General features: G+C 43.8%; 1 protein-coding gene across 1 annotated transcript in view; it reads right to left on the bottom strand.

The window, feature by feature from the left end:
* The window catches only part of LOC140906339 (uncharacterized), a 9,502-nt gene extending 8,616 nt beyond the window's left edge, over positions 1-886 (bottom strand). The window contains exon 1 of the mRNA XM_073330064.1: positions 1-886. This exon is cut by the window's left edge and continues 1,333 nt beyond it. Coding sequence (XP_073186165.1) covers positions 1-716 — 716 coding nt within the window. The 5' untranslated portion in view covers positions 717-886.
* Positions 887-72,089: the final 71,203 nt, after the last annotated feature.

Genomic DNA, 72,089 nt, shown 5'->3' with positions numbered 1-72,089 from the left:
GCTGATCGAGACTGAAATCTTGTCTCCATCCCAGGATACACCAGGGTTGTGTCTTCCTCCTCAGACTCACTCTCAGATGTGCAGAATAGGGGTAAGTTAGCTGCAGGGGGCCCACTGTCTGTGTTGGATGGCGGCTTTGGTCTAGCACCTCTGTTCTGCCCGGCGGCCCTGCCGTGGCCCATCTCACAAGGGGTGCTTACCAATTCCCCCACAGGGAGCAAAAGGTTTCTATGCACCGTCTTTATTTGCCCTGGACCGTCTTCAGGTTTGATCTTGTAGACCGGCAGATCTCCCAGCTTTTCCATCACCAGGTAAGGTATTGCCTTCCATCTGTCAGCTATCTTGTGTTTGCCAGCAATACCCAAATTTCGCAGCAGGACTCTGTCCCCCGGCTGGAGCTCCTGCGAACGCACTCTAGCATCATATCGATGTTTGTTGCGGTCTGCGTTCTTCCGAGCCGCAGCGGTAGCTAAGCGATAAGCATCCCGCAGCTTTTCTTTTAGTCGGGATACATATTGCTGATGAGTTTCATAGCTATCTCCATCCTCTGATACACCAAAGCACAAGTCTATGGGTAATCTTGGTTCTCGCCCAAACATCAAGAGATATGGGGTGACTCCCGTAGCATCGTTCTTTGTGGCATTGTAGGCATGCACCAGAAATGCGACATGCTGGCTCCAGGTTGCCTTCTGCTCTGGTCGCAAAGTTCCCAACATATCTAATAGGGTTCGATTGAACCTCTCTGGCTGAGGATCACCTTGGGGGTGATAAGGCGTTGTCCTAGACTTTTTAATTCCTGCTATCTTCAGCACCTCCTTCAGAAGGTGACTCTCAAAATCCCGCCCCTGATCAGAGTGTATCCGAGCCGGGAATCCATAGACTGAGAAATATTTGTCCCACAATACTCGAGCAACGGTGGTGGCCCTCTGATCACGTGTGGGATATGCTTGTGCATACCGTGTAAAATGGTCAGTCACTACTAGAATGTTTCCAACATTCCTCTTGTCTACCTCTACAGACAAGAAATCAATGCATACCAACTCCAAAGGTTTGTTGCTGGTGATGTTCTTGAGATATGCAGCCCTCGTGGGCAGAGTTTTCCTTTGAACACATCGAGCGCAAGTCTCACATTTCCTGCGAACATCTTCAGCCATTCGGGGCCAATAGAACCTACTACGAATAAGTTCCAGGGTCCTCTCCATCCCTAAATGCCCAAAGTCATCATGCAGGGCCCTCATGGCCAGGGCTCTGTACTTTTTTGGCAGTACTAGTTGTGCTCGTTGTTTTTGTAAAGGGTCAGTGGTCATTCGGTGTAGCACTCCCTGAATCAGTTTTAGTTTGGTCCATTCTCTCAATAGTAGTTTACCCTCCGGGTTAGGTGGGACAACCGCAGTTGGGCTTCGCCCCTCCCTTTTGGCAAGTAGTGTATCACGAATGTCAATATCTTGCCGCTGGGCTTCTTGCCAGTCAGCCGCATTGAGCATGGGCAAAGGAGATTGGTCTAATGCAATATAGTTCACCGAAGCAGAAGGCATGCATTCAGGGGGCAGGCCCAAAGCTTCTGCAACACATCCCTGAAAGTCTTCACGGGCCTCTGGCTCTCGGCGACTCACACTGCAAATAGCTCTCACTCCATCTGTGGGTATCACAGCAACTTCTGGAGCCTGCGGACGCCTGGACAATGCATCTGCATCTACATTGCTTCTCCCTGATCGGTACTGAATGCTGAACTCATAGCTAGCCAAGGCGGCCACCCATCTCTGCCCTGTAGCATCCAGCTTAGCACTTGTTAACACATAAGTCAGTGGATTGTTGTCTGTCCACACCTGGAACTGAGCACCATACAAGTAGTCTCGAAATTTCTCAGTGATGGCCCATTTCAAGGCCAAAAACTCCAGCTTGTGGGTGGGATAGCGAGTTTCACTATCAGACAATCCTCGGCTGGCAAAGGCTACAGGTTTACATTTGCCTTCCACTTCCTGGTACAGGACTGCTCCCAGACCCTCCAAACTGGCATCAGTATGCAGGATAAATGGTTTGCTTGGGTCAGCAAAAACTAGGACTGGAGCATGAGTTAGGCAAGTAATGATTTCTTGAAAAGCCCTTTCACATCTCTCATCCCACCGTGGCCCAAATGGTGCAAAGGGGCCATTGTGTCTCTGCACAGGAGGCTTTGGGGACCTCCCCTTATTCTTGGACTTAGATTTGTTCTTGCTGGACTGATGTCCCCTGGTAAGATCATTCAGAGGCTTTACAATCGTAGCATAGTTTTTCACAAATCTGCGGTAGTAGCCACTAAATCCAAGGAAGGTCTTGAGTTCTCTGTAGTTACTTGGACGTGGCCATGTAGTGAGTGCTTCTATTTTATCAGGATCAGTACTCACACCTTCTTGGGACACAATGTGACCCACGTACTTCACTGAGGTTCTGCAGAACTGGCATTTGTCAATTGAAAGCTTCAGACCATAATCCTCCAACCTATCAAGCACTTTAAGAAGTCTTTCTTCATGCTCCTCTAAGGTTCTTCCAAACACAATCAGGTCATCCAAATAAACTAACACTTGCAGTAAATTCATGTCTCCCACAACTTTCTCCATGAGACGTTGAAAGGTGGCAGGTGCTCCAGAAATCCCTTGGGGCATGCGTTCGAACTGATAAAACCCTAATGGGCAGATGAAGGCTGTCTTCTCCTTATCTTCTTCTCCCAGAGGGATCTGGTAGTATCCACTTCGAAGATCCAACACAGAGAACCACTGGCTTCCCAGCAAACAGTCTAAGGCGTCTTGCACTCGAGGCATAGTGTACTGGTCGACCACCGTACGGCTGTTTAGGGTGCGGTAGTCAATACACATCCGGATTTTCCCATTCTTTTTGCGGACTACCACGATGGGTGAGGCGTATGGGCTGCGGGACTCTGTAATGATGCCATTCGCAGCCAGCTCCTGAAGATGATGTCGCACATCTTCCATCTCAGAGAGAGCAATCTTCCTAGATCTCTCCCTGAAAGGTCGAGAGTCATGTAGTCTGATATTGTGCTCTACTCCTTTTGCACATCCCACATCCCACTCATGCAGTGAGAACACCTTGGATCTTTCACAAAGTTTCTTCCTCAGGCGATCTTTCCAGTCCTCGGACACTGGTGAATCTCCAAAGTCAAACTTTGCTGGGTCTATTGCCGGAACTGGAGTTTCATACTGGGGTTTTACAATCGACTCAGGCTCAAAGAGGTCTGCTATCTTTTGTCCTTGCTTCACAAAAATATCACGACTCGTTTCATTAGCAATCAGTATAGTCACCCTTTCCTGGGCTTCAGCAGGTAGGGTTATGACTCCACTGGGGACCAGCACTCCTTCAGGGAGCTCTCCTCCCATCGGCTGCTCTATCATTGCTAACGTCCCTTTACTGCCTTTCAGACAGGTACTCATGACAAGCACTTCTTGCTCCGTCCTTGCAGGCACTACTAAGGGGGTTGTGCCCGCGTACTTCAGTGCCCCAAGCGGTAGCTCAGATGTGTCCCTTTTAGCGCTCTCAATTTTCCTATAGGCTTCAGCACAAAGCGTATGGATCATCAGGGTATTCAGGTACTGGTCCCCAGCCCGCCTTCTGCAGTAATCTGCGAGTACCTTGAAGAGACTGGAGTTGGTCCCTATCAGCACAGACACATCAGAAGTCCCTTTAGGGTCAGGGCATATTAAGGCAGCTGTGTCTACCTCTTCTCTCACCCCAGCAACCTCCTCTGGGAATTCCAGGTGCACTATGACATACCCTTGATAGGGGTATTCATCCATGCTGAGGCCACATAGGCCAAGGCCAGTCAGTGGCTGTATAGGCAGGTGCCTAAGCATCTGTTGGTAGAATGACTGAAATATAATAGTCACTTGAGATCCAGTGTCAAGCACTGCTTTACACTCCACCCCTTCGATCCTCACCATGACCTCTGCTCGAGGCCCTATCAGTCCTGCAGGGATCCCAGCTGGACAGTCTTTTCTGGGGGAATCTTCAAATCCTGCAGACCTGGGGGGTCCCCGTCCCCAGACCCTCTGGCAGCTACCGGATCTCTCCCAACTGATCCTCAGCTTTCCATACACTAAGGAGGGGTTTTCTTCATTACGGCACTTGGCAGCACTGTGTCCATCCTGACCACATCGGTAGCAGAAGAATTGACCTTTCCCCCTTCGCCTGGGGGGGATGGTGGCTCTAAGTGCGGGCTTCTCAATCGCCACAGTTTGAGGCTTCTTATTCCTAGAAGTCTTAACTCGGTCAACGGTACTTTGCAGCTCAGCTATCCATTCCGTCAGGACCTGCATTTGTTGGGCAAGTTCCTCTCTGGTGCTCACCATCAGTACACTGGCCATTTGCAGTGGTGTTGTGCTGGCTGGCTCCGATGTTTGGGCTTCCCAAAACTCACTGGCAGCCTGCCTTTCTTCCTCCTCTCGGACCTCTTTTATCAGCTGGGAGTAACTTGGGGGATGTTCCCGTCGTTCTCTTAGCCGGAGATGAAGTAGAATCGGGTTCTGATACTGAGTTCCTCTTACAATTTGAGCCAGTCTGGTCTGATCCATCTGCTCAGCAGTCACTGCTCCCCTCATGACAGCTCTCTGAAGCAGTCTCTCCAGTCTCTGTATGTAGGCTGAAGCCTTCTCGCCCTTTTGTTGTCGGGAATTAAGGAACTTACAGTAGCTGTCTTCAGGGCCCTCTACGCTCCCAAAGTTGTGTTCAAGGGCCTCTAGGCAGTCCTTCACACTGACCCCAGGGTCAATGAGCTTCAGGGTGCGAATCACATCTAATGCTGGGCCGCCAAGGCTCTCTATAAGGCATCTTCGCTTTTCTGCATCTGGTACGGCCCACTCTTGCAGCATTTCAGTGGTATGCTCTAACCAGGGTTCAAACTCCTCCTCCCCAGCAAATAATCTTAACTTACGACAAGAGTCTGACTCAGCATGGGGCAGCACAACCTTTTCCAATATTTGCCCCAGAGCTTTTGTCCAATCATCAGCCGAGGCTGCAGCCTCCGAGCTAGAAGCTGCTGAGCCAGGGCCCAACAAACCTGACATATTAGCCATTATACAAACAGTAATTTCCTCAAAATATAAGCACAAACAAAAAAAATATATAAATTGTTTCCCAATGTAGTGGATCACTCAACAGGTGCTTGCGAGGGGTACTGACCCAGGCGATCCCGGACGAGCCCCCAAAAATGTAACCCTTCTGCCCGTCAGAGTTGGCAGCAACAAGGGCCGGGTTCAATATCTAGGGGTTCCATTCCAATAACACAATGCAAACTGGCTCGAGCCCCCACCCAGTGACCTGGGACAAATATATACCACCCCCGCTGGGCGCCTCCAAGAGGCAATACTTCCCCTCTCGCAAGCACATAGTCTGAGTGTAGCAAAAGTCTTTTAATAACAGAGAGAAACAATGTGGCATTATGTTGGGGAAACACCACCAACCGGATTCATAACACAACCCATGAGCAAAAAACAACCCACCCCAGGCAAATTGGGGCATGCCCTTTTCCCTTTGGTTCTTGAGTCCAGCAACCCCAAAAGTCCAATGCCCCAAAAGTCTCTGTCCCTGGTCAGGGCAGCCCCAGAGTTCGAAAGTTTATCGGCGGAGCTTTACCTCCCAACCTGGGTGGAAATGGGACGGGGGTAAGAGGCACCTTACGTGATCTGAAGCTGACCGCCCCATAGCTCCATAGCGGCGCTCCGCTCCGCTCCGCCAGCCGCCCCACAAAACTCCTTCGCGCAGCTGCACTCCGCTCCACCAGCCGCCCCACGAACTCCTTCACTCAGCTGCGCTCCGCTCCGCCAGCCGCCCCACGAACTCCTTCGCTCAGCTCCACGGCCCACAAGCAGCTCCTGCCATCCACACACTGCTCCGTGTCGAACTGCTTCGCCAGCCGGCCCGCAAACTGCTCCACAATATATCTTCAGGCTCCCCCACTACTTAACACAACACTCAGTGATTTCAGCGCTTAGGTGAATTCAGCTTATAATAGGGGAGCCCCAGTGCTGGTGCACTGTCAGCCCAAAGTGAGCTCAGCAGCCTGTAACTAGACTTCTAATGAAATCAAAATTAGCTCTGATATTCCACAGTGGAGAGAGGAGGAAGTGCAATTAGCATGTAAGGCCCTCACCAAGGGGCCCATGCCACCAAGTATTAATACTTGTCCCCAGCCTCTCTCCATTCACACAGTTTTGGAACCCATGACCCTTGCCTAGCGAGTGCTACTTAGATGATGGTGAATCCCTCCATCGTAACAAAAGGCCACGTACAGTTCCAAGCACAGTTCCCATAATCAGGGTAATAACAATTTATTCTTCCTGCCCCAATAACAGAGACACTGGGGATCCCACAGCAGCCAAAGTGACCATTTGGGCAGCTATGGTCTCATTCTAGGCGTGGTGGGTGTGCCTATGCAAATGAGATCGGCCCCTGAAATTCTTTTCCACAACTTGCCACACCTCACCACCAGATGTCAGGGTGGAGCTCATCCTGACACTGCTTACATCTACATGATCCTGGAGGGGGCACCTGGTAAGAGTTTTGTCTGCATGAAATGCCGTCTGATAGAGCTGATGGAGGAAAAGATCAGAGGTTTGGAGATGCAGGTGGAAAGTCTGGTAGAGTTTAGGAAGGGGTTTGAGCAGATTATGGAGCAAAGACATGAGGTATCTGAAGGGAAAAGCTCAGACTTGCAGATGGAAGCAGGACTAGGGAATTTTGAGGGGAGACTGGGTGAGGAAAGTGGTCAGTGGAAGCATGTGACTAAAAGAACTAGGCAGAGGAAAAGACGGGCTAGTGAAGGAGAAATAGAGCTTCAGAATAGGTTTGCAGAGTTGGAAAATGAAGAAGGGGCTCAGCAGGTAGTCACTGAAGGTGACAGGGCAAGGAAGAAGAGAAGAGCGGTTAGTCCTATAGGAAAAGGGGAAGAGTTAATGGAGATTACACCAAATATGAGCCCCAGGAGGATACAGGATGGGTTGAAAAGGATTACAAGGGAGAATGGGAATGGAAAAAAACTTGCAGCCAGAGGGAACAGGGGATAGACTGGAGAATAGCACTGTCACTAGGAAAAGGCAGGTCTATGTGATTGGGGACTCTTTATTGAGAAGAATAGATAGGCCTGTAACCAGAGCTGATCCAGAAAATAGGAGGGTGTGCTGTCTTCCAGGTGCTAAGATACGGGATGTAGACCTGAGGTTAAAAAGGATTCTAAAGGGAGCGGGAAAGAATCCCCTAATTATCCTTCATGTGGGAACAAATGATACGGCTAGATTCTCACTGGAAAGTATTAAGGGAGACTATGTTAGGCTGGGGAGGACGCTTAAGGAAATTGAGGCTCAGGTGATCTTTAGTGGGATTTTGCCTGTTCCTAGAGAAGGGCAACAAAGGTGTGACAAGATTATGACTATCAATAGATGGCTTAGGCAGTGGTGCTATAAGGAGGGCTTTGGGATGTATGGCCATTGGGAGGCATTCATGGATAGAGGACAGTTCTCTCGGGATGGACTTCATCTGAATAGGGAAGGAAATAGACTTCTAGGATGGAGGCTGGCACAACTGATTAAGAGAGCTTTAAACTAGGAATTTGGGGGAGATGGTTGGGAGATGTCCAGGTAATCTCCATGCCAGAATTTAGCATAGAGTGGAAAGAAAATGAAGTAAGAGTGGATACAGCTGTAGGTAGGAGGAAGGGCAGTGTAGATACAAGTCTAATAGGTTATACTGGTAGTAAAATAACCGTGCCTAATAGGGTACAGAATGTGAGTGAGGCCAAACAGCAAAAATTAAGATGTTTGTACACTAATGCGAGGAGCCTAGGTAACAAAATGGAGGAACTAGAGTTACTGGTGCAGGAAGTGAAACCAGATATTATAGGTATAACAGAGACCTGGTGGAATAGTAGTCATGACTGGGCTACAGGTATTGAAGGGTATGTGCTGTTTAGGAAAGACCGAAATAAAGGTAAAGGTGGTGGAGTAGCACTGTATATCAATGATGAGATAGAATGTAAAGAAATAAGAAGCGATGAAATGGATATGACTGAGTCTGTCTGGGCAATAATTAAATTGGGGAAGAAAACTATTAGAGCCTCCCCTAGGATAGTGCTTGGGGTGTGCTATAGACCACCGGGATCTAATTTGGATATGGATAGAGCCCTTTTTAATGTTTTTAATAAAGTAAATACTAATGGAAACTGTGTGATCATGGGAGACTTTAACTTCCCAGATATAGACTGGAGGATGAGTGCTAGTAATAATAATAGGGCTCAGATTTTCCTAGATGCGATAGCTGATGGATTCCTTCAACAAGTAGTTGCTGAACCGACTAGAGGGGATGCCATTTTAGATCTGGTCTTGGCGAGTAATGAGGATCTCATAGAGGAAATGGTTGTAGGGGATAATCTTGGCTCAAGTGATCATGAGCTAATTCAGTTCAAACTGAATGGAAGGATTAACAAAAATAAATCTGCAACTAGGGTTTTTGATTTCAAAAGGGCTGACTTTCAAAAATTAAGGAAATTAGTTAGGGAAGTGGATTGGACTGAAGAATTTATGGGTTTAAAGGTAGAGGAGGCCTGGGATTATTTTAAATTAAAGCTGCAGAAGCTATCGGAAGCCTGCATCCCAAGAAAGGGGAAAAAATTCATAGGCAGGAGTTGTAGACCAAGCTGGATGAGCAAGCATCTTAGAGAGGTAATTAAGAAAAAGCAGAAAGCATATAGGGAGTGGAAGAAGGGAGGGATCAGTAAGGAAAGCTACCTTATTGAGGTCAGAATATGTAGGGATAAAGTGAGACAGGCTAAAAGTCAAGTAGAGTTGGACCTTGCAAAGGGAATTAAAACCAATAGTAAAAGGTTCTATAGTCATATAAATAGGAAAAAAACAAAGAAAGAAGAAGTGGGACCGCTAAAAACTGAGGATGGAGTGGAGGTCAAGGATAATCTAGGCATGGCCCAATATCTAAACAAATACTTTGCCTCAGTCTTTAATAAGACTAAAGAGGATCTTAGGGATAATGGTAGCATGATAAATGGGAATGAGGATATGGAGGTAGACATCACCATATCTGAGGTAGAAGCGAAACTCAAACAGCTTAATGGGGCTAAATCGGGGGGCCCAGATAATCTTCATCCAAGAATATTAAAAGAATTGGCACAAGAAATTGCAAGCCCATTAGCAAGAATTTTTAATGAATCTGTAAATTCAGGGGTTGTACCATATGATTGGAGAATTGCTAACATAGTTCCTATTTTTAAGAAAGGGAAAAAAAGTGATCCAAGTAATTATAGGCCTGTTAGTTTGACATCTGTAGTATGCAAGGTCTTGGAAAAAATTTTGAAGGAGAAGGTAGTTAAGGACATTGAAGTCGATGGTAAATGGGACAAAATACAACATGGTTTTACAAAAGGTAGATCGTGCCAAACCAACCTGATTTCCTTCTTTGAGAGAGTAACAGATTTTTTAGATAAAGGAAACGCAGTGGATCTAATTTATTTAGATTTTAGTAAGGCGTTTGATACTGTGCCACATGGGGAATTATTAGTTAAATTGGATAAGATGGGCATCAATAGGAAAATTGAAAGGTGGATAGGGAATTGGTTAAAGGGGAGACTACAACGGGTCCTACTGAAAGGTGAACTGTCAAGTTGGAGGGAGGTTACCAGTGGAGTTCCTCAAGGATCAGTTTTGGGACCAATCTTATTTAATCTTTTTATTACTGACCTGGGCACAAAAAGTGGGAGTGTGCTAATAAAGTTTGCAGATGATACAAAGCTGGGAGGTATTGCTAATTTAGAGAAGGACAGGGATACCCTACAGGAGGATCTGGATGACCTTGTAAACTGGAGTAATAGGAATAGGATGAAATTTAATAGTGAGAAGTGTAAGGTCATGCATTTAGGGATTAATAACAAGAATTTTAGTTATAAGCTAGGGACGCATCAACTAGAAGTAACGGAGGAGGAAAAGGACCTTGGAGTATTGGTTGATCATAGGTTGACTATGAGCTGCCAATGTGATATGGCTGTGAAAAAAGCTAATGTCGTCTTGGGATGCATCAGGAGAGGTATTTCCAGTAGGGATAAGGAGGTTTTAGTACCGTTATATAAGGCACTGGTGAGACCTCACCTGGAATACTGTGTGCAGTTCTGGTCTCCCATGTTTAAGAAGGATGAATTCAAACTGGAACAGGTACAGAGAAGGGCTACTAGGATGATCCGAGGAATGGAAAACTTGTCTTATGAAAGGAGACTCAGGGAGCTTGGCTTGTTTAGCCTAACTAAAAGAAGGTTGAGGGGAGATATGATTGCTCTCTATAAATATATCAGAGGGATAAATACCAGAGAGGGAGAGGAATTATTTAAACTCAATACCAATGTGGACACAAGAACAAATGGATATAAACTGGCCACTAGGAAATTTAGATTAGAAATTAGACGAAGGTTTCTAACCATCAGAGGAGTGAAGTTTTGGAATAGCCTTCCGAGGGAAGTAGTGGGGGCAAAAGATCTATCTTGCTTTAAGATTAAACTCGATAAGTTTATGGAGGAGATGGTATGATGGGATAACATGGTTTTGGTAATTAAATATTCATGGTAAATAGGCCCAATGGCCTGTGATGGGTTTTTAGATGGGGTAAGATCCAAGTTACCCGGGAAAGAATTAGGTGTGAGGTCTTTTTTAGGAGTGGTGGGTGAAATTCTGTGGCCTGCATTGTGCAGGAGGTCAGACTAGATGATCATAATGGTCCCTTCTGACCTAAATATCTATGAATCTATGATCTATCCTGTTTCCTCCAGCTGTTGTTGCTGGCTCATTGCCACATGCTGTACAGCATACAGAGGAGGAGAGGGAGGGAAACAGGAGGGATTGCTGATGCCCTGGCAAACACAGATGATAGTGCGAGAAGGACCCACGTTCAGCAGTGGTGGTAGAGGACCCACATTCAGTATAGAGAGGGAGATGACAGAGGCCTTGAAAGGAGAAAGGCCTTTTTCCTGCAAACCTGAAAATGTAGGGGTTGCAGCAGAGGTTGGCGCAAGAGCGGGGAGGAAGGCTAGGGCAGGGAAAGAGTTTGAGACCAGAGGTGAAGAGCAAGTTTTTTGGGACAGGATACGGATAAAGCTAAGGTGAGGTGAAAGTCTCACGAGGTTGGTGGCCCCCATGGCAAACCTTGACCCTTTGATGCCGATGGGTCTGTTTTTTAATTTGAACCCCTGTCTAGGACCTTTCCTTAAAAGATACTTTACACTATATTTATATAAAACATAAACAAAATGAGCTATCTGGTGTAACACACACTACAGTCCAGGTTCACCAACAGGTCAGTGAATCTGGGCCAAGAGTCAACTGAACGTGGGCCATGCCATACCCAATAGCAGAAAAAGGGGTATTATTCTTACTAAAATTTCTCCCTCCATTTCATCTGTGCTAAGCCCCTCCTTGAAGGCTGTTTGTCTGGTGAATAATCACATTGGATTGATTAAGTAAAACAAACGTCCTATATTATAGCATCTCTTAAATGGAAAACTGCTTGAATCATATGCTTAATATTCCTTTCCCAAATTGCTTCTCATGGTAATTTACTACTCTAACCACACAAATCAACTGAACATAACCGAAGGCTGCCTTACATCTATAACTAGAATAGTTACTTGTCCGATCCTGCCCTTAATCATTTCTCTATGGCTTCGTTGCCCGTAATTCGAAAGTTATTGGTTATATTCCATGCTTCTCTACCAGTCCCAAAGTAAAACATTCCTAACATTAGCCGGGGGTCAAAGGAACCCTTGTTTGTGTTTCCCAGATTAAATAACTTGTTGCATGCTTGTTTGCAACCTACCACTATGATCTAGTTTGGAAGAATCACTGGGGTATCAGTTGCCAAATAATTCAGTGCACCTGGACCTTCTTTAAAGTATAGGGAAGTTCAAGTATACATATGACATCACAATGAAATATAGCCACTTCTGGGATGTAGGGTAGTAGTCAGGATGAAGACCAGCATAATGAGAGAATATTGCTTAGCTAAGGAGGGGGAGAAAAACCTTATTATAAGTGCCATGAGATCTCTGATGTTCATACAGAGAGCACCTCTATTAAGTCTTGATCAAAATACCAATGCTGTGCCTAACGCAAAGCTACATCCACCAGGCTTAACTCATGGCTGCCTTTGAACTCCAAATTACATTCTAGATAGCACAGAGTTGCTTCTCAAGTCACCAAACAATCCCACCTAGCGATGGGGAGTGGGTTTTGGTTTTTTTCTCATTACCCACAACAAGAATGTCAGTTGGGGGATTGTATCCTTGAGAGGCAAGGTCTATTGCTCAAGAATTCTGGAAGAAAACAGCAAATACATTTCAATAACACAATTGCAGCATATGATCCAATAAAAAAAATCAAAATGAATTGATTCCACTGTGGAGTCTATATGGGCAAATGCTGGGGATTTTTTTCTTTGTAATAAGTGACCAGGTGGAGATTTTTTTTTCCCCTTACACAGAAAGTGTGGCTGCTAATTGGTGTGGGAATAGACTGCAAAAGCTGTGTTTCCAAATGATTTCAGATGACTTTTGAACTATTAAACTAATGTGTATTGCTTTTCCTTCAGTCACACAGTCCTTCAGCTACATGCACTGCCCGTTTTGTCTTTGCCATCCGGTAGTCTAGTGAAACTAGTAACTACAGGCCTTATAAATAAAAACAAGCCCATCTCTGAAGGTTATAAATAAAAAATAAATTAAATAAGTAGACAGGGGAGACCCGATATGCCTAGTATCAATGGAGAGACAAAATCTGCGTCTAGTATACTGAAGAAAGCATACAGGCGTAATTAATGTTAACAGGGGGATATTACCCATATAGTATTACCAAGGTCAGAGACTTTAGCTTCGTATACAGAGTAGGGTAATGCATTTTACACAGCTGGAACTTCTAAAGCACACTAATGTGTTGTGCATTAACTGGTCCATGTAGCTGCTGGTGGTGGCGTGTTTTCGTGTAGGGTTATTTGAAACAGTACTACATTAAACCTCACTAACAAACCTTTACTGGTCACCATCAGGGTCTGCATGGACCAATTAATGCACATTGGTGCACTTCAGAAATCATACCCCTGTAGAGTGCAATACCCCACAGGGCTGACAATCCCTTTGTCAGTCAACTCACTCAAAAATAATAGCATTGCCTCGGTCATTACTTGAAAGGAAAAGCTACTCTCATAAGCCCCTATAAACCCTCCGCTGAGTTTTTTTATTGCTACTTCCTGCCCTCATCCCAAAGAAAGTGGTTACCTGATTTCAGTTAACAAAGAAATACAGGCAACTAACTCACCGGAAAGCACCTGACCCAGATAATTCTTTTACTGAATCTCTCAGAGAACACAGACTTCTCTAAGCACCCGGATTCAAAGCTTGCATTCAGATAGAGCACTAACAAAGTTTCTAGAAACCTGTTCCCCACCTTACACACCTGAGCAGCACCACCACTGAAGACCATGGGACTGCTCACATGCATACAACTGATGCAAGTTTTTTGCAGGATCTGAGGCATTAATCATCAACTGACTTCTTTGATCACTTGACTCCAGTATTGCAGCTAAAAATCTTTGTTTTCTTTCCCAATTATTTTATTATCTCCAAGTCAGTTTTAATAAACATGAATTTAGCACAGATAACAGGAACTCTATTTTTATTTTTGCTGGAAATCTAATTTCTCCTAAGACTGAAACACTGTGAAATGAGACTATCTGCTTCATACTCTGAAAATTGTTTGAAAATCTGCCTCTATAAGACGAATGTCTTTTGTGCAGAAATTTGCCTTCTAGAATTTCTGTGAGTGACACACCTCTCTCAGCCTTTGGCTCTCCATTGAAAAGCAGGAGGAATGAAAACTAGCTGTCCACAATTTATTGGAAGGAGGTAAACACCAACAAAGTGTTGTTATTATTATTTAGGATGTTACAACAGTTTATAGCAAGGAGTATTTTAATGAAATTAAGAGGGAAAATTTAGTCTGAATATGAGGGAAAAGTCTATAGAGTAAGCTCTGTAACACAGTATGATGGCTCCTGGAACTTCTGGGAGGGTTTGTTTTTACATTCTTATTCTTGGATTGTTTACTAAGTGATCGTTTGTGATCTAAAATGAATTTCATTGTAGCTCCATGTTTGTGCCCAGTGAGTTCCCTGGGCAAAGCCCTCTGTTTCCAGAAGCTAATACTCATATTGTTAGTTCTTTGGGGCAGGGGCTGTCTTTTTGTGTCCACGACTGGGGCTCCCAGGCACTACAATAATACAAATAATTAATAATAGTAGCTACAGGCCGAGCTACTTGCAATATATAATCTGTTTTGTTGATGCATAATAGGTGGAATATTGAGTCCTTATTCACTTTCTACTCAATCTCAGCTCCCTGCCAATGAGAGTTTGGCAAGATCAGTCTTTAAAGACACCTGAACTTCGTGGGGTTTGTTTTGTTTTACTATTACTTTGTGGCCTCTTCCCACCACACGACACATTCCCAGCAGAGTAGCTCAGTATGGAGAACTGAGCACAAGGGCTAGCAGTCAGGAAGTCCTCTAGTTTTGTTTAAACCTAGCTCTGCCACTGATTTACTGTGTAGCTTTGGATGTGGTACTTCACTTCTCTGCCTCAGTTTTCTCATCTGTAAAATTGGGATAGCACTTACCTGCTTCACAGGGGTCTTGGGAAGGGGGTGGTTAGTCAATATTTATGGGGTGTAAAGTGTTGAGTAAGAGCCAACTCTTGCTTGTTAGCAGCTTGCCCTGGATGGTTCCCCTGGTATACATTGTGCTCCACCATCCCATCGTGGTGCTGAGAGAAGACTCCAGTGTTAATGCTTCACAAATAATTAAACTCCTGCAGGAAAAAAATCAATATTACATTAAATGGCATATATACAGAGCTTTCCAAAGTCAACACTGAGCCTGACTAATGAGCTATGGGATCAGCCCACCTGTGCTATTTAATGCAATAAGAAATGTGCTTCTGTGCATACAGGTCACGGATATGATGCCTTCTCATTATTTCTTCGAGGTTTTTTATTTAAATCCTCTTTCTTGTACCTCCTGTGCTTGAGGCCACTCTGTTCTGCAGGAGCAAATAAGACGGTCTCTTGTTCTTTACCTTTCTCCTTGAAAATCTGTTAAAATGACATGGGGGGGGCAGTCCTGTACCCACTGGCATCAGTGGGAGCTTTGCCATCAATGTCAATGGTTGCAGCGGCAGGCACATGATGCAGAAAGTTTACTTAAATGTAATTAAATCTCAAGGAACTGCAGGCTCTCCCTTGCAAGGTACTGAGCCCCCTCAATGCAAGGGACTTCAGCTAGGTAGAGGAAGCTTTGCACCTCACATGAGGTTCTCAACACGCTGCAGGATCAGGCCTTGTTATTGGGAAATGGGTCTTCTACCACTACCAAGTCAGGCCAAGTGCTGCTTTGCTCCATCCTTGCATACTCTGAACCCTTATGTTCAACATGAGATGCTGCCCTGTGTGATCAAAGATGGGAGACCCTCAATAACTGAGGCACATGGTGGGAGGGATCCAGAAGGCATCTCAATACTATGGTGATGGGCACACTAGAAAAATACACATGCTTTTAGTTCTGGAGGTCTCAGGTGAAACCTACCATCTTGGCAGACACCAAAGAGCCTGTGTATACCTTCAGAAATAATAGGTAAGGAAGGCTGAAGAGGTCTGGTTTGGATTGTGTTCCTCTGAGCAAAAGTGTTCTGACTTCCTGAGGTACCTTGGTTGTCTTGCGCGCCTAATCTAAACTCAGACCTCATGGACCACAGCTATGCTGGCCATTAGGATTTTTAGGACTGCCCCCCCAGTCACAAAGGTAGCTTGTCAGTGGATGCTGTGCAGGGTTGTTGATCCCACTTTGAGTCTTGCAGCATGACCGTTAGCCACTGCTGTAAAGAGGCTGTTAGGACACCTTCATGTATGAGTTTTGCCTAAGCGGAAAACAACCTTCGCCGCTGCTGACCTATTGCTGTACTACATGGTGTCATGCCTGGGATAATCAGTGTTCAGCTGTTCCACTTTAAAATCCAATGGTTAATTGCCCAGCTCAACATTCCTTGAGAGGAAGTTGGATTCATTCTGTACTTAACAGTTCACCTGGTGACCCTCAGTGTGAAATCAGTATCTGGCTTATTATCACTACCAGGGCCAAATATCCTACAGTTTAGGTCATCTCTGAAAAATTATGGTAGCTGTTTGTTTTCTTGTGAAACTTCTTAATGATGGAGCATAGAGATGTGCGGGCATGGGGCAGTCTATAGCATATGCACACCTTTCAGAGGAACGTTTTCTCTGGTCCTAGAGAAATGTGTGTATTTAAACTATTCTGCGAACAGAAAAATGTCTCTCTGATCATTACCTAGAGGTCATTACTCAAAAGATGCAACTGAAAATAAACCCCAGGGAGCAAGGGCAGGGTTTCTTGGAGATGAGCAGTTTTGCAGTAATATCCATTTCTACTAAAATGACATAAGCATAATCACAGAAGCATCTTTCATGGTGGATAAAATGAACATTAATACTAAATTATACCAACACAGTGGAAACCTGCTAGCATTACAAGGGCACCTCCTAATATGCTCTGCCTTTAACTTTCCAGTGCTCTTCAAAGAGTGATTTGCAGCTCTAACAGTGGAATGACTGGAAAGAGCACTTGAGCAACAGAGCTAGCTGTTATTTCTGCTCATGTAATCATTCTGCAGTTACAATTTAGCCAGACTGGCATTTCCTAGAAATGGATGCAATTAACATCCATTTGTACAGAAAAAGCCATGGATTTACAAGTGCATTACAGAAATGACTGTTATAAAAACAAGCAAGCCATTTAATAGCTTTTCATAGTCATCTCCAAAATACAAGATAGGATGCATTATGCTAGAAGGTGGGCAGGGATGTGGTGGAATCTGCTTTGATATCATAATCCCTAGTGTTTGAATGGAGACATTAGGGAACTTCTGAAGTATTTCAGTTTCTGACCAGTTTATTTAACTCCTTGCATAACCTTGGGTGGTCATTTAAACCTGTGCAAAATGGGTATAAAATTCTACCACTAGTGTAAGTGAATGAAGAATTCAAAGCTGATGTTGCAATCACTTATATCCATGCAAACTAAGTGCAAGTCAGTGAAAAATCTCTCCTATGTTTCTGGGATTGGGGGGGCTCTTCACTATGTGTTCTACTCATAGAGGCAGAAGACAGACACTGCATAGAAGCCAAAAGGTCACATCCTCAGCTGATGTAAATTGACCATAATGGAGCTATACCTACTTACATCAACTGAGAATCCAGCTTAAAATCTCCCAATAACTAGACAAAGCAAGAAGAAACAGGAAGCAACTGAAGGTAACCCTTACTGAGACATCTGTTTAGTTGTCTCTTCTTTCTTGTTCGGGGTGGGGGCCAAAGAGTTTCATGTTCACTAAAACTGTAATAAGTGACTTTCTTGAACTTCTTTGAAATATATTGCAACAGACAAAGGGCTTAAGCAGATTTCAGTTCTCTTCCAAATTTGGCTGCAATGGATTGCACACGAGTGCATTAATAGACTCGGGCCTCATAGGACTGGTAAAGTATCTGCAACAATCACAGGGTGGAAGGAACAAACAGCTTCAGGAGAGTCTGAGCCATGTTTCTGAGTCTGCAGTTGACCACCAGTGAGGGTAGACAGACCATGTGCTGATGCAGGCAAACTAGTTAAGCGTTGTTGGTTCAACTTCTTGACTTTATTTCTTCCTCCATACCCCCTGGCAAAAAAAAAAACAAACCTCTTTTCATTAGTAGGGTAATCTAAGGGTACATATGGCCTCATGGCCTCATCGTCATAGTAACTTCACTATGTGTGATGCAAAAAAACCTATTTGTTTTGTATTTAAGTTGACTCAGAAAAATTTCACCATCTGCTACCAATCCACACAGATTTGGCTTGTGGGTGTGTTAGAAAATGGTCCTATTGAGCAAGATCCAAAAAGAGATTTAGGTGCCTAACTACCACTTTAGGAACCTATGTCTAAAATTTAGATCTTCAAACCCCTGCTGCCTTATGCTGGAGGTGCCTAAAGACCCTAGGTGCCCAAGTTTCCATCAGTAAAATCTCATAGGTTCCTAGACATCTGTTGCTGGGCATGGCCACAGCCACATAAGTCCCAGCAGGATCCTCAGACTAGATGTTCCCCATTTTTGTCATCTAGGCCCAATCCATTAGGCCTTCTCAGAGGCTGCCTAAGAGCTTACCTACTGGATTGGCCCCACAAAGAAGGTGGTTGTGGTTCTGCCATTGCTCTTATACTCAATAGCCCAGCGACTAGCACCTTATCCCAGAATACAGTTCCAGGTTCAAATCCCCACTCTGCCTGAATCAGACTATTGGATATTCTGGGGTGGGTCTCTCTCAGTGACTCCTGCTGAAGCTGTTCCACTCTGTTTAAATTCATTGGAGCAGAGCTAGAACCTGAGTCTCTCACGTGAGTGCCCTCACCATTGGATACAGGGTCACATTCTTTCTCTGGGCAACTGGAGACCTCGGTAGTTCATACAACCTCTGTTTGAGTGGTGCTTAAGCCAGGTCAGCCCTTTAACACCCAGGTGTGGGTTTGCAGCATTGAGTCTTGAGTGGAGGGAGGCATCCCCTAAGAGGCATGGGGTTTAGGCCTCACGCCTCTCCCTAGCATTTCCTACAGCAACGACTCAGCCTTTCCAGACTACTGTACCACTTTCAGGAGTCTGATTTGTCTTGTGTACCCCCAAGTTTCACCTCACTTAAAAACTACTTGCTTACAAAATCAGACATAAAAAGTACAAAAATGTCACTTTGCACACTATTACTGAAATTGCTTAATGTCTTTTTTACCAGATAATTATAAAATAAACCCATTGAATATAAATATTGTACTTACATTTCAGTGTCTCGTACATGAAGCAGTAGAAACAAGTGATTGTCTGTATGAAATTTTAGTTTGTACTGATTTCGCTAGTGCTTTTTATGTAGCCTGTTGTAAAACTAGGCAAAGATGTAGAGGAGTTGATGTACACCCTGGAAGACCTTTGTGTACCCCCAGTCGAGAACCATGGTCCTATAGCATAGGCAGCTCAGCACACTGGCTTTTGTGAAATCCATTCTTAGGGGCCTAACTCTCCCCATGCATTGTACCAGGAGCCTAGGTGCTCAGCTGAGGATTCTGCTAGGTGGCAGGATGCCCAACATTAGACCTTGCAGTACAGAGTTTAAATCCCCATCCTGGTTCTAGCTCATTGTCCATATTTACAAATGGTCAAAATGGTGACTTTTCCCAAATTTACTTGCGGGGAAACTGTGTCCTTCATTTTTATTTCTTCGAGGAAATGTCACTTTTTAAAATTCCCACAGCTATAGTATTTCATGGCCATTTGAAAACAAGCCTTCTTAGCTCTTGCTAAGAGTTCAAAGTAAAATTCTGAGAGATACTGAAGCAATCGGTTTCTTCCTGGCAATTGGCTTCCATCAGCCAGGACTGGGCTGAGTGAGGCCAACTTAAAGACTTTGCTGATTTACATATGGCTATGCTACTAGCTGATGTCAGAGCATCACTACAATTTGGATGCATGAAACTCATACATTCATTTTGATTTTAGTAACAAGCGTTTATTTTATGCATTTTACTTCCACTTTCACAGAGTGCTGTAGAAAGTAGTGTCCTCTGTGAGCGGTTTACTGCTGAAAGAGCTCATTGCAGGAGCAAGGCTATCAATGGACTTATAGGTAGAGCTCCCTGTACAGCTGGGCCTTGAGAGAGAGACAGAACATTCACTGATATGTTCTGGCTGCTTTATACCATCCTGGTGAAACAAAGCAGCTATAAATGCAGAATCCACACCAGAATCCAAATGCAGAATCCACACCAGCTGTGTCCTGACAGCTTCCGCTACTACTTTCTTGAAGGGGTACAACATCTAAGTGCACCAAGGAGGAAGAGAAGTCCTGTATCCATGAAAGAGTCAGTTGAAAAAGAACATTTGCAGTACAATGTAGTTCCATATCTTGAGGCCACAACCCAACTTTCAGTTGCAGCTTCTATTCTTTCTAGTTTAGCTCTTAGACTTTTCTTACCAATAAAAATATTTTTAATTAGGTGCTTAATTCTCTTCAGAGTAAATTGGGTGGGATTTTTAATTGTTTATCTAGTATATACCATGTAGTATTTGGCTTACTATTAGTCTGAGTTCCACCTCACACTGAGAGCACTAAATAGCTTCAATTAGTAAAACAGTTTATTGGGTTAATATGGTCTCTGAATATATTTTCTAAGTCCTGTTTAACAAAATGGCCAAATATTTTTGGCTGCAATCAGAAATGAAGGAGGGAGAACTGGAACAGTAGGGAAACTTCACTTTTTTTCAATTTAATCTATACTCAGACAACTTTGAAAATTCAAAATTATTAGCCAATGAAGTATGGATTTCTCTGGATTAGTTAGGTGTAATCAGATTCCATCAATATGGAAGAATTCATGTCCTGTTACCCCTCATCATCAAATCAGAAAATTCATAGAATATCAGGGTTGGAAGGGACCTCAGGAGGTCATCTAGTTCAACCCCCTGCTCAAAGCAGGACCAATCCCCAATTAAATCATCCCAGCCAGGGCTTTCTCAAGCCTGACCTTAAAAACTTCTAAGGAAGGAGATTCTACCACCTCCCTAGGTAACGCATTCCAGTGTTTCACCACCCTCCAAGTGAAAAAGTTTTTCCTAATATCCAACCTAAACCTCCCCCACTGCAACTTGAGACCATTACTCCTTGTCCTGTCCTCTTCTACCATTGAGAATAGTCTAGAACCATCCTCTCTGGAACCACCTCTCAGGTAGTTGAAAGCAGCTATCAAATCCCCCCTCATTCTTCTCTTCTGCAGACTAAACAATCCCAGTTCCCTCAGCCTCTCCTCATAAGTCATGTGTTCCAGTCCCCTAATCACTTTTGTTGCCCTTTGCTGAACTCTCTCCAATTTATCCACTTCCTTCTTGTAGTGTGGGGCCCAAAACCGGACACAGTACTCCAGATGAGGCCTCACCAATGTCAAATAGAGGGGAACGATCATGTCCCTCGATCTGCTCACTATGCCCCTACTTATACATCCCAAAATGCCATTGGCCTTCTTCGCAACAAGGGCACACTGCTGACTCATATCCAGCTTCTCGTCCACTGTCACCCCTAAATCCTTTTCCGCACAACTGCTGCCTAGCCATTCGGTCCCTAGTCTGGAGCTGTGCATTGGGTTCTTCCGTCCTAAGTGCAGGACCCTGCACTTATCCTTATTGAACCTCATCAGATTTATTTTGGCCCAATCCTCCAATTTGTCTAGGTCCCTCTGTATCCTATCCCTGCCCTCCAGCATATCTACCACTCCTCCCAGTTTAGTATCATCCGCAAATTTGCTGAGAGTGCAATCCACACCATCTTCCAGATCATTTATGAAGATATTGAACAAAACCGGCCCCAGGACCGACCCCTGGGGCACTCCACTTGACACCGGCTGCCAACTAGACATGGAGCCATTGATCACTACCCGTTGAGCCTGACAATCTAGCCAACTTTCTACCCACTTTATAGTGCATTCATCCAGCCCATACTTCTTTAACTTGCTGACAAGAATACTGTGGGAGACCGTGTCAAAAGCTTTGCTAAAGTCAAGAAACAATACATCCACTGCTTTCCCTTCATCCACAGAACCAGTAATCTCATCATAGAAGGCGATTAGTCAGGCATGACCTTCCCTTGGTGAATCCATGCTGACTGTTCCTGATCACTTTCCTCTCATGTAAGTGCTTCAGGATTGATTCTTTGAGGACCTGCTCCATGATTTTTCTGGGGACTGAGGTGAGGCTGACTGGCCTGTAGTTCCCAGGATCCTCCTTCTTCCCTTTTTTAAAGATTGGCACTACATTAGCCTTTTTCCAGTCATCTGGGACTTCTCCCGTTTGCCACGAGTTTTCAAAGATAATGGCCAATGACTCTGCAGTCACAGCCGCCAATTCCTTTAGCACTCTCGGATGCAACTCGTCCGGCCCCATGGACTTGTGCACGTCCAGCTTTTCTAAATAGTCCCTAACCACCTCTTTCTCCACAGAGGGCTGGCCATCTATTCCCCATGTTGTGATGCCCAGGGCAGCAGTCTGGGAGCTGACCTTGTTAGTGAAGACAGAGGCAAAAAAAGCATTGAGTACATTAGCTTTTTCCACATCCTCTGTCACTAGGTTGCCTCCCTCATTCAGTAAGGGGCCCACACTTTCCTTGGCTTTCTTCTTGTTGCCAACATACCTGAGGAAACCCTTCTTGTTACTCTTAACATCTCTGGCTAGCTGCAGCTCCAGGTGCGATTTGGCCCTCCTGATTTCATTCCTACATGCCCGAGCAATATTTTTATACTCTTCCCTGGTCATATGTCCAACCTTCCACTTCTTGTAAGCTTCTTTTTTATGTTTAAGATCCACTAGGATTTCACTGTTAAGCCAAGCTGGTTGCCTGCCATATTTACTATTCTTTCGACTCATCGGGATGGTTTATCCCTGTAACCTCAACAGGGATTCCTTGAAATACAGCCAGCTCTCCTGGACTCCTTTCCCCTTCATGTTAGTCCCCCAGGGGATCCTGCCTATCAGTTCCCTGAGGGAGTTGAAGTCTGCTTTCCTGAAGTCCAGGGTCCGTATCCTGCTGCTTACCTTTCTTCCCTGTGTCAGGATCCTGAACTCAACCAACTCATGGTCACTGCCTCCCAGATTCCCATCCACTTTTGCTTCCCCCACTAATTCTTCCCACTTTGTGAGCAGCAGGTCAAGAAAAGCTCTCCCCCTAGTTGGCTCCTCTAGCACTTGCACCAGGAAATTGTCCCCTACACTTTCCAAAAACTTCCTGGATTGTCTGTGCACTGCTGTAGTGCTCTCCCAGCAGAAATCAGGAAGATTAAAGTCACCCATGAGAACCAGGGCCTGTTATCTAGTAGCTTCTGCGAGTTGCCGGAAGAAAGCCTCATCCACCTCATCCCCCTGGTCCGGTGGTCTATAGCAGACTCCCACCACTACATCACTCTTGTTGCTCACACTTCTAAACTTAATCCAGAGACACTCAGGTTTTTCTGCAGTTTCGTACCGGAGCTCTGAGCAGTCATACTGCTCCCTTACATACAGTGCTACTCCCCCACCTTTTCTGCCCTGCCTGTCCTTCCTGAACAGTTTATAACCATCCATGACAGTACTCCAGTCATGTGACTTATCCCACCAAGTCTCTGTTATTCCAACCACGTCATAATTCTTTGACATCACAAGGACCTCCAGTTCTCCCTGCTTGTTTCCAAGGCTTTGTGCATTCATATATAAGCACTTGAGATAACCTGCTGGTCATCCCTCATTCTCAGTATGAGGCAGGAGCCCTCCCCTCACAGACGTTCCTGCCTGTGCTTCCTCCCGGTATCCCGCTTTCCCACTTACCTCAGGGCTTTGGTCTCCTTCCCCCAGTGAACCTAGTTTAAAGCCCTCCTCACTAGGTTAGCCAGCCTGCTCGCAAAGATGCTCTTCCCTCTCTTCGTAAGATGGAGCCCGCCTCTGCCCAGCACTCCTCCTTCATGGAACACCATCCCATGGTCAAAGAATCCAAAGCCTTCTCTCCGACACCACCTGCATAGCCATTCATTGACTTCCACGATTCGACGGTCCCTACCCAGGCCTTTTCCTTCCACGGGGAGGATGGACGAGAACACCACTTGCGCCTCAAACTCCTTTATCCTTCTTCCCAGAGCCACGTAGTCCGCAGTGATCTGCTCAAGGTCATTCTTGGCAGTATCATTGGTGCCCACGTGGAGAAGCAGGAAGGGGTAGCGATCCGAGGGCTTGATGAGTCTCGGCAGTCTCTCCGTCACATCGCGAATCTTAGCCCCTGGCAAGCAGCAGACTTCTCAGTTTTCCCTGTCAGGGCAGCAGATAGATGACTCAGTCCCCCAGAGGAGAGAGTCCCCGACCACCACCACCCGCCTCCTTCTCTTGGGAGTGGTAGTCGTGGAACCCCCAATCTCAGGACAGTGCATCTCATGCCTTCCAACCAGCGGAGTCTCCTTCTGCTTTCTCCCCCCAGACATATCATCTGGTCCGCTTTCCGCAATGGTACCTGTGGAGAGAACATGAAAGCGGTTAGTTACCTGTGTCTGTGTTGCTGGAACCCGGACATTCCCCCTTCTTCTTCTGGAGGTCACATGTTGCCAAGCTTCTTCACTGGCCTCTTGGCTCCGCTGTGCAACTTGCTCTAAATGTTTAGAGCTTTGTGCCCGTAGAAGCATATCCTGACTTTTGTCCAGAATTGTAAATGTCTTCTCATTGTTTACTCACATCTTGTTTAAAAATCAATATTTGTGATAACTGATTGTCTGGTGCATCTTCTATACCTGAAGGATTAGAGTATTATTCAATTACAGACAACCTATGTAATTGTATTTGAATATAGCAGTCTTATCCTCTTAGTTGCTTTTGGTTTTAAAGAAGGCTTTAATATACAAAATAGATATTACAATTTCACCCTGTTACATATCTTCTCTCTATCCACTGACAGAGACAGCAGGGTGCATCACAGACTCTCCATATTAAATTTTAATAAAGGCCTTGTTTTCCGTTGATTTCCTTCCTCTCATTAAACCAGCCTGTGAAGCTGCAGCTATTTTCATCCAACCTTAATACAATGACCAGGGCATAATATTTAGTAGTGATATAGGCAAATAGTCCTTGTACTCTAGTGAGTTTGCTGATTTTCTTGAGCACTAAGGAAGTCTTAAGTGAGATTCAAACATCTCCTTTTCCTTAGTTTCTAACAGAAGTAACTTACTAGCATTCTATGAACTCTGGCCATCAAACAATCTTCCCAGGGGGATTTAGCTGCTGTTAAATGCTTTATTGGCACTTTACATTTCTCAAAATGAAGTAGTCCCTTTCTATGTTGTCTGTGTTGGAATCTGATAAGCTTCATAAATGGATTGTAACCAGAAAGTTGTTACCCCAGAACTTGACTTTCCCGCATGTACCCCAGAACTTGACAGTACTGCATTCAGCAGTTTTGTATGTTCACCCTCTGCCAGCTGAAAACCAAACATCACCTAGCTAGGAAAGTTTTGGGCCTTTGTGAGACAAGGTCAGACAGCGGCAGACTTGCAGTTTGTTAATTAGAATGGGAAGATGGGACAAAGTTAAGGAAGAGAGTAAGTGAATAGCAACCTTGGTTTTAGGTGCCCCTGATGTATTGTTAGGACGAGAAATGTTGAAATAGGAGAATGGGTGAATCAGTAGAGGTTGTTATGCTGACCCACTAGGAGTCACTACAGGTTAGGTGTGGTGTTAGAGTTAGCTATAAAAGATTAGGTGAAAGTAAATATCTTGGAGCAGTCTGAGGGAGCTTCTTAGGGCAAGGAGCTAACATCTAAACTCCCCATCAGCTGGACCGAAAGAGGGCCCCTGGAAGTCCAGCTGGTGATCACTTAAAGCCATCTCAGACTCTGAGTAACTATATCTGGAATGTCCTAAACCTGTTGCATGCATGTGTGTGTGCTTAAAGTCTAATAGTAGTTTTAGATTCAGAGGGGTAGCCATGTTAGTCTGGATTTGTAAAAGTGGCAAAGAGTCCTGTGGCACCTTATAGACTAACAGATGTATTGGAGCATAAGTTTTTGTGGGTGAACACCCATTCTGTCAGATGCAAGTAGTGGAAATTTCCAGATGCAGGTATAAATATGCAAGCAAGAATCAAGCTAGGGATAACGAGGTTAGTTCGATCAGGGAGGATGAGGCCCTCTTCTAGCAGTTGAGGTGTGAACACCAAGGTTAGAGAAACTGCTTTTGTAGTTGGTGAGCCATTCACAGTCTTGGGAGGCAGGCCAGTCCTCGCCCACAGACAACCCACCAACCTGAAACATATTCTCACCAGCAACTACACACCGCACCATAATAACTAACTCAGGAACCAATCCATGCAACAAACCTCGATGCCAACTCTGCCACATATCTATCTACACCAGCAACACCATCACAGGACCTAACCAGTTCAGCCGCACCATCACCGGTTCATTCGCCTGCACGTCCACCAATGTAATATATGCCATCATATGCCAGCAATGCCTCTCTGCTATGTACGTTGGCCAAACTGGACAGTCCCTAGGTAAAAGGATAAATGGACACAAATCAGATATTTGGAATGGCAATATTCAAAAACCTGTAGGAGAACACTTCAACCTCGCTGGACACACAATAGCAGATTTAAAGGTAGCCATCCTGCAGCAAAAAAACGTCAGGACCAGACTTCAAAGAGAAACTGCTGAGCTTCAATTCATTTGCAAATTTGACACCATCAGCTCAGGATTAAACAAAGACTGAATGGCTCGCCAACTACAAAAGCAGTTTCTCTTCCCTTGGTGTTCACACCTCAACTGCTAGAAGAGGGCCTCATACTCCTTGATTGAACTAACCTCGTTATCCCTAGCCTGATTCTTGCTTGCGTGTTTATACCTGCCTCTGGAAATTTCCACTACATGCATCCGACAAAGTGGGTATTCACCCACGAAAGCTTATGCTCCAATACGTCTGTTAGTCTATAAGGTGCCACAGGACTCTGCTCATTTTAGATTGATACCAGCAAACATGCTCTTATCAATCATTTATCAGATGGATGAGCTGTGCCACCTGCTGATTTGTTCCTGACACTACCTGGAGAGAGAGAGTTAAGTTACCACTGCTTTGAGTTCTGAGAAACTTTAGGCAACCAAGTAATCAGTTAGAGATATTACTACATCACACTCACATGCATATATAAATTCATAACATTAGGTTACAAATTGACAAGCCTTCTTGAGTAATGATGTCTGGGAAAATTTTTATTTTTAGAGAGGAAGGATGGTCCAATAGTCAGGGCACTAGCCTAGGTCTTGGAACAAGTGACTGAAACCAGGTCACCCATGACATACTTTGAGTGATCTTGAGCAAGTCATTTAGCCTCTCTATACACCTTAGTTTTCCCATCCATAAAATGGGCAAACACTTCCCTACTTCACAGGGGCTTGGAGGATAAATACGTTCAAGATTGCCAAGAGCTTTTTAGATCTACGTATGAGTGCTGTATAAGAGTGTGGTGATTATTTTTTTATTATAATGGGGAAGCTGATTTATTTTCTGCCCTACCATCCTGTTCATTGTTTAAGCCTCAAATAAAGAGGCTGTACCATTTTGTTACTTGAAAGCTTTCAGGTCAGACATTTTTATTTTTTGTTCAGAGATTTATCTTGATATCATAAAAAAAATCAGTTTATTCAACTATATATGATTTACTCTGCAAGAGGAATCCTTACACAGAAAGGAGTCAAATTAAACATTACAAACCTGCATACACTTGTATATGAATTAACAGTATTTACGCATTGGCACCTACATTCTTTAATCTCCTCTATTAGATATACGTTCTATTACAAGACTCCATCTGAATTTCCAGGTTATTGTTGTTGTTCAGGTACCAATGAAAGCATTAACAAAATTAATCAATCTTGATCAGGTCTGATAAGTTTGGTGATATTTGACAGTCACCTACATCTTTTAATCAGGTATTTGAGATAAGGAAAAAGTCCTCAAAACTCCAGCATGATAGAGGGGAAGGTAAACTCCATAACTGTTAGATGGCAGTTCTTCCAGATATCCACCTTGCCTCACTCATGCTAATGCCAGCAAAGTCCTTCTCCCCTTATATTTTTAATTAGGATGGCCAGATTTGTCCAAAATGGAATCCAACACCATCCTTCAATCTCCTCCAACTATACAAGGAAGGAATGTAATGTCTAGTAGAAAATTCAAAAGTGACACAAATCTTATCCACTATTATTTGGTGCATAAATTTTCATTTGCTAGCATTCCAATTCCTCTTATATTAAGTACCGACAATACAGTGATGCGACAAAGGAGTAAGAGAACTTATGTGAATGCCCTGTAACCTAATACAAATAGAGTAGTGATAGCTCAAACTACTGGTGACATGTAGCTCTCCATTTGTTAAATGTGGGTTATACTGCAAAACTGTTCACCCTAAGGAAAATGATCTTATGTATTTCATAATTTCCTGATTACAATATCTAAAACACGATGTACAATTAATAAAGCTATTGATATGTCTTATACAGAACCTGTAGCTAACACTCAAAAGCTGTTCCTGGAATGTGTTGTAGAACAAGAAGCTTCCCTGTACAGTAGCACATTAAACTAGATACTTTAGCTGTTGCTAATGCCTCCCTCCCTCCCGCAAGCTGCGAACACACACACACACACACACACAAATCTTAAACAGGAAAAGGAAAAACAAGCAACAATGAATGAATGGGATAAATGTGCAGACTAAAGCTCAGGTTCTGTAGGTTGTTCCCTGAGTGCAGCCCAGTGGAACCCACATGGATTCTCATTGACACCAAACTGAGGCCTGGTCTATGTGGGCAAAGTTAGGTCATAAGCCACGCTGAAGCAAAAGTGTAAATAAGTGTGTCTTGTTTAAAACTTTAGCAGAGCAAGGGAAGGGAGTTCTGAATCTTAACTTCCACTTTCTGTTGTGACTGTATTGACAATGGTGCCTTGTTGTGTGGGGGTTTTTTTAAGTGGCTAGTGGCTGCCATGGCAGCCTTGACAGGTTTCCCGCATACACACTTGCGGAATGCCTGAGCCAGATAAGGAAGAGAAAGAAAAGGACTTAAGATAACATTTTCAGTGAGATCATCCAAGCTAGTGCTGCATCAGACTCTGAGCATAAGGCCTAGAAGCTGAACACTGCAGACATGCTGAAGAAAAAAGAGCAGACAGTATAAAGTCCCAGCAGAAAATGGACAGGGAGATGCACAAGGACATAATGGGGCTTCAGCAGCAAACACAGATAGTATAGACTCTTACATGTCCAGCAGTCATTGACTCCCTTTGGCAGACCATGGAGAATTCCATTATAGCACCTTCCTACACCCCACTTGACCCCCAAAATTCCACTTGGCATCCAGGGCTGCATCCCTACCCCTACCATGCCACAGTGGGGGACATTTAAGGACAATCACAGCTTTATACACTGATCTATGAGAGCAAAGATTGCTGTATGTGTAGCTAAAATGGACATGAATGTTCTTACCCCTTATTAAGCTAACATAAATTTATTAAGTTTTTAATGTATTTCAAGTGTATGCATTTAAATTGCTGAGACTTTTCTTTGCACTTATTTTGTTGCTCAATAAAATTCTGTTCTTTGGGAAATAATTAATCTTTATTAGTTCACAACATGTGCTGAAAGCACCCACTTGTACGGTGTGACAAAACCCAGTGTAATAATTATAGATTTAAACCAAGAACCATACAATTTCTAACAGACCTCAAAAAACAGCAGGACCAGGTAAGGCACAGTAGACCATAACACATTACAGTGGCTCACTGTTAAGATGCTCTTTCAAAGCCTCCCTGAGCCATATAGCTCCATGTTGAGCTTTTCTAATAGCCTTTGTGTCTAGCTGTTCAGATTCAGCAGACAGCTGCTCCACCTCTGTTCATCACCACAGCACCTTTTTCCCCCTTTGCTTCACAGATATTATGCAGGACACAGCTATAACCAGTGGGATATTTTTCTCACTGAGATTCAATCTTATGAGCCAACAACACCAGTGACCCTTCAAATGACCAAAAGCACATTCAACTGGCATTTTGCAATCACTGAGCCAGTTGGTGCTCTTGAATTGGCCGGTATATAGCTTCATGAGCCAGTGTACGAAGGTGTAGGTTGGGTCTGCCAGGCTCTCTATTGGCTTTTCAGCATTGCCAATGGTAATCTTCCAATTGGCAAAGAAAGTCCCTGCTTATAGTTTCCTGAACAGTCCTGTTTTCTTAACGTTGCACATGCATCATGCACCGTCCCATACCAGCCACCATTGGTGTTGGTGAAGCATGCCTGATGATCAATAGCACTTGTGTAACTATAGAAAAGTAATCTTTCTGGCAAGGTGGCCTGGTTCCAATATATCTATCACTCCACTGCAGTTCAGGAACCCCACTCCTGGAAATGTAGCCACTATGTCCTGCACATTGCTGAGTCTCAATCCTGTGTAGCAGGAGATGATTAATGGCCCTGCACACTTGCATGACAATGGCCTCCCTAAATGCATTTTCCAATTCCAAAATTATTTCCCACGGACTAATAGCAAGCTAACATTGCAAGTTTCAACATTGCAACTACCACTTATTTTTCTACTGTCAACGCAGCTCTCATTTTGGTATCCCTATGCTAGAGGGAGCTTGGCACACAGATCGGGGAATACATCCAAAAGTTCTGTAGCCACTGCTTGGCATCCCAAATCTGGATTATGATGTAATCTTACCAGTCAGTGCTCATTTTGCAGGCCCAGAAGCAGTGCTCCATGTTCTGAGGCTGCTCCGTGAATGCTAACAACAACCTTGAACTGGTTCTCACAATGGCCACAGCAATCTGTCACCCCCAAAATCATCATGCTCCTGGCTGATTTGGTTCTTCGTGTGGTGTGGAAAATACCAGAGGATTGTGCTTCCTGTGCTTGCAATGCTCATGACAATAGTGCAGAGCTGAGCAGGCTCAGGGCCACTGTCAGAGATGGGGGACAGGAAGGAGGGCTGCGCTGGTTTGTGGGATTTTTTTTTTTAAAAGGCATAAAAATTATGGGCTACAGATAGTTGCATGCTGAAAAGTTGACCTCCCACTCACCTCACATGACTCATTTCTGCCCCACCATGCACTGCCAAAACTTCCCAAAAGACAGTGTGCTGGACAGTGGCAAGTTGCATACTGGGATGCCTACGCATGGTGCACCGCACTGTCCATCAACACACGCATTCCTGGTGAGCATGCACGGTGCCAACACAAGAAACCCAGTATGAAAGTGCACAAGCAACGTTCTAATGTCAGTAGGTTTGTGCCAATGTAACTTGCAGTGGCAAAAGTCTGTAGTGTAGACATGGCCCTAGGGGACCCTGCGTAAATTTGTATGGAGGAATAAAGTCAGTCTAAAGAATAAAGCTCCTGCAGCTGAGGGAATGTTACAGACATTATTAAGGGTACAGTTTTGTCAGCGAGGTCATGGATTCCATTACTTTAACAGCCTCTGACTTCTTCAGCTTCAGCCTGCTGCAGTGGTGGGACTAGAGCAGCTGTCAGCCCCGGCTGCAGGAGCAGCAGCCCAGGGCTGGGTCATCCCCCAGGTCCGGATGAACAGCCGGCCTGGGTCAGCACCCACTGCAGGAGCAGTGGCAGGTGATCAGCCCCTGAGGGGGCTCTCACTGTTAGTCCCCCACCAAGGGTATTTTGTTTATTGCCCATGACTTTTGCTAAAAGCATCCATGACAATCTTAACCTTAAACATTATGCTTGCCTCTAGAAGGATCAATTTGTATACTCGTGTATGTATTTTTAACTTTAAGAAAATGGCTATTATACTCAAATTGCCTCCAGATTCATTTTCCAGCCACGCTATCAAAAATATTACTAACATTTTCATATGACAAACTTGTATTAAAATCAAAATGGAATGCGCACTTTCTGTAACGTTTGCCTCAATCCTCAGGAGGATCATAATGTTGTGAAGGAAAATCAAACCAAGAAACAAGTCTAAGTAGGGTTATAATATTAACCTTGGGCCCTGGTGCTGCATTCTTTACTCACTCAACTGGCTCACTATTAATTTGACCAAAACAAAAGCGAGTAAGGTGCTAGGCTGGGGCTTGAGAGACTGGCACAGTTCCTGACTGTGCCACAGACTTCCTGTGTGGCTTGGGTAAGTCAACCAATTAATCTCTGTGACCCAGATTCTCAAATCTATTTAGTCACCTAACTCCCATTGATTTCAATGAGTTAGATGCTTAAATACCTTTCGCAAAAAGAAAAGGAGGACTTGTGGCACCTTAGAGACTAACCAATTTATTTGAGCATGAGCTTTCGTGAGCTACAGCTCACTTCATCGGATGCATACCGTGGAAACTGCAGCAGACTTTATATATACACAGAGAATATGAAACAATACCTCCTCCCACCCCACTGTCCTGCTCGTAATAGCTTATCTAAAGTGATCATCAGGTGGGCCATTTCCAGCACAAATCCAGGTTCTCACCCTCCACCCCCCCACACAAATTCACTTTCCTGCTGGTGATAGCCCATCCAAAGTGACAACTCTTTACACCATGTGCATGATAATCAAGGTGGGCTATTTCCTGCACAAATCCAGGTTCTCACATCCCCCCCACCCCCATACACACACACACACAAACTCACTCTCCTGCTGGTAATAGCTCATCCAAACTGACCACTCTCCAAGTTTAAATCCAAGTTAAACCAGAACATCTGGGGTGGGGGGGGTAGGAAAAAACAAGAGGAAACAGGCTACCTTGCATAATGACTTAGCCACTCCCAGTCTCTATTTAAGCCTAAATTAATAGTATCCAATTTGCAAATGAATTCCAATTCAGCAGTTTCTCGCTGGAGTCTGGATTTGAAGTTTTTTTGTTTTAAGATAGCGACCTTCATGTCTGTGATTGCGTGACCAGAGAGATTGAACTGTTCTCCGACTGGTTTATGAATGTTATAATTCTTGACATCTGATTTGTGTCCATTTATTCTTTTACGTAGAGACTGTCCAGTTTGACCAATGTACATGGCAGAGGGGCATTGCTGGCACATGATGTCATATATCACATTGGTGGATGTGCAGGTGAACGAGCCTCTGATAGTGTGGCTGATGTGATTAGGCCCTGTGATGGTGTCCCCTGAATAGATATGTGGGCACAATTGGCAACGGGCTTTGTTTCAAGGATAAGTTCCTGGGTTAGTGGTTCTGTTGTGTGGTATGTGGTTGTTGGTGAGTATTTGCTTCAGGTTGCGGGGCTGTCTGTAGGCAAGGACTGGCCTGTCTCCCAAGATTTGTGATGTAGAAGCCCTCTACACCAACATTCCACACAAAGATGGACTACAAGCCGTCAAAAACACTATCCCCGATAATGTCACGGCTAACCTGGTGGCTGAACTTTGTGACTTTGTCCTTACCCATAACTATTTCACATTTGGGGACAATGTATACCTTCAGATCAGCGGCACTGGTATGGGTACCCGCATGGCCCCACAGCATGCCAACATTTTTATGGCTGATTTAGAACAACGCTTCCTCAGCTCTCGTCCCCTAAAGCCCCTACTCTACTTGCGCTATATTGATGACATCTTCATCATCTGGACCCATGGAAAAGAAGCCCTTGAGGAATTCCACCATGATTTCAACAATTTCCATCCCACCACCAACCTCAGCCTGGTCCAGTCCACACAAGAGATCCACTTCCTGGACACTACAGTGCTAATAAACAATGGTCACATAAACACCACCCTATACCGGAAACCTACTGACCGCTATTCCTACCTGCATGCCTCCAGCTTTCACCCTGACCACACCACACGATCCATCGTCTACAGCCAAGCTCTGCGATACAACCGCATTTGCTCCAACCCCTCAGACAGAGACATACACCTACAAGATCTCTGTCAAGCTTTCTTACAACTACAATACCCACCTGCAGAAGTAAAGAAACAGATTGATAGATCCAGAAGAGTTCCCAGAAGTTACCTACTACAGGACAGGCCTAACAAAGAAAATAACAGAACGACACTAGCCGTCACCTTCAGCCCCCAACTAAAACCCCTCCAACGCATTATTAAGGATCTACAACCTATCCTAAAGGATGACCCAACACTCTCACAAATCTTGGGAGACAGGCCAGTCCTTGCCTACAGACAGCCCCGCAACCTGAAGCAAATACTCACCAACAACCACATACCACACAACAGAACCACTAACCCAGGAACTTATCCTTGAAACAAAGCCCGTTGCCAATTGTGCCCACATATCTATTCAGGGGACACCATCACAGGGCCTAATCACATCAGCCACACTATCAGAGGCTCATTCACCTGCACATCCACCAATGTGATATGTGCCATCATGTGCCAGCAATGCCCCTCTGCCATGTACATTGGTCAAACTGGACAGTCTCTACGTAAAAGAATAAATGGACACAAATCAGATGTCAAGAATTATAACATTCATAAACCAGTCGGAGAACAGTTCAATCTCTCTGGTCATGCAATCACAGACATGAAGGTCGCTATCTTAAAACAAAAAAAACTTCAAATCCAGACTCCAGCGAGAAACTGCTGAATTGGAATTCATTTGCAAATTGGATACTATTAATTTAGGCTTAAATAGAGACTGGGAGTGGCTAAGTCATTATGCAAGGTAGCCTGTTTCCTCTTGTTTTTTCCTACCCCCCCCCCACCCCAGATGTTCTGGTTTAACTTGGATTTAAACTTGGAGAGTGGTCAGTTTGGATGAGCTATTACCAGCAGGAGAGTGAGTTTGTGTGTGTATGGGGGTGGGGGGGATGTGAGAAAACCTGGATTTGTGCAGGAAATAGCCCAACTTGATTATCATGCACATTGTGTAAAGAGTTGTCACTTTGGATGGGCTATCAGGAGAGTGAATTTGTGTGTGGGGGGGTGGAGGGTGAGAACCTGGATTTGTGCTGGAAATGGCCCACCTGATGATCACTTTAGATAAGCTATTACCAGCAGGACAGTGGGGTGGGAGGAGGTATTGTTTCATATTCTCTGTGTATATATAAAGTCTGCTGCAGTTTCCACAGTATGCATCCGATGAAGTGAGCTGTAGCTTACGAAAGCTCATGCTCAAATAAATTGGTTAGTCTCTAAGGTGCCACAAGTCCTCCTTTTCTTTTTGCGAATACAGACTAACACGGCTGTTACTCTGAAACCTGTCATTAAATACCTTTGAGGATCTGGGTCTCTGGGCTTTGTTACCTCATCTTTCAAATGGAGATAATACTTCCTTTCTATCACTTGTTTGCCCATCTTGTCTATTTTGTTTCTTACTATTTGTTTGTACAGTGCTTAGTACAGTGGTGGGCAACCTGTGGCCCATCAGGGTAATCTGATCGCAAAATGACTCATGGTCCGCTGATAGTCAACGTGCACTGGCATGGTCCCCTGCAGCTCCCAGTGGCCAGAAATGGCGAACTGCAGCCACTGGGCGCTGTGGGGGGGCGTGCCTGGGGACAGTCAACATCAGCAAAATGTCTTGCAGCCCACAATCAGATTACCCTGGTACACCACTGGCTTAGCATGACACAGCATTGATCTCAGCTGTGGCTCTCAGTAGTACTGAAACCCAAACAAACAGCACAAGTTTCCTGTGGAATCAATGAGGCCATAGCATGGATCCCTGACCCTCAGGAGTACTTAGTTATAGAAATAGTTCCTACAATCTGCTGGTATCTTTAGTAATCTCAAGTTGAGATAGTTTAAAATAATGCTTTATATGTAGAGGGTTGGATCTTCCAGGCACACACACTGAACCTCCCCTCCCCCACAGTCTCTCCTCTGGAGAACATAGTCTCAAAATGAAGTTATTTCCTTCTGGATTGCAAACACTGTATCCCAACTAAAGAGAGACCTCCCTCTTTGAGGGCTTGTCTGCACTTATGACTAAATGGGTACTGCTGTGACCGATGCAATGAAGACCTGCTAAGTCAATGGGAAAGCACTCTCCCGTCGACATCTGTACTCCAGCTCCTCGAGAATTGTAAAGTAAGTCCAGAGGAGTGTGTTTCTGGTCAACAGCAGTGTAGACACCCCTGTAAATCAACATAAATTATGTCAACCTGAGTTATATAATTTACAGCTTCTGCCTGGTATATAAAGCATTTTAGCCTGGTTTACTAGTTCCAGTTGCCTTGACACTCCCAACCCCCACCCTGAACCATGCCAAGAACCATAGGTGGTGAGAGACTTTTGGGTTGGATTCCCCTTGATTGCCCCAATATCGGCATCTAGAGGCCTCAAGATCCAGACAAACTGTGCACACTTTCACACTGTCTGTTTAATGGAAGATGACCACACAGTAATATCAAAGTCAATAATTGCCATACCAGCTTCAGCCCTGACTGAAACAGGCACAATTCCCATTGCTGCTGCTACCTCACATTAAATCTCTGTGCAGCTGTATTTAGTGGGTACAAAACCAGTTGTGTTGCTATTTGAGCAACAGCACTTTGAATTAATCTTGGCTCTTCTGTAATCCGATTATGTAAAGCATTGCTAATGAATGCCTTACTGATCTGCTGATCAGACATTTTCATGGAATTAATAGAATAAGTTTTACTTAGCTCAAATGAATTATTGGCTAAATGTCTGCAATGTTATTTTGGAAACCTTTGTGAATTTACACTAAAAGGAAGCCTGGTACACCATGGTATCTCAGATCCCACAGAGAGGAGTTTAGAAAAATTTAAGTGAGGACTGGCTTCTCCGAGAAGTCTCCCTCACAATAAAATTCCTCTTTAGCATGTTAAATAATCATAGTCCAATATTCAAGTTGTTCCAGTGAATTGTTAGCAAGAATGGTCATTGCAGAAAACTGATGGTGATTTTGTGCTCATGTTAAAGTTTGCTAGAGAGTTGCTGTTTGTGTTAAACTTGTGGAACTTTACTGAACTGGATGGATTTTTAAAAACAGCTAGCAGAAGCAACCTCTATCCACTGCTGAGCTTGCTCTATAGCATGCTGTTAGCCTTTGTGATAAGCATGTTTCCATGGGTTGGGGGGGGGCAAAGGATGGTCCAGTGGCCATGGTACAAGCCAGGTTCTTGGGAGATCCAGGTTCAATCTGTGCTCTACCATGGCTGATGTAGATTGGAGCTCTGCTGTCACTTAATCATAGACTGTCAGGGTTGGAAGGACCTCAGGAGGTCATCTAGTCCAACCTCCTGCTCAAAATGGGACCAACCCCCAACTAAACCATCCCAGCCAGGGCTTTGTCAAGCCTGGCCTTAAAAACCTCTAAGGAAGGAGATTCCACCACCTCCGTAGGTACCTCTGTGGCTCCCACTGCAAACAACTTGTCCAAGATCACACAAGAAATCTGTGGCAGAGCAGGGATTGAACCCAGGTCTCCAATTCCCATGGATTTCAATGGGAGTTAGGTTCCCATTTGAATCCCATCTGTAATCTGTGCCTCATCTGTAAGATAGGGATAACATCTCTTCCCTCCTCACAGGTTTGTGGTGAAGATAAATATGTTAAAGAGTAAGACACATATGTGAGGTGATCAGATACTATGGTAATGAGGGTTGTATGGGGGAAAGGATCCTTGTTCTTTTTTTAAAAAAGCTTGTTAATATCCAGCCTATGCTGGGAACAGGAAGAACATGTGTACTTGGCTGTAGGAATGAATTGGCACTGCCATGCTGTTATAGTTATTGATGTCTCACTCCCCAAATTGATTTATATACACAGTGGGTAAATCTTGGAAGAATGCCTGAAAAGCAAGCTCTCATCTAGGAAAACCTGAGCCACATTCATCATGCTGCTAAGCCTCCAACATCTTCATTCAATAGGTGGGCATAAGTGATGTGATTATATTCAAGTTCTGAAGGACAGATGAAACTGACTTGAGCAGTCTGGGGAAAATTGTGAGCAGTTGTGTAGGGACAGAGCAATTGCCACTGTCACGTAGTGACTGACAGAATCTAAGAAGTTGTTTCAGAGTAGCAGCCGTGTTAGTCTGTATTTGCAAAAAGAAAAGGAGTACTTGTGGCACTCTAGAGACTAACCAATTTATTTGAGCATAAGCTTTCGTGAGCTATAGCTCACTTCATTGGATGCTTTCAGTGGAAAATACAGTGAGGAAATTTATACACACACAGAACATGAAAAAATGGGTGTTATCATACACACTGTAAGGAGAGTGATCACTTAAGATGATCTATTACCAACAGGAGAGCGGGGGGGGCGGGGGAGGGAGAAAACCTTTTGTAGTGATAATCAAGGTGGGCCATTTCCCGCAGTTAAGAACATCAGGAACAGTATCCCCAATAATGTCATGGCAAACCAGGTGGCTGAACTTTTTGACTTTGTCCTCATCCATAACTATTTCACATTTGGGGACAATGTATACCTTCAAATCAATGGTTTCAGAGGAACAGCCGTGTTAGTCTGTATTCGCAAAAAGAAAAGGAGTACTTGTGGCACCTTAGAGACTAACCAATTTATTTGAGCATGAGCTTTCGTGAGCTACAGCTCACTTCATCAGATGTTTACCGTGGAAACTGCAGCAGACTTTATATACACACAGAAATCATGAAACAATACCTCCTCCCACCCCACTGTCCTGCTGGTAATAGCTTATCTAAAGTGATCAACAGGTGGGCCATTTCCAGCACAAATCCAGGTTCTCACCCTCCACCCCCCGACACAAATTCACTCTCCTGCTGGTGCTAGCCCATCCAAAGTGACAACTCTTTACATAATCAAGTCGGGCTATTTCCTGCATAGATCAAGGTTTTCTCACATCCCCCCACCCCCATACACACACAAACTCACTCTCCTGCTGGTAATAGCTCATCTAAACTGACCATTCTCCAGGTTTAAATCCAAGTTAAACCAGAACATCTGGGGGGGGGGGTAGGAAAAAGCAAGAGGAAACAGGCTACCTTGCATAATGACTTAGCCACTCCCAGTCTCTATTTAAGCCTAAATTAATAGTATCCAATTTGCAAATGAATTCCAATTCAGCAGTTTCTCGCTGGAGTCTGGATTTGAAGTTTTTTTGTTTTAAGATAGCGACCTTCATGTCTGTGATTGCGTGACCAGAGAGATTGAAGTGTTCTCCGACTGGTTTATGAATGTTATAATTCTTGACATCTGATTTGTGTCCATTTATTCTTTTACGTAGAGACTGTCCAGTTTGACCAATGTACATGGCAGAGGGGCATTGCTGGCACATGATGGCATAGATCACATTCAATCAATGGCACTGCTATGGGTACCCGCATGACCCCACAGTATACCAACATTTTTATGGCTGACTTAGAACAACGCTTCCTCAGCTCTTGTCCCCTAATGCCCCTACTCTACTTGCGCTACATTGATGACATCTTCATCATCTGGACCCATGGAAAAGAAGCCCTTGAGGAATTCCACCAGGATTTCAACAATTTCCATCCCACCATCAACCTCAGCCTGGACCAGTCCACACAAGAGATCCACTTCCTGGACACTACGGTACTAATAAGCGATAGTCACATAAACACCACCCTATACTGGAAACCTACTGACCGCTATGCCTACCTACATGCCTCCAGCTTTCACCCTGACCACACCATCCATCATCTACAGCCAAGCTCTACGATACAACCGCAGTTGCTCCAACCCCTCAGACAGAGACAAACACCTACAAGATCTCTATCAAGCATTCTTAGAACTACAATACCCACCTGCTGAAGAGAAGAAACAAATTGACAGAGCCAGAAGAGTACCCAGAAGTCACCTACTACAGGACAGGCCCAACAAAGAAAATTACAGAATGCTACTAGCCATCACCTTCAGCCCCCAACTAAAACCTCTCCAACGCATCATCAAGGATCTACAACCTATCCTGAAGGATGACCCATCACTCACAGATCTTGGGAGACAGGCCAGTCCTTCCTTACAGACAGCCCCCCCAACCTGAAGCAAATACTCACCAGCAACCACACAACAGGACCACTAACCCAGGAACTTATCCTTGCAACAAAGCCCGTTGCCAATTGTGCCCACATATCTAGTCAGGGGACACCATCATAGGGCCTAATCACATCAGCCACACTATCAGAGGCTTGTTCACCTGCACATCTACCAATGTGATATATGCCATCATGTGCCAGCAATGCCCCTCTGCCATGTACATTGGCCAAACTGGACAGTCTCTACGTAAAAGAATAAATGGACACAAATCAGATGTCAAGAATTATAACATTCATAAACCAGTCGGAGAACACTTCAATCTCTGGTCACTCGATTACAGACCTAAAAGTCACAATATTTCAACAAAACTTCAAAAAACAGATTCCCATGAGAGACTGCTGAATTGGAAATACATTTGCAAACTGGATACAATTAACTTAGGCTTGAATAGAGACTGGGAGTGGTTGGGTCATTACACAAAGTAAAACTATTTCCCCATGTTTATTCCCCCACACACACACACACTGTTCCTCAGACATTGTTAACTGCTGGAAATGGCCCACCTTGATTATCACTACAAAAGGTTTTCTCCGCCCCCCACCGCTCTCCTGCTGGTAATAGCTTATCTAAAGTGATCACTCTCCTTACAGTGTGTATGATTAACACCCATTTTTTCATGTTCTGTGTGTATATAAATCTCCTCACTGTATTTTCCACTGAATGCGTCAGTTGAAGTGAGCTGTAGCTCACGAAAGCTTATGCTTAAATAGATTGGTTAGTCTTTAAAAAAAGAAAAGGAGGACTTGTGGCACCTTAAAGAGTTATTTCCTAGTCTAAGTACAGGAAACGAATCAGTCTCTCAGATACCACAGTGTGGCAGATGTTGGCTCTTTCATGGAAACTATAGTATATGGTGGTCAGATTTAAACAATGCATTTGTTGGTAGTATCCGTTCCAGTGATTGGTCCCCTTTTAACTGCAGGGAACGCTGCTCAGACAAGTAGCTCCTTTTAAGACAGAATGAACTCTCAGGGTCAGATCCTCAGCTCATTTAAACTGTTACAGCTCACACGGTTGTATGCAGCGTTGTCGTAGCTGTGTCTGTCCCAGGATATTAGAGAGATAAGGTGTGGTAATATTTTATTGGACCAACTTCTATTGGTGAGCTGTGACACTCAGTACCTTGCCAGACCTGAAGGAGAGGTCTGTGTAAGCTTGAAAGTTGTCTTTTACCAACAGAAGTTGGTTCAATAAAAAATTTTTACCTCACTCACCTTATAGCTCATAGCTACTTGAATGGAGCTATGCTGATTTATACCGAGAATCAGGCCCTTTCATTACAATCATTGTCTATCACTTTTCCATGACAGCAGCCTCTTTCAAGATCATCTAGTAGGTAGTGGAAAAATTCAGAGTTGCCAAGGAACAGAGCTTCCAAGAAAGTTCAGAAAGCTCACGAGCTAATGTCAGTTCCGGAGGAACCATATTCAGAAAAGTTTCCTGGAAGAGCAAACCCAGTTTGAGATTTGTTTGTTTTACATCTTCACTCATGAGGCACCTCTTTACATGCAGAAAAGAGAAACAATTGGGCTTTTTTTAAAAAAAACTCTTTAAAGGGTCAAATGTAATAATTTTTTATAAATATATATAATAGCTCTGAGCACAAGGCTCCAGTAGGAGTTTCCTTTCACACCTGATTAATTTTGAACTTGTGAAGGCCCCTTGTTATACTTATGTAACAAATCTATATTTAAAATGGGGGAAATAATCTTCACTGTGGAAGAGGCAGGACTGGATGATTGCAGTCAACCAGCAGAAAATCTGAGAAAATAGAAACCATTGGAATGATTTACTGTTTGGGGACATCAGACTAGCAGAAAAATCACTCAGTAAGATAATTAACTCAGAACACAAAGTTACACATGGGATCTGAACTTGTTTATTTATGAGATATATATCACCACAATATCTAGGTGTCAAGATACAGAAATAAATACTAATTAACCTAAAATTGGATGAATATGGAAATTGCTCTTGCACACCTGAATTTAGCCTCATTGCTTTGGTTTTAGATTTTGCTTTTATTATCTTTCCTCTCCTTTTTATAGTTCTTTATCTTCAGTTACTGTGGAAAGATGTGCCAGAAAATGTGAGGTTTGCAAGAGGATCAGAAGTTGTTTGCACACTATGTCTAGTAGGGAGGGCCTGGAGACCTCAGTAACTTCATCTTCCTTCACAAGATTATCTGTGTCTATGGGTCATGAAGAAGAGGCTTTCCTCATTGGATTGTGGACCTAGGCTTGGTCCCTCTGGAAGTGATGTAGGGGATGGGGCTGTTTCCATTGACTGTGAACCGCTCTCTGCTGGTGCTCTATGTTGGGTTTCAGGCACCGGCTGAGCCTCTTGTGTAGAGTTATCGGCTGCTGCCGGTTCTGGGATTGGCTCTGTCTGGGTCTCTGGGACTGGATCCACTACTGCTGTTGCAGATGTTGGCATTGGGTCCGGGTCCATCACCTCTGACTGGGTCCTGGTAGAAGTTTCTGGAACAGAGCTAGGCGAGACAGCTTGCTTAGCCTGGCTGCAGGTGACCATTCCTACCCTCTTGGCTAGCTTCACATGATTGGCCAAGTCTTTCCCCCAACAGCATGGGGATGGGATAATCATCACATACTGCAAAAGTCCACGTTTCTGACTTGCCCTTGTACTGGGCAGGCAACTTTGCTTTAGGAAAATTGAAAGCGTTGGACTTGAAAGGTTGAATTGTCACTTGGATCTCTGGGTCGATTAAATTGGGGTCCACTAAGGAAGCATGGATAGCCAACACTTGTGCTCCGGTGTCCCTCCACACGGTGACCATCTTTCTGCCCACACTCAGTTTCCCTCCGCTCCAAGGGTATCTGGGCCTGAGGACCTCTGGTGTGATTCTGGTGCAATGAACTGTACTCAGTTGGGGTTCTTGGGGCAGTTGGCCTTTACATGCCCCAGCTCGTTACATTTAAAACATCATCCAGCTGACGGGTCACTGGGGCGAGGTGGGTTGCTGGAGAACGGTGTGGCAGGACAATAAGGTGTCTGGAGTATTCCCTGGTGTGTTGTTGGGGCCTTGGGCTGCCCTGGGTAGTAGCGGGTGGTCTGAGGGTGTCCCTTCTGGTATCCACTCCAACTGCGACCAGGGTTGTTCCTCTCTCCTCCCTCCACCCATTTTATTCCAGCTTTCCCCGCCTCTCTGGTGGTCTGGGACTGTTCATATCAATCAGCATAAGAAGCAAGACTTTCTGCTGAGTCCATTTCCTTATCCCATAAACACTGTTTTATTTCCTCCTTGGACATATTCAGGAATTGCTCCTGAGCTATCAAATCACACATTCCATCAAAGCTAGTGACACCTCTTCCTTGGACCCATTTATCTAACAGATCCTTCATCTGGTTTAGATAAGCCACATTACTTAGTCCAGGCCCTCTCTTAAGGGTTCGAAATTTTACTCTGTACATTTCAGATGTAATTTGAAATTGCTTTAAAACCAAATCCTTGAAAATTATAGTCAGAAGCCTCATCAATAGGCATCTTATTGAATATGTCCAGAGCTCTTCCAGTTAATTTTGTGACCAATGTGGTCATCTTGTGAGCTTCAGGAATTTTATGGAGAGTGCACAGTCTCTCAAAGGTGAGAAAATATTCAGCAATATCACTGGATTCATCATACTGCGGACATAGTCGCTCCCATTTGTGGATTGTTGGGGAAGGATGGTTAGGGTTATCCAGTAGATTCCACTCAGCTCTTGCCTTCTCCATCTCCAGTGCATGCTTCCTCTCTTTTTCCTTCTCCACCTCAGCATGCTTCCTCTTTTTCCTCTTCTTCCATTTCTTTTTTCCCTTGCCTCCATAGCTCTCCTGTGGGCAGCCTCCCTTTCCTCCTCAGCATGCTTCCATTCTTTTTCCTTTGCCTCCATAGCTCTCCTGTGGGCAGCCTCTTGGGCTGATTCCTTGGTTTCTGTCATGTTCGCCTCTCCGTTTTTAACTAACTTTACAACCAAGAGTAAGAAATAAAACAAAAAACAAACAAAACAAAACACTTGGGTTGTCAAAAAAATAGTTTGTGCTGTAACTGGATACCGATGTCCTCTGATAGGTATTGCCAGCCTACAGAAAAATCCTAAAAAAAAAACAACCACCAAACCCCTTTGTCTCCAGGCCAATAGACAGAAAAAGCCTCTAGTTGCTCTTAGTAAAAAAAAAGCAAACAACCCACCTCTTCAGGTCTGTTAAGACTTGTGAATTTCCCTGCAGGAGGTTAACTACCCTGCCTTTAGGTAGAGAAAGCTCCAGCTCGCAAAAGACAATTCCCTTTGGTCTCTGCTCTGCCCCGCAAGGGCTGTAGGCAACTCTTCAGCTGGAACTTTGGCTGAAGATCCTTCCCCTCCAGCTGTCAACCCAGACTGAGCTGGGCTGCTCCCTTTTATACTGAGGCAGCAGTTGGAGCATGCCCAGCATGGCCTAAGGGGCGGGACTTCTGCCACCCATAGTGTGAGGTTAACCCTTTCTTCTCCTGTGAGGGGTATGCACACCCCATCACATACCCCCTTGTGACACATTAACTTGGCAATTGGAGAATTAGTTCTTTACATCACTCGTTTTCTCTTCCTAGGAGCATCACCTTCACATTTCCTAGGTTAAGCTTGGGTCAGCTGTTTTTCCTTCAGGTGCTCATCTCTTGCTGGCACAACGAATTCTGTGTGACACTGTTTACTGTAAAGCTGGTTAGAAAATGGGTAAAGGTTTTGTGGGGGAGGAGGTTGAGTTTTTGCTTTTGTTTTGGGGGGTTGTGCAAAATTTCACAAGAAACAAAACCATGTGGTTTTGTTTTAATTATTTGAAGAATTTTTTTTGTTTTGTTTTTTTTGGGGGGGTAATGAAAAACAGCCCCCTCATTTTGTCAGTTTCTGGAAACCAAAGAATCTCAGTAAACACTGGGCGGTTTTGAAACAATGTCAAAGGAAAATGTCAAGCAAAATTAATGTTTTTCCAAAATAATTTTTCATGGGCTGGGGAAGGGGGGATTATGTGGGGTTTTGGTGGGTTTTTTTGCCAATGCTAGTTTACAGTATTTGGAAGAGATATAAAGCATAGTGATTTCCTTTGAGTCTGTGCCGTTTCCCAGATGGTTCATGGATATGTTGGGCTAAAATGAATCATAGAATCATAGAATCATAGAATATCAGGGTTGGAAGGGACCCCAGAAGGTCATCTAGTCCAACCCCCTGCTCGAAGCAGGACCAATTCCCAGTTAAATCATCCCAGCCAGGGCTTTGTCAAGCCTGACCTTAAAAACCTCTAAGGAAGGAGATTCTACCACCTCCCTAGGTAACGCATTCCAGTGTTTCACCACCCTCTTAGTGAAAAAGTTTTTCCTAATATCCAATCTAAACCTCCCCCACTGCAACTTGAGACCATTACTCCTCGTTCTGTCATCTGCTACCATTGAGAACAGTCTAGAGCCATCCTCTTTGGAATCCCCTTTCAGGTAGTTGAAAGCAGCTATCAAATCCCCCCTCATTCTTCTCTTCTGCAGGCTGAACAATCCCAGCTCCCTCAGCCTCTCCTCATAAGTCATGTGTTCCAGACCCCTAATCATTTTTGTTGCCCTTCGCTGGACTCTCTCCAATTTATCCATGAGGGCATAAATTTATTTACGAGGGCATCCATAATCTCCTTAATGTGAGCCACTCAAAAGGGCAGTAGTTTACAATGAGCATGGCCTTCTCAGCAGATACCTGTTGCTCTTCCAGTAAACAAAAAGTGTCTAGGTGAAGAACAGCTGGCTGAAGCCCAGCTAAGATGGAGGAAGGGGAAAAAACTTCAGTGGAGTTGCACCAGGGAGAATGTGACTCAATTTCTCTATATTGCCTCAGCATCCCTGTTCATAAAGTCATCAGTAATGACCCACTGACCTAGATCCTCAAAGGTAGTTAGGCACCTAACTCCCATTGAAATCAGTCCCAAACCTTTGTTTAATTAAATTAGGGCTCAGTCCTTGTGCACAGCTCTACTGATGTCAGTCGGACTATGCCCGTGTGTAAGTAGGGCTTCGCTTATTTGTAACACCCGTGTCTCTAGAGTCGCACATGGAAACTTCACTGTTTTCCTTTCTGCTACCGTTCTGTGATCTTGCTTTGCAGGTCACACAATATTCAACAATATGTAATGTATTCAATGTGAGGGAGCACGTTATTGGAGACAGTCCTGACAAAATAGAGCATATCGTTGCAAGCAAACCTAGTTCTTGGCTTTTCAGAATGACTTGGATGTAGCTTCATGTGGACATACCACTTTCCATGTCACTCCAAGTGATGTATGTGGGACTGGAGAAAATGGGACTGGGATTAATGCCATACAAGTGAGACTTCCTTTACACACATCATCCAGATGTGCCTCATCTATGTGGATTAGCTGGCCCATTATTCTTAAACTTAAGTAGTTTAACAGCTGCTCTGAAATCCAAATGTGATTGTTCCAAGTACTAGCAAGTAGAGTTTCCTCATCTATTGTACTATGGCGCAAGCTGAGAGAAAAAGGTCCTTACCCCTTAAAGCATGATGCCGTGTGTAATATTTGATCGTCCTACAGCTCTGTAACAAAAAAATACTTCACTGTTTACATGCAGAACCTCTGAATGCTATGGGTTTGGTGCAGGGATCATAGGGTGAGTGGTTTTGGCCTATGCTATGCAGGACGTCAGACTAGATGATCATAATGGTCCCTTTGGGGCTTAAAATCTATGAATTGCAGCATCCTCTCGGGTGGAGGGCAGCAAATATCTGTCTCACAGCACTTTGTACAACAGTGATGGGAGGAAGAGAAATCTTAGCCAAAGACCCTGGACCAAAGACTTACTCTTAGAGTGCAGTCAGACCTTCAGTGCAGACTGAAAACTCGTGGCGAACCGGGGAAGTCCCGGATGACTGGAAAAAGGCTAATGTAGTGCCAATCTTTAAAAAAGGGAAGAAGGAAGATCCTGGGAACTACAGGCCAGTCAGCCTCACCTCAGTCCCTGGAAAAATCATGGAGCAGGTCCTCAAAGAATCAATCCTGAAGCACTTGCATGAGAGGAAAGTGATCAGGAACAGCCAGCATGGATTCACCAAGGGAAGGTCATGCCTGACTAATCTAATCGCCTTTTACGATGAGATTACTGGTTCTGTGGATGAAGGGAAAGCAGTGGATGTATTGTTTCTTGACTTTAGCAAAGCTTTTGACACGGTCTCCCATAGTATTCTTGTCAGCAAGTTAAGGAAGTATGGGCTGGATGAATGCACTATAAGGTGGGTAGAAAGCTGGCTAGATTGTCGGGCTCAACGGGTAGTGATCAATGGCTCCATGTCTAGTTGGCAGCCGGTATCAAGTGGAGTGCCCCAAGGGTCGGGCCTGGGGCCGGTTTTATTCAATATCTTCATAAATGATCTGGAGGATGGTGTGGATTGCACTCTCAGCAAATTTGCGGATGATACTAAACTGGGAGGAGTGGTAGATACGCTGGAGGGGAGGGATAGGATACAGAAGGACCTAGACCAATTGGAAGATTGGGCCAAAAGGAATCTGATGAGGTTCAATAAGGATAAGTGCAGGGTCCTGCACTTAGGATGGAAGAACCCAATGCACAGCTACAGACTAGGGACCGAATGGCTAGGCAGCAGTTCTGCGGAAAAGGACCTAGGGGTGACAGTGGACGAGAAGCTGGATATGAGTCAGCAGTGTGCCCTTGTTGCCAAGAAGGCCAATGGCATTTTGGGATGTATAAGTACGGGCATAGCGAGCAGATCGAGGGACGTGATCGTTCCCCTCTATTCGACATTGGTGAGGCCTCATCTGGAGTACTGTGTCCAGTTTTGGGCCCCACACTTCAAGAAGGATGTGGATAAATTGGAGAGAGTCCAGCGAAGGGCAACAAAAATGATTAGGGGACTGGAACACATGACTTATGAGGAGAGGCTGAGGGAGCTGGGATTGTTTAGCCTGCAGAAGAGAAGAATGAGGGGGGATTTGATAGCTGCTTTCAACTACCTGAAAGGGGGTTCCAAAGAGGATGGCTCTAGACTGTTCTCAATGGTAGCAGATGACAGGACAAGGAGTAATGGTCTCAAGTTGCAGTGGGGGAGGTTTAGATTGGATATTAGGAAAAACTTTTTCACTAAGAGGGTGGTGAAACACTGGAATGCGTTACCTAGGGAGGAGGTAGAATCTCCTTCCTTAGAGGTTTTTAAGGTCAGGCTTGACAAAGCCCTGGCTGGGATGATTTAACTGGGAATTGGTCCTGCTTTGAGCAGGGGGTTGGACTAGATGACCTTCTGGGGTCCCTTCCAACCCTGATATTCTATGATTCTATGATTCTATGACTGGGACCAGACCAACCCAAACACCCTGAAGTGCATGATATTCAGTTTCCTACATAATATATTCTTCAGATTTCCAAACTACTTCTTGCTGATTTCAAACTTATAATACCTGTCCATCTTAAGTACTTATGTGGCTCCCATTACCACAGTGTCTGAGCACCATACAAATCTTAATGTATTTAAACTCACATCACCCTTGTGAGATTAAAATGGGGATAAACCTTTTCATAGATGGGGAATTGAGGCACAGCGCACACTGTCTCTTGTCCAAGGAGCAGGGAATTGACCCTGAGCCTCAGGAAGCCCTAGGCTCACACCCTAGCCACTAGACCAGGGATAGTCGATAGGCAGACCACAGGCCCCATTCAGACCTCCAGATGCTTTTGAACATACAGTAGACCCTCACAGTTCCAGACACCTCATGAATGGAAGTTGTTTGCAACTCTGAAATGTCTGTAACTCTGAACAAGACGTTTATGCCCCTCGGGGCAGACTGCTCAGAGTGGGGGCTCACAGCTGTGCCTGCGAACTTCAGAATCTTCACCTCTTACCTGCAAGTGGCTGCCCAGCAGTTGGGGGTGTGCACAGGCAGCTGGTTCTATCCTCCTTGCTGCAAAGGTGATGAGTGAGGTATCCTGGGACACCACTTTGTCAATGGGCACCTGGTGCAGGCTGTGGTCCTTTAAATCTGAGCTGTTCCTCCAGAGTGGAGCCTGCAGACGGAAGCTTGGGCTCCAGCTCCAGCAGTAAACACTCCAGGCCAGGTTCCAGCAGGAGCTCGGGAAGTTTCTTTCCCGGGCTGGGACTGAGCATGCAAGCCAGGGGGAGGGGGAGAAAGCAGCACAGACCCCATAGAATCATAGAATATCAGGGTTGGAAGGGACCTCAGGAGGTCATCTAGTCCAATCCCCTGCTCAAAGCAGGACCAATCCCCAACTAAATCATCCCAGCCAGGGCTTTGTCAAGCCTGACCTTAAAAATATCTAAGGAAGGAGATTCCACCACCTCCCTAGGTAACGCATTCCAGTGCTTCACCAGCCTCCTAGTGAAAAAGTTTTTCCTAATATCCAACCTAAATCTCCCCCACTGTGACTTGAGACCATTACTTCTTGTTCTTTCATCAGCTACCACTGAGAACAGTCCAGTGCTGCTTCTGCTCTGCCTGCTCTGGGGCTCACAACTATGCCTGTGAAATTCAGCTGTAAGTGGCTGCCCCTTGTGTAGCAAGGTGGAGGTGGGAACAAGCAGTCCAGATGTGTTTACCCTTTAAGATGCAGCAAACAATATTTGCTGGTGTGCGTTGAGATTTTTTTTTGTCTCCACTGCTGCCTGATTGCTTATTGCCAGTTCCACATGGTGTCTGGTTGACTGGTCAGTCGGTAACTCTGGTGTTTGTATCTCCTGAGGTTCTACTGTACCATGAAATCTTTTTATTTATTTATTATAATTATTGTTATAATTTTTGTATTATTTTCTCTGGAGTCTCAATCTTGACTATACCTGGACCAAGAAATTTGAACCTTGACAAAAAATAATTGATTACCCCTGCATTAGACAGTGCTTCCTCAATGTTTAGATAGCCTGCGACAATCCTACCAGAGGCTTAGACAACTAAGCCAATTCCCTTGGGCAGACAGCACTGTAAATCCATATGCATAAAAGAAAGGTAACCACCCTTCCCCTTTGGGAAAAGCTGAAGAGGAGTTGTGGTTTATGTTGTTCCAAAGCAAGAGAATACTAGGTTACAATTGTCTGCCTTTTTTTACATGGTATTTATTCATTATTCACAGAATGAGCTATAGTTAATATTTATAACTCTGATAGAAGCAATTGAGACAAGAAGCAAAACTTTAATTGGCTTCCCTACTGGGTTTGAATTCTCTTGATCTCCCCATTACAGCAGTGCTTGCATTGTCTCCCAGCTCTCCAAAGCTATACAACATTGTCACATGAAGAGAAGGAAAAATTTAAGCAGCATTAATTTTGCTTAATAAAAGAAAAATGGGTTACTATTCATAATAAGGTTGTGCCCAGTGCACATCTTGGAGAGTTAATTGTCTGGTTGGGGTCACTGGCCTGAGCCAAATGCTTAGTAACGTCTCCCATCCCTATTCTTACTGGTTAATTAGAACTTGGAGACTAGTGCTCTATTACATCCCAAAGAGAAAGTCAAAGCCTGGGGATCGTGTTTAATAAACTTTGGCGGAAGTTTATAAACATTTGTTCCTATCAGTCACTGTTTGTACTGAAGTATAATAGGACTTAGCTAGCTCCTACCCACTATGTCCAAGTATTTATCTGGACTCAGCCTTTGATTCCATTAGCAAGGATACAAGTTTCCTGTTCATTACAGTGTTTTCTTCTGTGTTGTAGAGGTTACTGTGGGGTTCTGCACTGTCAGTTGTTTGAGTGCAACATAAGTCATGTCATCAGGGTAGTGATGGTGCACCTCAGGCTTCTGAGATGCTCTGAAAAAATGATTAAACACTGAGTACTTAGATTCTGGAACTCATCCAGGTGCCATGTCATCTCCTATTCCAAGCAAAGCTTTCAAGCCTACTCCAGAATGGCACATTTTCATACATGGGCGGTTAATAAATCCTAGCACTTGATATTTATTGATTAAAGCTCCTGAGAAAATTGGTCAGTTGCTGTCTAGTGTTGGTGGGTTATTAACATAATAAGTTGGAAGGACATGCATGTCGCAATTTGAGATTTATGTGTCCTACCAGCTACAGCAAGCAGCTAAGAATAGGGCTGCTCAAAAATTTTTCCCTTGAAATTGTTTTTTTAACAGCAAATTGGGTTTTCAGCAAAAGGATGGGGCCCTCTGGGGGGACTTAGTCCAAAACTTAGATACTGAAAGCCCTGCTCAGCTACCGCCTAATCCTATAGCCACCTAAACTAAACTAAATAAATTTGTTAGTCTCTAAGTCGCCACAAGGACTCCTCATTGTTTTTGCTGATACGGACTAACGCGGCTGCCACGCTGAAACCTAAACTCCCTAGATGCCTAAATTTCCACTGGTAAAGTCCCCTAGTCATCTACATTTTTGCCAGTGGGCATGCTCACAGCTGCCTCAGTCCTGACACCAAACAGGTCAGCATCTAATTCACACCTAAGCCTCAGCAGGATTCATTTCCCCACTTATCTCACCTGCAGGGCCCAGTGTGGTGGCTCTGAGCATGTCTACCATATTGATCCCACACAAAACAAAGGATGTGGTGGTTTTACACCAATCCTGCCTTTCTAGCATACACCCCTCTTGTGTGGAACTCAGGTTCAAATTCCCCCCCACTGCCTGCTGCGGAGCAAGGACCTGAACTGAGACCTTCTACCTCCCCCATGAATGCCCTAACCATTAGGCTGTAGTCAGTTTCTCACTTGCTGGTAACACTCATCTTAAGTCCCACTGGTGAATCTGTCCCAAAGTGTTTGCTTTCCATGGAAAATTTCAACTTTTGGGGGAAAAAAACACTTCTTCTTCTTTTTTTTTTTTTTTTTTTTTTTGACAGAAAGGAAATATCTTCCTTCAAGGGAAATAGTTTTGTTTATTTTTTTCCACTGAAATTTTCCATGGATGTGGGCAGGGGACAACATTTTCTGGCCAGTGCTACAACTCAAGAGCGCAGAGTATAATTCCAAACAGTGCCACTGACTCACTGTGTGACATTGGCAAGCTGCTTCTCTTTGCAATTCCCGCCTCTGAAAAGGGAGCCTATACTCACCCACCTTAATATAATAATTATTTCTACTTGCTTTTGAGGTGCGAGATATGGAAAGTGTTACATAAATGCAAATTATGATTGTAAAATTGCAGGCTGTAAGTATGACAGATCAAACTCTTGCCTTACCTATATTACTAAGAATGAAATTCTTGGAGTTCGTTCTAAACGTGACGGCAATATAAAAATCTGAAAAGCAGGAATCAGGAGTGCTTAGCTCAGCAATTTGAGGGCCTGTTCCTGGGAAGCCCAAGAGAGCTGAGAGTGGTCCCAACTCCATTTTCAGGGTTAGGGCCTTTAATGGTATCCAAAGAATGCAGCAGTAAACTGGGGTTGATGTGTGAAATGTAAGACCCCAGAGGAGTTAAGATTCTTAAAACAGCACTGATTTTTATTCTGCCATCCTGGAGTGGCCATGGGTAAACGCAGACAGCAAGGTACACACACATCCCCTGAATTTTGAAAGTCTGCAGAGTTTATTTTGAATGTGCTCCTGGTTTTGTTTGTTTGTTTTTTGTTTTAAGTTTTGTTTTGCATGTCCTTTTAAAAATCGCCTGAGGATACTATGGGATTGAATATTCATTTTGTCACTCTTACATCTTTTCCTTTCTGTTGGAAGATACCCTCTCCCATCTATTTTTCTATGGGTGAACCTCCAAGTTCAGGGCGTGAGCATGCCAAGACCCTGTGCTGTGGTGGGGGGGAGAGGATGGGCAGCTGGCCAGGGAGAAGGTGGAAGAAGTGGAGGGTTTTGTGTCTCTGTGTAGAGCTTGAGCACAATAGCTTTCAGAGAAATGGAGACATGCACAGACCTAGCATCACATCAAGTAGCCAGGGATGCTTTCTTTTTGAAAACTCAATAAAAGATTCAATCTGACCCTGCAGAACTCTGGGAAACAACCCACGAGTCCAGCTCTAGCCAAACATTTCTATTCATCTCTCCACTTATAGGGGCACCCCATGTAACGACACTCCTGGAGGGGTCCCCTGCACAGACTGAATCTGGAACTGCTGTGTTAGCAGAGAGTCCTATCAGCAATGACGTAACAGACAGGAATACAGGAAAGAGAGAAGAGTGCCATCTCTCTCCTTCTCTCTCTCTCGTCTACCTACACTTCTAAAGCTTCCATCATATCACCATAGCAGTTAGGTGCTGAGAGAGATCTTAAAACCTCTCCATCTCTGGCCTTGGAATAAGTTGCCCTGGCACATGAATATGTTTAGTCTAAGCAAGCTGTACAACTGCTGCCAAAGACTCTCCCTTCCTTCTTTTGTCACAATCGGTGTGGACTCTGACGTTTCTTCGGCCCCTTTGGAATAAACGTCACTGTCATCCAGTAGCTTTGCTTTAGGATTTTAACTGTGGATTTGGTCCTTATCAGAACACCTTGTTAATATTTATCATGTTCCGCCAGCACAAATGTCACATGAAATAGTGTATTATGTAACTGCTACCAGGCCATTGTGGAAGAGCTGAATAAATGGTATATTGTAGCTTGCCAATTTTCTGGCACTTATTCACTGTTTGTCCTTTTCTGTCTTCATTCTGAAAGCTCAGGAGTTAAAAGGCCGTTCTTCAAAGTGTGTGTACACACAGTAACTGTGCACATTAGAAATCAGTTCAATTTCTAAGGAGTAAACTTGGAGGGATCAACAGCTGTTGCTGTGTCCCGCTCTTTCACCTCTTCCTAACCCACTGTGGGTATGTCTATACTGCAAGTAAACACCTGTAGCTGGCCTGTGTCAGCTTACAGACTCAGGTTCAGGACTGTAAAACTGCAGTGTAGACATTCGGGCTCAGGCTGGAGTCCAAGCTCTGCGACCCTCCCTCATGGAGAGTCCCAGTGTTGGCCTGAATTTGAGGGATGTGTATTCCCCAGTATTTGATCAAGCTAATTACAACCGTATTATGTGCACTCAGCCACTATGAATTAATAAAATAGAACACCACATAGTTAAGGGTTAAATTGGAGACAGGCTTTCAGAAGTAGGGTTAAAACTACTGGCAGTTTTGCTAATCAGACTAACAGGAGGGGAGAAGAAAAGTAAATAACTGAGAACGAAGGAAGATATGGGAATGGACGGCCTTGAGCCTAGACGCCTCTGATATTAAAAGTTTATTGAAAGTTAGGAAAAGTGATGATCCAGTAGGGGTCATTGTGACCCATGTGTTTTGTAGAAGTTAGTTATAAAAAGTTTAGGTAATAGAGTGTACTTGGGAGCAGTCCACTGGAGCTATCCTGGGAGAGACGTTTTTTCCTGATGGCTTTACTCTCCGGAAGGGAGGTGTTTGGCCAGCACTGACCAGTCTTTGATTACTCAATACTGTTTCAGAACATAGGTAAATATCTGGCATGTTCTAAACCTATTGCTTATGTCTGTGTGTGCTTAAATCTAATAAAGTACAGTGTTAGACAAGAGCACGCTCACTTGCATTTAATCCTTGATCAGACAGAATTGCTATGTTCCTGCTGATTTATTCTTGACACCACCTGGAGTGAAATAGTTAAGTTGCCCCTGCTGCGGGTTCTAAAAACCCCGGGTAACATCAGAGTGCAGGCTCCAGCCCAAGACCAAATGTCTACACAGCAATTTTAGAGCCCCGCAACCCAAGCCCTAAGTGCCCAAGTCAGGTGACACGGGCCAGCTGCTAGTGTTTAATTGCAGTGTAGACACACTCTGTGTTGCTTTTTATCATTACACTTTGTTTATGATTCTTAGTAAATCTCATTCACCTGAGTTCATAGCCAAACTAATTTGGATCTAAGTCCAGTTTTTCTTTATCTGCTCATTTTGTAATTATGTTTTTGATTTAAAAGAAAAAACACAATAAGTTTTGTCTGGCAAGATTAATTCTTCATGAATTCTTTCTTCCTATTGCTCATGACTTTGTTATCTAGATCACAAGGGTAAGGGACTGACAAAGCATCAGCTAGAGCTATTCATAATGTTGGATGAGCTTTCCCTACACATCTCTGCCAATCCGTGTAAATGCTGATTTGCAATGCTCCTGCCATTCCAGGCCTTGCCTTGGAGACTGATGGATTAGAAATTGTAAGTCACATTTTACGGTGCCAGATTTCACAATGGGCTGGAGAATTGATGAATTGTCTGCTAGGATCTGGAATGACACCACCATATTTTCAGATCTCCTGGTTGTCCCTCATTTCAGACTCACGTCTACCCCATCCCCCCATCTCACTTGTATGTTATTGATATTAGACATGCTGAATCATCAAACTGAGGTCAGAGAAAACATTGATCTGAAAAACAATTCAGTATCATCATAATCTTCCAGTGCTGTTATCGCTTTTCCTTCTCTCCTTTTTGTTTTGAGTCTTTGTCCTGCAGCATTTCTCATGTGGATCACACCTGGAGGTTCTTTTCCAAGCCAAATTCATTCACTTGCTATGATTCATTGTGCCGCTTCTTTACCCCATTTGACTTTCATGTTATTTTGTGGTCACAAAACTGAAATAGCAAGACCTGGAGTTTCACGTAAGCCACTTTGCGATGAAACCAGAACCTCAGACAAAACACTGTCATACTGTACATTATCACACTATGAATGTACATACTCGGGACTAAATTCCCTTACAGCCAAGCATCTAGGGTGTGGATAGGGAGAAGAGATGTATCACCCAAGTAGTAATACCCTGAGGTCTTTTGCCTGTTCAAAGCAGATGCATTCAAAATTACTCTTGGAGTACTAGAGAGTTTAAGGGGAGGAAAACACCCAGCATCCCCTCCCCAACCCATTCTAACTCTATGGGCAGCTGCTGCTCACAATAATCTCCTTGCTTTTGATCACCTGTTGCTGTGAAAGTGTGGACTGTGTTTAAAATATTAATCTGGTGGATGGGCAAATACTTGAATGAGTTTTTTAATCCTTGCCTAACTCTGTTTTTGGAGCTGTCAACTGAAAAGTCAGAACTTCCCATTAAAATTCCCTCGCCGGCTGTATTGTTTGTACTTCAGAAAATCTGTCTTCTCCACTTCCATTCAGGTGCCCAAGAATAAGTGAACGAAAGAGATGCTATTTTTAAAGCATCAAGCATCAATATTTCCACCGTCACAATTATATTTCAAGGATATATTTTTGGACAGCATCCTACAGTTAAAATCTTGCAGTCGATGGTATGTATTTTCACAGAGGAAAAACATTTAATTACAGGGGAAATTTTTCTGGAACTTTTCTTGGAGGCTTAAATTGTCTGGGATTTATTTCTTCTTTTTGTTTTCTCAGTTGCTTAGGGCCTGCTTCTGCAACCCTTATTCAAACTGGGCCAGATCCTTAGTTGGTGGAAACTGGTTTGGGTCCACTGAAGTCAATGGAGCTACACTGAATTTATACAAGCTAAAGACCTAGCCCAGTGAGCAGTGCCTTTGATCTCAAGAAGCAATTCACCTACTGCACACCCATACAGGACAGTTCCGTGGGGGCTCCTTACAGGTAAGCACGTGGTAGATATTGTGGACAGGATGGAAGAGGAGTAGGGCTGGAGGCGCGGTTGATTGACCTACTGCATGGACCCCCCCCCACATACACACACACAGGGAGCATGAGTGTCTGTGACACCTGAAACTGAAAAAGCAGCCATGGAGAAGTTCTACACCCACTCTATGGCCTTGGGGGTGACTCTTTCCACCCTACTGATTTCCACACACCTTCTCAGTTCAGAAACGTTTTACTCTGGCAGTGTGCTGGTGTTATGGCACAAGTGACCTGTAATTCAGAAGTGACTCCTGTGCAATCTCCTGTTGGTGATGCACAAGCCAGCACAAAATCCAACTCCTTCTCCCACGGCTGTGTTAGCTCTGTGGGATGGACAGATGGAGGAATTTATTTTTGACATTAAAGCAAGCAGCTGTGACCCTGCAAACACACATGGAGCAGTCCTGCTGAGTAAGAAGATGCCATACACAGGCATTTGTCAGAATAGAACTGTACTTTAAGGTCAAAACTACAATCACTGGAAAGGTTGTAGAAATCAAGAAAATTCTGATAAGTCATTTTCTCCCAGCTATTGATTAGAACGGAAGAGCTCAATCTTGCTCTTATAGAAGTCAATGGCCAAACTCAATGGGCCCTCAAGCTTGCTAGCCTTTTGTTAATATAACAGTAACAGTCTTGGGGTTTATTGAATAACAAACCAGTGAATGAGAAAGGAATAAAACTCGAATAAAACAAATTCTGGAGAGCATCTCTGGTGAACTGCTGCACACTGCCATGCGGTGTTCCCAGCTTCCGCCTCTAGGGCACATCTCCAACTTCCTATGATCATAATACTGTCCCTTATGAGGGAACGTCTCTAAATCATAATCTTCTACAAACATCTTCCCTCTTAAAGAAAAACAAATTAACTCTTCTATACATATATAAAACAGCTAACAACTATCTAGGAACACATGCATTAAATTCACAACCCATGTAGTACATTTCCATAAACCACATGTGTCAAGTACCTAGAAAGGAGAGGTTACCAGCACATCAATCTTGAGTGAGTCCTTACCACTCACTTTTTTCATATACCCCTTCTCCGGGGAGCTTAGCAAGTCTCTATTAGTCTTTCAGGATGTTTAATCTCCTGTTCTGATCTTCTCAGTATCAGTATCAGCCTTTCATTAGAGTCTGAGTTGTTCTCTTGTTCCTTGACAGTTTTCTCCTTTATGCCTTGATAAAAGATCAATCAGATGGAAAATGCTAGAATCCACATCTACTGTCAATATGTTGGAACTTTCTGAGATTACTGAGATTACATTGAAATATGTCTCCCTGGTCTGTCTGGACTGCGTAAGACTTTGGATGCAGCTGTTCTTTAATGGCACCCCTTTGGCCCCAAGTATTGGGGCCATCTGATTCCTCCGGAACACTCTATCACCTGGGTTAAGAGACAATGGGCCCTTTTCTCAAAATAATATTCCTGCTTCCACTTCTGATTTTCCTTCAGCTTCCGCATGGTTTCATTGTTATGAGATTTCAGCAAGTTCTCAGTAATTGGTAAATTACATCTGATCCTTCTTCCCATGAACAGCTGAGCTAGAGCAAATCCATGCTCTGGGGTGTACTTCGGTAAATCAATAGCGCTTTATATAAATCACCCCCGCTGTCAAAAGTCTTTTTCATAAAGTTCTTTACTGTCTGTATAGACCTTCCCACAAGTCCATTTGATTGGGGGTAATTTGGACTTGATGTTTTGTGATGAAAATCCCAGTCTATGGCAAACTGCCTAAAATCTGCACTGGAAAATTACAGCTCATTATTGCTAACAATTTCATCTGGAATTCCATGTCTGGAGAAGATTCCCTTCATGCTATCACTGACTTACTATCAGTACTGTGCAGTGTGCAAATTTCTGGATACAGAGAATAATAATCTGTGACTATTAAATAATCCTTTGATTGCCAGTTAAATAAGTCAGTGCTGATCTTCTCATAAGGTCTTTGTGGAACTGGATGCACTTGACTTTTCTGCATTTGGGATCTGCAGCATTTCGCAAAATGATTATTTTCCTCACATTTATGGCAGTTTCTCAAAGGCAACACGCTATTTGGAGCCATGTTGTGATCCACACCTTCCACATGCCCATCTGTACCCAAGTCTTTCCCCAGCACTCATTTTCATAGCGAGTGGTTCCACTCTTTGATTTGACTTATTTTGGCTATATTCTTTTGTACTTAGAACATGGATAACCCCTTTTGGTGAATTCAGCTCTTTGACTTGTGCTTTCACAGTTTCTGCTGCCCTGAATATTTGGAGAGCTTTTTCTAAAGTTGAGTCTCCTCACACATTGTCTTCAATGCCCAAATGATTCTCTCTCTGACCAGAGACTGTGTCAGCTCATCAAACTCACAGGTTTTACTGATTTCAGAGTAGCAGCCGTGTTAGTCTGTATCTGCAAAAAGAAAAGGAGGACTTGTGGCACCTTAGACCGTAACAAATTTATCTGAGCATAAGCTTTCGTGAGCTACAGCTCACTTCATCGGATGCATTGGATACTGAGTTTCCTTAATTCCACGACATATTGCTCTATGGTGTCATCCTTTTTTTGCATGAATGTAAAAAAAAATGTCTCTCTCAAAGGTTTCATTCCTTTTTGGTATGCAATGTTCCTCAAATTTAGTCAGTATTTTACTTAGCTTCATGTTTTCATCTTCTTCAAACTTAAAGTTGTTATAAATATCCACTGCTTCCTCCTCAAAAACATGCAAAAAGATTGAGGATTTCACTTTATCATTTTTCTCCTCTGCCCCTATGACTGCTAAACACAATTCAAATCTCTGTCTGAATTTTTTCCAGTTCTCTGCAACATTGTCTGACAATTAAAGACTGGATGGATGTTGCAACACATCCATTTTTGACTTTTTTTTCTCTCTTCTTAACCTAGTCAGGCTACTACTGTGTTCACCAAATTCGTGCAAAAGCCTTGGTGCCTGGTGCACCACATGCTTCTCTGGAGCCTCCCCTTGTCTCTGGTTTCAGTTGCAAACACAGGATTTAACTTCAGAATGACTGCGGTGTCCTTCTCACTCAGCCCTTCGGACACCATGTAACAATCTTGGGGTTCATGAAATAACAAATCAGTGAATGAGAAAGAAATAAAACATTAATAAAACAAACTTGGGAGAGCATCTCTGGTGAACTGCTGCACACAGCCATGCGGTGTTCCCAATCCCCATCTTCAGGGCACAGCTCCAATTTCTATGTTCATAATACCATCCTTTATGAGGGAGCGTCTCTAAATTATAATCTCTGCAAACACATCTCTGCAATAACATTGCTGTTTTTTAAACTGAACATTGTAAAGCAGAAATGTTTATGCTGAAATGGAAAAAAAAAAAAAAAAAAAACCCTCCCCAGAAGTTGTTTCAAAGACACTTTCACAAGCCTCTCTGGAGAGCAAATATTAGCTTAGCTTGTCTTCATTTCTCAGTCTGTCAACAAATCCTTCAAATTTTAAAATTGTGCCATCTGTGCTTTTGAGTAGCAGCCGTGTTAGTCTGTATTCGCAAAACGAAAAGGAGTACTTGTGGCACCTTAGAGACTAACCAATTTATTAGAGCATGAGCTTTCGTGAGCTACAGCTCACTTCATCGGATGTATACCGTGGAAACTGCAGCAGGCTTTATATATATAAAGACTTTATATATATAAAATATATATAATAAATAAATAAATATAAAGACTTTATATATATAAAGTCTGCTGCAGTTTCCACAGTATGCATCCGATGAAGTGAGCTGTAGCTCACGAAAGCTCATGCTCAAATAAATTGGTTCGTCTCTAAGGTGCCACAAGTACTCCTTTTCTTCTCTGTGCTTTTGAGTATTTCCAATTGAATTTAACTGTTCCAAAGATTCAATCCTGCTCTTTAATTCAATGAAGGGAAGTACTGGGCAGGAAGCACATTCAGGACAGGTGAAGGCAAACATAAAACTGTTTTCAAAATATAAACATCTGATGACAGAGAATTCCCTTTAAAGTATTCCAAAAGTGCCATGCACGAATGGGTCACTTTGATTGACTACTCTTAGAAAAATTATGTTGATGGGATTTAAATTCAATCTGGGTAAGATCAAAATGATACAAGGAAGCATCTAGAGGGTTGATCCTGGACCACAACTGCTTTTTACCTTGGCCATGTGTGTGAGACACCATTGCCATATGGCTTACAATCTGAGCATACTGCAGCTGTTGCTGCTTTCTTACACTCAGGTGACAGAGGTGCCTGTTGCATATTAGACACTGTCTTTGCTACAGTAATCCCAGCTTTTGTAACCTCAAGGCTAGACGATTGCTAAATGCTACACAGGGTTCCTCCTGAGAAAAGCTAGTAGAATACAGCAGTTTGCCTCTTCAGGAGGGTGTCCTGTGCATAGCACTAGATGTCTGTCTGCTCCAGGGTGCAGCTCAAGGTATAATCTATTAAAGTTATTAATGGCCTGGGGCACAATTATTTGAAGGATCACCATTCCCCTTATGTCCTGTCACCATGACAGTGATCTACTGGTTTGCCCTTGCTGTTGGTTTCTAGGATTGATCCATTCTTAGTGGAAAGTACATATGTGAGGAGTTAGCACAGATTTAGAGCACTGGGGAAAATCACCTTATTTTGACAGACCTTTAATTCACCTTGGACGATTCACGTCCAGCAGTAATTGTTTGTTACAGTACTTGTTTTTCAGAGTCCTATATTTGGTAAATGCTTTATTTTCTTTCTGAGTTCAGACTCCCCAGGTTGCTCAGCGAAGGGCATCTCATTTGTAAATGTTTTTGTAGGCCTAGCTAGTGACTTCCAGCACAGCCATGAATAAGGAGCGGGATGGAATTTGCCCACCTCAGCAGGTTTTGTGAGTCATAACTCCTTCCCTAATTTCCCCCGGCCTCCTGGAGAAAAACAATCTGCTGCTGGCCTATTTCAACAGTGAATTATTACCTCCTCTCCAGGACAGAGCCAAGTCTTCATCTATCCCCCGTCCCTCTCTGCTCACTCCCTACTCACTGCTTCAGGAAATGGGTAAGAGGGAATGTAGCTGCCCTTACTCTGATGTGCCCAGACTCAAGAGCCAGCTAGCCCACATAGGAATGTAAAGTGGGTTCTGATTTCTCCTTTCTCCATTGTGTGAGTGTGTAGTCCAAGTCCCAATCTAGCCTGTAATTTCAATTCTATCTATTTTGTATTGGTTCTCCCCATGTGGGAAATTTGATAGGAGTGGAGGAGGAGGGAGGTAGGAGCTTGGGGAGGTTAGACAGGGGCAGAGGAGGACAGAGACAGCCTTGGGGCATGGGGTAGAAGGATTTATAACCACTAGAGAACACTCCCCTTCAGAGCCTGGAATTGAACCCAGAAGTTCCAACTCTGTACATTTGTGTGGTGCCAGCAAACAGCTGTGAAACCCCCTCAGTAAGTATGTGTCTCATTCCCCTCATCCAGTGGTTAGTCTATATAGAGGAGAGAAGCCTATATGCCACTATTAGCTCAAGTGGTAAGGTTCTGAGCTGCCCACGAATGGCTGGGGGTGTCCCATTTTCTCTTTGGGAAATATGATCACCCAGCAGCTCCCAGCTGATGTGGGCGGAGGGAGAACCCCACAGTTCTGAGCCACCACTGTGGTGGGGGAAATCATGGAGCCGCAGCAGCAAAAATCACAGACAGGTCATGGCTTCTGTGAATTTTTGTTTATTGCCCTTGACCTGTCCGTGACTTTTACTAAAAATAACCATGACACAATCTTAGCCTTACTTATGGTCTCATAAAAAAGATATAAAGTGAGTTTGACAACCTCTATTGTCCATAAGCTCATGTTGCTTTTCATTAATTACATTACCTTCCTTTAATTCTTTATTAATTGAGTTCCATATCAGCTGTTCCATTATCTTGCCTGGGATCGATGTAAGACTGACAGGCCTATAATTATCTGGGTCATCCTGTTTACCCTTCTTAAAGATTCGGACACCATTAGCTTCGTCGTTAAGAAGTTGTCTTTAATAGATTGCTCAGGTAACCTACAAATTTGCCTGTAACTCAGTGCTTTTATAGTGGTCCAGTGATGCTTAGAAATTTGTGGATTGTTTTTCTGATGTAGCCAACTATTGGCAGGATGCTGCTATCAAATCACAGAAAATAGGGATGGAAAAGTCCTTTTCAGTCAATTGTTCCTTCTCATTGCCAATGCAGGATTATTCCCCATTAGTGCACATTTGTTAGTTGTTCATACAGTCTAGTTTTAAATGTGCCAAACAGTGGGCTTTCACAAGTTCTCTTAGGAAACTATTATTCTGGCTAATAAAGCTGATAAATTAAATTAAAAACGGAGGCTGTTACATTTTGAATAATTATGTTTTTAATGATAATGTGCCCAAAGTTTTAAGCAATAGATATATGGCATTTTTATAAATCTGTTTTTGAAATATACCTTTAAAAGGAACCAGAAACCATTGGATATGGGCATTTGGCAATCTCTGACCATCAGCTGGACCTGGCCTGATGGCATATTTAAGGAGCAAAGAGGTCCTGATCGTTAGTTTTGTGCTGATCACACAAATGTTTCACTCTTATGGGGGACGCATAGAAACCATCCTCAAATCACTCACAGCACAAAGGGCCAGGTTCCTCCAGGACACAAACAACTTCCTCCAGAAACTCTGCAACATTAACCGTCTCCCTCAGAACATCATCCTTGCCACCATGGATGTCACCTTCCTATACACCAACATCCCTCACAATGACGGCATATCCCCGTTTCAAATATTTACAAGATAATGTACAATCCTAAGATATCCACCCCAAACACATCACCAAACTCATTCACTTCACCCTCACCCATAACAATTTTACATGCAACAACAAACATACCGTGGGTACTAGGGTGGCTCCCAAACATGCCAACCTCTTTATGGGCCTCCTTGAAGAAGAATTTCTGGACAAATGCACCATGAAACCAATGATATATCTGAGATACATCAATGCACAAGAATCTGTAACCCGCTTAATCCCTCCACACGCAGCCCTGCTACCCCATTTCCTCTCTGTCACTGGAAATGTGTTAACTGGCCACTTCACCTTGAGAGGTCCCTTCAGATATGTATTAAATACTTACGCGAAACAACCAGTTCCACCTTGTATTTAGCTGTGTCACTCTAAGTACTTTTCCCAGACTTGAAGAAGAGCTCTCTCCAGCTCCAAAGCTTGTCCTTCTCACCAGCAGAAGTTGGTCCAATTTTGATATTACCGTACCCACCTTGTCTCTATAATATACTGGGACCTACAGGGCTACAACAATGCTCCATAAAATAATTGATTAATCATCTGGTGCTTAATCTGTTAACAAGGAGTGGGGAAGGCTGGAAGGACAGGCCAGAGAAGCCCAAGATCTCAGGGCTTGTCTTCACTACGGAACTAAATCAGTGCTGCTTCAATCGATGCAGCAGCATCGATTTAGTGGGTCTAGTGAAGACACGCTCAATCGATGGGAAAGCGCTCTCCCATCGATTTCTGTACTCCACCTCAATGAGAGGCAGAAGCAGTGTCGGTGGGAGAGCGTCTCCTGTCAAAATAGCGTAGTGTGGACCCTGAGATAAGTAGATCTAAGGTACGTTGACTTGAGTTACGCTGCTAACGTAACTCAAATTGCATACTTTCGATCGACTGGCAGCGGTAGTGTAGACCTGCCCACAGGGAGTTGAGATCTCTTCCAACTCTTACCTGATGTCTAACGCTGTGGGGAACAAGCACCTTTATAGCACACTGTAAATGGTGTTGAACTTACCATGGGAGTGTGTGAGGACTGTTTGCAGCGAAGAATCCAGGCTGAGATAACTCTGCCTTGTGACAGGCTGTTAAAATAATGGCCAAAAGAAAAGTCACAGAAGGGAAGATATTACTTAGTATGCAGAATACTGAAAGGGTGTAAATAGTTTAATCAACAAATTATATGAATATTAAAATGCAGACACTAATTTAAAAAGCAATTACCGCTGAATAAAGTTGGTGATCTTCAGGGCATGATGCAAAGCATTTTAGTTTAATCAGGCTTTTAATTGGTTTATTAGTTAGTTCCACCAAAGCAGAGATGGGGAGCTCTATCTAAATAGTGGGGTTGAAATTTAAATGAGTCACCCACTGGAGTGGCTGAAGCATTGTGCTGCCTGTGTGTTAACTGTAAGGAATTTACATGGTTATGGCACTGCGCACGCTTTAGCTATTTATTTGTATTACTGTAGCATTTAGGAGCCCTAGTCATAGATCGGGAATCCATTGTGCTAGGTGCTGTGCAATTTCTAAATAGCAGGAAAAATTACCTAGTAGTGAATTATGTTAGGCTGTAAATGCCCATGATTCATCTGAGGTTTTCCCATCACTCTTTGAAATACCAAAAGCAATACTAAAATGCTAGCTCCATATTGAATGCAGTAGATCAAGCGCATAATGAATTAAATAGATAGAGTGCAAAAGGAGAATAGTACATGAAATATGAAAGGAACTGCCTTTGGTACGAACACACACCATGGACTCATAAGGGAATTTATATACCTGTCTATTTCAAGCAAACATGCATATAAACATCACAGAGCCTTTTACTGGTTTTTACTGCACGATATATCAACGTTAGGAACAATTTTCTTCTAAACAATGTGGCAGGGATTTTCTTAAATCATTGAAATGGAAGCCTTTGAGCAGCACAAGTTTGAAGCCAACACTTTCAAAACTAGGGACTGGATTCACCAAAGGACTTAGGAAGCTAACTGCCATCTTAAGCACCTACAACCCAGAACTAGGCCCCACTGGGATTCACAAAACCCCCACTTAGCAGCCCCACAACCTTCTAGATGCCTAAAATCATTCGGTGCCTACATTTTTGCAGTAAAAGTTCCCTAGGCACCTGTTTCTGCCTGTGGGCATATGCTTCACAAACCAAGAGAACATAGATGTTCCTTCACCTAACTCTCCTGTAGGGCCCAATCCACTTCATACCTTGCCTACCAGAGTGGGGCCCCTAGAGACAAGCTTCCACAAAACAGTGGTGGGAGAGAAGAGCTCCCTCAACTTTTAGACCAGTGCCTACGGTGCTCACCTGAGTTGTGGGAGACCCCCCAGTTCAAGTCCCCCTTCCACCTGAGGGGAAGAAAGGATTTGCACAAGGATCTGCAACCTCGCAGGTGAGTGTTCTAATTACTGGACTATAGGGTATTCTGATGTGGGGCTCCCTCAGTCTCTCCTGTTGAATCTGTTTCACTGTGGATAAATAATTTTTAAAAGGCACTTGTAATGATTCTTGGGGCATGCAGGGCAGAGAGTCTTTTTGTTATCACCTGCCTGCAACCTGAGGAAGTCTTGCCTGTACTATCTGGATGTTAGCTACCTACCATCATCAGCCTGTCAGCCACTCAAGCACTTTCCTCCGGGCTAAACCAGCCCTCTCCTTGCCTTGTAGGTTGACAACAGATGCACCCCAGGCTCCAAGTCCCTTCAGAGTGTCCCCCTGTGGTATCAAGTCCCCAATCACTGGGTACCAACAAACTTCAGATCCTCTGTTCCAAAGGAACAGTGTACCACTGTTTACCAGTTTTACCTTAGCCCACCCCTCCTGTATTACACACAGCACTTCAGTTCAATTATAAAGCCAAAGGAAATTTTTTTAAGAAAGAATAAAGATTCAAAATAAAAATTGATGTGAGATGGAAATAAATGGTTACCAATAAAACAAAACCGTAACACAATTTCTAGAGATTAAATTTAGGGGACTGCCTTGTTAGTTATCTTGTTAGCCAGGATGGGCAGAGATGGTGTCCCTAGCCTCTGTTTGCCCGAAGCTGGGAATGGGCAACTGGGGATGGATCATTTGATGATTACCTGTTCTGTTCATTCCCTCTGGGGCACCTGGCATTGGCCACTGTTGGAAGACAGAATACCTGTCTTTAACTCTCAGGCCTGCAGAACATATTTTTAGTATATACACGACTACTTAAATATCACCCGTGCATACATCTTACAATGATTGAAGGCAAGTATGACGCAGCCTTTCATTAGAGACCTTACATTACATTTTTTGGTGAAAGTAAATACAAGGTCCAGAGGATTTCTGTAACACTTATGACATTGCCAGCTGGCATCAAGAGATCCCTGGGTCACAAAGCTGGAGCAGGAGGATTGGATCCTGGGTCTCCTATGTGAGTGTTCTAACCACCAGCCTAAAGAGTTGATGCATGCTGCTTTCTCTGGCCCAGTGAGTCTTTCATTACTTATCCAGAGTGCAACAGCTTCAACACTGGGCCAGAGAGAACAAGCAAACATAAGTGACTCTGTAGCCTATTGGTTAGAGCATTCACCTGATAGATTCAGGATCCAATCCCCCCCTGCTCCAATGACCTTTTTAATTATTTATCCACAGTGAAGCATCTTCAACAGGAGAAACAGAGGGAGCTGAGCATCACCTTGCCTAAATTTCTTTGTGAATCTACCCCCAGATGCCTAAAGTTGGACTCCTAAGTTCTTATTCAGACACCTAAATATGTGGCCAGATCTTCAGAAGTACAACTATTGAAGCTCAACTTCAGCAGTTCCTATGGAACTCAGTTGTAATGGTGGCTGTTCAGCACTTCAAAAAATCAGGCCACTTATTTGACACCAGAATAATAAGAATTCAGGCACCCAGTTCTGAAAACCTTGGCCTGAGTTGAGAAGAATCATGGAGCAGGTCCTTAAGGAATCAATCCTGAAGCACTTACATGAGAGGAAAGTGATCAGGAACAGTCAGCATGGATTCACCAAGGGAAGGTCATGCCTGACTAATCTAATTGCCTTCTATGATGAGATTACTGGTTCTGTGGATGAAGGGAAATTAGTGGATATATTGTTTCTTGAGTTTAGCAAAGCTTTTGACACCGTCTCCCACAGTATTCTTGTCAGCAAGTTAAAGAAGTATGCGCTGGATGAATGCACTATAAGGTGGTAGAAAGTTGGCTAGATTGTCGGGCTCAACAGGTAGTGATCAATGGCTCCATGTCTAGTTGGCAGCCGGTGTCAAGTGGAGTGCCTGTTAGCCGACGGCCAAGGATGTTTGGTGAGGTGCCAGCTATGCCCGTTTATACCATCCGTGACTTTAACCGCTAGGACGCACTGTCCCTTCGCGGCGGGCAGCCCGGGCTAGGCTGACGGATGCCCCAAGGTCCTAACCACCCGTGACTTTAACTGCTAGAGCTCAGAGCTCCTTCGCAGCGGGCAGTCAATACTGACTGACAGGTGCCCCAATGGCAGCACTAAGAGCCTCTCCACACCCGTGACTTTAACTGCTAGAGCTCAGAGCTCCTTCGCAGCGGGCAGCCAGGATTGACTGACAGGTGCCCCAAGAGTTTGCCCCGTGGAGGCGGCACAACTCAACGCTAGGCTCTTAGTACTCTCACCTAATGGCCAGGCTTTAGAGCCAAAACGGCTGAGGTTCTTTAATTGTGTTGGCTGCTTTACAGTAAACCAGAGAAAACAAGTCAGGCTTATGCATAAATGGTTACCAAAATTTATTAAGCTAGATTCTAATCATGTGGTTACAAAATTGCTAGTGCCTACTTATTTAAATGTAGAGATGTTACACACACAAACAAGTTACAAAACTGAAGCCACAATCCCAAAGAAAAGAAAAAACAAAGTATAGAGCTCTATTTCAAAATATGTGTACACTAAAGATAGGAGATCAGGTGTGGGTGCTTCTTACCCTCCTTGCATCTCTCGATTCCAGCGGTGCCAAGCCAGGATCGGTCACTCAATTCCGCGGAAAGACGAATAAGGGACAAGGCGTAGGGACCCTCTTAGCTGCAGAAGCCTTGGGAGGCTGTCACTTATCTGACCAGCAGATAGATAGTGAAAAGCACTCAAAAATCATGGTGCTGTAGGTCCCCTACTTATACCTCTGTACTCCTTTATTCTCTTTCTCCTTTCTTATGCCAAATTGAGGCTGGTCTGTCGGGGTGACGCCAGCTTTCACAAGAGTAGTTTACACTTGCAAAGGAGAGAAACAATAAGTTTCGACTACTGGACATTTCTTTTATCAGGGTAAATATTTTCCCACCTAGGATGTTGGTGTGTGTGCATCACGCTATTTAGTTGGGGCTAAGAGCCATGTCTGTCACAGGGCCTCTGCCTGCTGTGAGCTTAATCGTTGTATCTGTTCCCAGAGGCACATTGTAGCAGCACACCTGTGCTTTCACAGCTTCAAAGGCTGTGCTGGAATATATGTTAAGTGCCCTGTTCCTGCTTCCTCCTGTGTTTCCAGCAATGCTGGTCTGAGAGGGGGGGGCTGTCTGTCTGGCTACAGTGCCCCACGGGTCGGTCCTGGGGCCGGTTTTGTTCAATATCTTCATAAATGACCTGGAGGATGGTGTGGATTGCACTCTCAGCAAATTTGCGGATGATACTAAAATAGGAGGAGTGGTAGATATGCTGGAGGGCAGGGATAGGATACAGAGGGACCTAGACAAATTGGAGGATTGGGCCAAAAGAAATCTGATGAGGTTCAGTAAGGATAAGTGCAGGGTCCTGCACTTAGGACGGAAGAACCCAATGCACCGCTACAGACTAGGGACCAAATGGCTAGGCAGCAGTTCTGCGGAAAAGGACCTAGGGGTGACAGTGGATAAGAAGCTGGATATGAGTCAGCAGTGTGCCCTTGTTGCCAAGAAGGCCAATGGCATTTTGGGATGTATAAGTAGGGGCATAGCGAGCAGATCGAGGGACGTGATCATTCCCCTCTATTCAACATTGGTGAGGCCTCATCTGGAGTACTGTGTCCAGTTTTGTGCCCCACACTACAAGAAGGACGTGGATAAATTGGAGAGAGTCCAGTGAAGGGCAACAAAAATGATTAGGGGACTGGAACACATGACGTATGAGGAGAGGCTGAGGGAACTGGGATTGTTTAGTCTATGGAAGAGAAGAATGAGGGGGGATTTGATAGCTGCTTTCAGCTACCTGAGAGGTGGTTCCAGAGAGGATGGTTCTAGACTATTCTCAATGGTAGAAGAGGACAGGACAAGGAGTAACGGTCTCAAGTTGCAGTGGGGGAGGTTTAGGTTGGATATTAGGAAAAACTTTTTCACTAGGAGGGTGGTGAAACACTGGAATGCGTTACCTAGGGAGGTGGTAGAATCTCCTTTCTTAGAAGTTTTTAAGGTCAGGCTTGACAAAGCCCTGGCTGGGATGATTTAATTGAGGAGTGGTCCTGCTTTGAGCAGGGGGTTGGACTAGATGACCTCCTGAGGTCCCTTCCAACCCTGATATTCTATGATTCTATGATAAGAATGAATGTTGCTGAACTTTTAAGTAAAAGAAAATGAAGTTTTAATATTGGGCTGGATCTTAAGAAGTGCTGCTGAATATACCTGACACCCACTAAGGGCAACAGGAGTTGTGAGTGGACTCAATGCATCCCAAGATTTCATCCTCAATTTGGCACTAAACTGCAAAAAAAACAGAGGTTCTCTTATGAAAGTCACATTCTGTACTTAATTCCAGAACACAATGCTTAGTAGAAAACGACAGGTGCACAACAAGTCTTTAGAGTAGCAGCCATGTTAGTCTGTATCCGCAAAAAGAAAAGGAGTACTTGTGGCACCTTAGAGACTAACCAATTTATTTGAGCATAAGCTTTTGTGAGCTACAGCTCACTTCATCGGATTCATGCAGCGGAAAATTCAGTGGGGAGATTTTAGGTCTTTAGTGATTCTATTTATAAAATGAGAGAGCTGGGAATGAAACTGCTGTTAAACATAGACTATGTGCCTGGACAAAGGGCTTGAGACATTGTATAAATATACTGTAACACCCTTCGTGCTGAAAGAATGAGAAAGCCTTCATTTTTATAAGCATGGGGGATATTATAGTGATAGACAGTATACGTCTGAGTTAGACTTAGCAGGCTTGAGCCAAAGTCTCTTGAAGTCAACAGACATCTTTCTATTGACTTCATTGGGCTCTGGATCAAGCCCAGTTTGAACTAATGGGAAACCAGTGTTATTGGTAACAACTAGAGAATAGCAGGACAGGATTTTTCAGTATTCTAGTAGCACTTAAGGCCAATTACAAAGATGAGAGTTGGATGACCTTGAAAGAGAAATGTTCAAAGGTCTAGTAGAAAAATGTATAGATGGATGAAAAGTAAATAGACATACCTATTGAACAGGACTTTGTTGGATGAAATAGAGGATGTACTGGCCCTAATTTGGAAGACCTGCTTTATACTCAGAGGCTTTATGGAGCCTCTGTTAAAAAAAAAAAGGCAAAACAAGGGAAAGTATGCACTCTATTTTTTCCATAGAATTCAAATGTTAAAATGATGTATGTAACCCAAATTTGGTTTGGGAATCATGATACTGAGAGAATTGTTACATAGTTTTAGAGGGAAAATTTTAAAGATAAGTTACTAATGAGAATTTGAGAACTCGAATAGTAGGGATCTGAGAGAGAAAACTGGGAATGGTGGGGATCTTAGTGATATGAGGTTAGAGATGTCTCAGGGAATAAATTGATTTTATTATGCCATAGATCACTCATTCATGGTAAGGGGATTGGGTAATAATTTCCCAAATGAAAAAGGCACATAATTAGTAAGGTAATAATGAGAGTTTTAATTACCTAGGCCTACACTGAGTTATGTTCATGGAAGGTAATGATATTACTATTGTGTTTTGCAAATCCAATATGGAATTGAATCTTAATTTTCTGTTATTAATGAGCCAGAATGGGGAATGATGAAGGGGAGAAATTGGCTTTCCAGTTTTGAAAGCCATCCATTAAAGAGAAGAAAAAGCTGGCACATGGAAGGCTGACCTGAAAAAGTCAGAGATGCTTATTAAAAATTGGTTTGGAAAATAACAGGGGGTGTTTGTGGAAGAGTTGACTCATGGATGGTATGTCCTTCATGGCTAGGGGTGGCATAATTGTTCTTTGCTCCCCTAGCACCACCTGTCAGTGGTCACTCAGATATGAAGGATTTTGCACTGCTCTGTTGTCTTTCTTAAGCGTAGCATTGGAAAACATTGCTCTGCCACCATTAACTGAAAAGCGGGGGAAAACCAAAATAAAATTAATTAAACTGGTAAGAAATGGGGTGGCAACAGTAGACCTTAACATGAAGATGCATAACTTAACAATTAATTACATATTAAAGAAATAAGGTGATGGTAAATTTGGTAATTTTAATTAAATTACATTAAATTTTAATTAATTTAATTTTAATTAAATTTAATTCTGGTCATTTTAAGTGTGCAGAAAATGTCGGCACATAGCCAAGGACAGTGAATTGGCAGTTTAAGCAGGTTAGCCAATGGCTGGTGTGTTGCTGGGCAGGGTGTGGACTGTGGTCAGGTAAAAATCACTCCAAAACTGTAGGGAGAGGTCAGTCAGGCATGCTCAGTCCAAAACTAGGTAGGGTCACCACCCCATAATAGTCAACATCCCATAATATTAAGACTTGTTGTGTAACAGCTTTGATTGACAGATTTAGCAATTATGATTGGCCAATAAGTATGAACCAATCAGAGAGGGTCTGAAGGTGACTGGAGGATAGGCATGCTAATGCTAGGATTGAAAAAGAAGCCAATCCGATAAGGCCAAAAACTGTATATAAGGCAGAAAGCAGTCAGGCAAAAGTTAGTCAAGTTAGGAGTAGGAGAAGAAGAAGAACCAGAAAAAGATCAGAAGAAACCTAAAAGAACAAAGGAATCAGAAGTAGCAGCAGAAGCAACTGCAGGGTGACAGTAGCAACAGTGATATTGCTGGGACAGAGCAGTAGGACCCTGACAGAACAGCAGGAGAGAAGCCTACAGAAAATAAGCATGCC

Source organism: Lepidochelys kempii, chromosome 2 (assembly GCF_965140265.1).
Source record: "Lepidochelys kempii isolate rLepKem1 chromosome 2, rLepKem1.hap2, whole genome shotgun sequence".
Taxonomy (NCBI): Eukaryota; Metazoa; Chordata; order Testudines; family Cheloniidae; genus Lepidochelys; species Lepidochelys kempii.
Note: the sequence above shows the minus strand (reverse complement) of the source record. Positions and strands in the feature narration are given on the sequence as shown.